Source organism: Glycine soja, chromosome 20, assembly GCF_004193775.1.
Source record: "Glycine soja cultivar W05 chromosome 20, ASM419377v2, whole genome shotgun sequence".
NCBI lineage: Eukaryota > Viridiplantae > Streptophyta > Magnoliopsida > Fabales > Fabaceae > Glycine > Glycine soja.
This window is the reverse complement of record NC_041021.1, coordinates 45,692,951-45,763,647: the sequence shown is the minus strand read 5'-3', so window position 1 is coordinate 45,763,647 and position 70,697 is coordinate 45,692,951. Positions and strand designations below refer to the sequence as shown.

Below are 70,697 nucleotides of genomic sequence, written 5' to 3'. Positions count from 1 at the left end.
CCCTTACTATTTAAATCACCTCTTTTAATTTCCTTCTTTTACTCTCTCAGTCTCAGTCTCTCTCTCATGCTCTGAGCCGAGTCTAACTTTTAAGAGTTGCGGTAGACTCGGATCCTGTCCCCCCCTCCTCAAATAATAATAATAAGTTACTAAAAGAATCAACATCCAATTCGTCCTTCACAATTAATATAGACATGCTATTACTGTACACTTTTTTGTAATTGTTTATTTTTCTCACTCTTTTTACGTCAGATCACTCATCTCACGTTTCTTTTTCTCTTCCTATTCTTCCCCTTAGCTATAAGAACAGCTGTAAAAAAAGTTACAAAAATGATTGTTCCGTTTCTAACAATATAAAATTCACTGGTTAATCCTTAAAATTAACGAGTATTAATTATATTAAAGAGTTGAGTTTATTATAGTTTTACTGATATTTTTTATTCTTAAGGATTGAGTTTGGGTATTTAGGTAAGTGTTTACTAAATTGATTTTAAAGTTAAATAATTAATTTATTTTGTAATTTTTTATTCTAAAAACAAATTAATAGTAAACTTTAATTAGTATATTTTTTAAATATTAAAGGATAAATTGGATTTTGAAAACTCTTTAGGACTAAGATAAATCCCAAAACTTAAAAAGTGTTTATTAGTATACTTATAAATTACTCATCATTCTGACCTAGACAACATAATTCAAATTCTTCTACTTATAGAATATGAATCTGAACTATCCTCAGCATTTAGATCCATCTTTATTGGTTTAATATATTTTTTTATCTAATAAAAACCTATCTAAAATTAATTTAATTCAAAAATAATTTTCGATAAAAAAACATTTTAGTTGATACAAGACTAAACATGCAGATATTTAATGTTAGTATTTCGACATAATTCAAGATGTACACTCAGTTGAAGTTTTCACATTTGTCAAATTCGTGGAAGATGAATTTGAGGGTTAAAAGGTAAATAAAATAAAATAAAATAAAAATCTCACTTCTTCTATGACAACCAAGTGAGACCCTTTTCTCATCTCATCCCGTGTCTTCTGTACACTTTCTTTTCTCTTTCACTGTCTTTGGGGTGAAGATGGGTGATCCTTATGGGCTACCGGAGGATCTCCGGCGGCTTATACCAGCCAGAAGTACCCATTTGAACCCTTCAGACACACACCTAATTGAACCACTTTGTGTTCACCATGGTCTCAGTAGTGCTGTTGCTGCTGCTACTGCTAGTGCTACTCCACCCATCACCTATGACGCCAACATGGTTGGGGACGTTTTCTTCCCTCGTGGTTTCACTCATCACTTTGCTCATCACCATGACTATTCTTCTTCCTCTGGCGTAAACCCCGTTGCTACTACTGCTACTGCTACTGCTACTACTACTGTCTCGGATCATGCATTCTGCAGCATGGAAAGTGCAGAGAAAGGGTGGTTTGGGTTTGATTCCGGGAACAACAGGTGGCCTAGACAGGAGACCCTTTCTCTTCTAGAGATCAGATCTCGTCTTGATTCCAAGTTCAGAGAGAACAATCAGAAAGCACCCTTGTGGAATGAGATTTCTAGGTATATATATTTACATGTATATATACGTATGTACACTCACATATAAACTTACAAAAAATGAAAAAAGAAAAAAAAACCACTGTACATGTTTTTGCCTTTTGTTTTTGTTTTGAGACTCAGAATGAAGAGTGAAGAAATAGATGGTTGTTCTTCCTGTCGTTTCTTTCTCTCTTGCTGGTTTAGCAATTTTTTGAGGGGCTAATTTCCTCTTTGCGTTTGAAAATGACAGACCATTACTCACAGATAACTGAGAGATCCATGTGGCTTATGTTATCTATTTCTAGTTTTGTCCAAGAAATCCCACTGACTGAATGTGTGTGTGTAGATGCACTTGTTTTTCTGCGAGGAAATAATTATGGGTGCAAGGATATTTTTTCAGCACCCTGAAAGCCTGTCTTTGTTTTTAGTACTATATTAAACCTACCTAACTGCTTTGCTCAGCTAGCTAGGGCTATACATTGGAGTTTATTTTGTTGATTCAAACTCGGATAATTGTATTCATGATGTTTCTGACAGTATTAATGAAGAGAGAATGTTTCCATTATTTTATTTTAATCCTTCATCACAGCATGGTTAATATACAAATATTCTTAAGGAAGATAGAATGATAAATATAATAATGCTTAATGGAAAAATCTTACATGGGTTTATAATTATACTAATATTAATTCCATGCATGCATGACTGAAAAAGAAAAGCTTATATGGTGTTATGAATTATAAATTCATTAGTACGATTTTTTAAGCAGATAATATTGTCTGTCCTATTTCTCTCACCCCTATTTTACATCTAAGAGAAACGGGTGGGAAAAATAAATGAGGAAATGTGATTTGTGATTAATGTGCTAATTAATCTCCACCTCCTTCATCTTTTATGTGCATAGTAATTAATTAATAGCTGTGTGATCCACGTGTTTAGGATAATGGCTGAGGAATTTGGGTACCAAAGAAGTGGAAAGAAATGCAAAGAGAAATTTGAGAATTTGTACAAGTATTACAAGAAGACAAAAGAAGGTAAAGCTAGTAGACAAGATGGGAAGCACTACAGGTTCTTCAGGCAGCTAGAAGCAATATGTGGAGATCAAGCAAATAACACTCATGCTCATGCCTCAACTTCAGATAAAACCCATCGTGCTGGTGGAAACACTGCTGCTACTATTCAAAAACAAACCTTCACAACCAACCAAGACCACAATAATGGTGATTCTAACAATAACCCCAAATGCTCAGAGAGCCTCAGCATCTCAAATTCATCTCAATTCGAGACATCCTCATCAGAGAACAACGATGAGGATCTTTCAGCTATTGCATTCATGATGAAGCAGTCAAGGGATGAGAAGCAGAAAGGGTTGGATCATACTCATAGGCCAAGTGATCATAGGAGGGTGAGAAAAAGCTGGAGAACAAAAGTGGAGGAGATAGTGGATTCCCACATGAGGAAGATCATACAGACTCAAGATGCTTGGATGGAGAGAATGTTGAGTGTTGTTGAGCAAAGAGAGCAAGAGATGGCATCTAGGGAGGAAGAAAGGAAGAGAAAAGAGTCAATGTGGTTTGACCAACAGGTGCATGAACTGTGGGCCAAAGAGAAAGCATGGGTTGAGGCAAGAGATGCTGCATTGATAGAGGTTGTGAGGAAACACATTGGGATAGGGATAGGACTTGAAGCATTGCCATTGGTCGAAGAAGAATCACCGAATAAGAATAAGAGCCAGGGAAGTATTGATGCCAATGAGTTTCCCTCTGAGGGTGTTGATCCTGGTAGAAGTAGTAGTAGTAGGTGGACAGAAATGGAGATTTCAAATTTGATGCAGCTAAGGACTAGTTTTGAGCAAAGATTCAGAGAAAATAATAATGGGTACATGGAGAATGGGGTTTGGGATGAAATAGCAGCAAAAATGGCTTGTTTGGGGTTTGATAGGAGTGCAAGTGAGTGCAAGCAAATATGGGAAGAGATCAGCATCTCTCTCAGAAGGACAGTGGATGAGTGTGATGATGGTGCAAAAAGAAGGCCTTGGTATTTGGGACTTAAGCTGACGGATGATGATCTTTGACACATTCTTGTTCTAACCGAAGGCATCGATCAGAGAGATTAAGTATATATGACACTTTGCTTTTGATGAGTTCTGAGCGTGGAAGGAAACTTGTGGGAGAAACAAGCTAGGGCCTGAGAGGGTTATTAACTAGGATGTAACAAGTTTGGATCATTAGCGAATCACAAGGTATTCTAGGCCACGTGTTTAACTATATATTTAATTAATATAACGTATGAGGACTCATTCTTGAGTGTAAGCATTGACTTTGTTGTTTATTATTAATTTTATCCATGCATGCATCAGATGCTAGAGTCATCAGTTATTAATTATGAACTTTTTAAAGAAGAGAAGAAACCAAAAAGAAAAACAAATAAATTTATTATTATATACTTATAAAGTGTAACAAAAAAAGTGCAATGTAACAAAAAAAATACAATTATTAAGTCAAGAGTAATTAAGTCTAATTAGTCTAAAAAATTATCTACCTTTTAGATCACCCCAATTTGAGAAGAGTCAAAATCGAATGAGAGGACTTTATTCTGCTTCTTTCCTCTTCAAAATTTTGATCTAAATAAAGAGATTATAAAAACTTCTCCGCTCCCATCTCGTTTATTTCATTTCCTCCAATTAATTAAGTACTATATGCAAGGATTGCAAGCAGAGACAAATATATTTATTTGTTGTTTTCTCCATAAAAGAATTTTTTTATAAGCGTGACCTACTTTATGGCAAAATGCAGAAAGAATAATAAAGTTAACAAGAAATGCCACAGAATTGGGTTTTAACTAGCAAAGGTAGCTTGACTTCTGCCTATCTCTTCTAGCTGTAGTTCCTCCCCACGCTTCTTTCTTTCTTTTTTCGCTTTTCCCTTCTCGGCTGTTTGATAAACTCAATCACGTCTAGCTACTAGTTTTTTATGTAGATATATTGTGATGAAAAACTGTTGATTTCTTTTAAATGTAGCAAACTTCCCCGTAAAACATAAAATAATTAGTAATATGAGTTTAATGGTGATACGATGACAATTTAAAATAATTTTAAATTATTATTCAACCATATATTATTATTGTTGATATAATATTTAAAATAATTTTTATTAAAATTAATATATTTATCATAAATAATAATTTATGATTAAATGATTGTATAATTATATAATTTTTTCACTAATAATATTTTAGTTCTATCTTGTTTAGGCTTGTAGCAGGTGTTAACCTTTTACAATGAAAGGCTACTGATTAGTTTAAAACTGTTCCTGTGTAACCACTTCCCCTCACCCCAGACAAGGTAAGAAAAAATATTCTTAGAAAGAATAATTACAAAAAAGTGGATAACTTAATATTACGTTGGTTGATGATTACATAAAAAAAAAAAACTTAATAGTTGATGAGAAGAGGGGCACACGTGTATTATGTATTTGTACAAAAAAAATTAAAAAATAATAATAAGAGGTGCTAGAATCATTACCTTGAGACTTTTGAAACTCTTTTGATATATAATTAATACCGTGAGTTGATCTGTTTTTCGTTGCATTTTGATGTGACATATCATGTTTCATCAACACATTTTTTTATATATTCATTATTATTAATTAAAATTTATTTAAAACTTCAAAATTATCAGTGAAACACGTCAATAAATAAGACTAGTCAAAATTTATAATTTTAAATAAATAAATTGAGCTGAAAATTAATAATTGATAGTTAATCGTTCCAATCACAGGTTGCCAACTTTATTTTGTTCTATCCGTCGAACATTATACTCCAGATTACGCAGGAGAGTTCATCTATAAATTAGGAAGAACATGCATGTGTGTCGTTCATAAATCTTGGGAGTGTAACAAGGAAACAACTTTGTATCCAAGATGCAAAAAATTGACACATGGTCTCGTGTCCTAGATGCAAAAATTGTCACCAATGATCTCTACAGCAATTAATCTTATGTACATGTAGGGTAAAATCATGGACCTCATGTTTTTGGATCATGATTCATGTCGTGAAATGCTCAATCACCCAAAGCCCACACTTAAAAGAGAGAGAGAGAGAGAGATCTACTATTGCTCCAAGAAATTTGATACATTTTTTAAATTTATTGATTGATTCATGTTAAAAAAAATAACGGGTATATATAACTTGTACCAAATTAAGCAAACGGAGGAATAGCCATTTTTTTCTATAGGTATTTTTCTTTGAAAATAACTCTGTTCCAACAGAGATTTCAAACTTTTACCAGATATTTTTTTTTTATTCAACAGATCCAACCCAATAGTAGCAGATGAATAACGTATAGCAGCACAGACACACACATAAAATGATAGTGATTTTCAAATCCCCGAGAAACAAATCACTCTGGGACAAAATTTAGCTTAGTTTCCTGTGTGATTATTCTAAAAATAGTATCATTATGTTACTAAAACATTGTTATAATATAAACTGCCACATGATCATGAAGTTGGGAAAGAAGGTGGAGTTTTGGTTTACAATAGTTTGAGCGAGGAAAGAGAGAAGGTGGCTGAAGCATATATAAGACCTCCAACATTAATAGCAAATCCAAAGCCTTATAAATTATAAACTTTATTAGTTAGTCCGTAATAATTCAGCCACAAGCTTATTAAATATTTTCCCCACGCGTAATATATTAAGTGTTCCAATGGAACAGATCACACACACACGGACAGCTCTTCAATTGAGAGTGATTGTTGATGGCTTTCACCGAATAGCTGTTGATATTGCTATGGATTGTTAGATTATTTGTTGACAGGCTTTATTATATTTTTAAATGAAATTTTTAAAAATCTTTTTTTTTAAAATATAAATTCAAATTGTTTTTTTTTTTTTTTATCTATTTTCACCGAAAGTGACAAAATGGATGGGCTTTATGCTGACTCAAAAAAAAAGAGTCTATTTGACCTAGCCCAATAGGCTGTACGAGTTAGGTTGTTCCCATGAAAAAAAATCCCAAAAACAGTAAGGCTTATTAGGCTTGGTATTATTTTTCTTATTTTCCTTCTAATATATATACATATGCGCGCATAAGGTGTGAGGTCCAAGCTCTCACAAAAGACTTAAGCCATAATACTACACCAACGACAATACCAGTTTATGTACCCAGTAGCAACAATATTTTATTGATAATTAATTTATATAAATTTATTTTTTTGATAATTAATTTTATTTCTAATAGTTTTATAAATTTTAAAATAAAGCAAAAATAGGAAAATATTTTAAAATTTAATAATTAGATTAAAAATATTTTCTTATTTTTAATAGATGTAAAACGGTATTACACTATGCGAAGTTTCAAAGAGGCAAAAGGGAATTAGGGAAAGAGCAACGATATATAGCAGCGACTCGCATCCATTTATTTGAGTTGGTGAGTTGTGTTTGGGCAAACTTGGTGACTTTAATTAAGTAGGGAGGTGGAATGATATCCAACCAATTAAGGAATAAAACCGTTTTAACAGATCAATTAAGACTCGCCGACAAATTTGGCATTCGGCAAGAAAGTATAACTTACTTAAAATAGGAGCAATTGGTGTTTAATTAAGCCCAGTATTTATATGTTTTGATCACTTGTACTCGGGTAATAACTGTTTTTTAGTGCAAAACAGTAGATAAATTTACAGGAAATCAATTCATTAGTTTATTGTTTATTTCAGCAAGTAACATTTCTCTTCTAAGTTTTATTGATTTATATTGCCTTTTTTTTTTTTTACATAAGGACGATAATGAATATCAAATTTAAGTTTTCATACAGCTACCTCAATCTCCCATCATCAGACCCGGCCATTCTATAGTGCATTATAATAATAATAATAATTAAATAACACATAAAATATTATCAAAGAAATATAATATTATAATTTTATAATATGAAGTTTTAATAAAACTACGATTAAGTATCAACTAAAAGTATAAAGTACACACTACAACTAAGATAAAAAAAAACGTAGATCAAATATATACTTAGGTCGATGTTTTAACAAGACATAATATTCAATAATAATAATAAGTTTACATTTAGAATAAAAAAAGAAATATTATATATTTTAGGGTTTTTTTTTCTTCTAAGAAAACAAAATGGCATTCTATTGAGCATGTTTCATTGGCCCGTTGTGAACTAAATTTTTTGCGGGTTTACCAATTTTTGACTAAATTTTTTCAGTTCTGTTACCTTTTTTTTAAAGTCAATTATGGTTTATTTGAATTAGACACTTGGCCGGTTCATTATAGTTTTTCGATCTAACTAATTGGTTTGGCCTGATTTTTTGAACACTTTTTAGAATCAAAGAACTAGATTATTTTTGTCAAACATCAATGCATAATTTTCAATTTAATAACGTAAAATTGAGTCAAAATCCCAATTCAATAAATTCAAATAATTAAGACCTTGATTAGCGAGTAAGATTTAAAATTAGATTTATTAAAACTGAATTTAGCAATGGCCTTAACTTCACTATTTTTACAAGTATTTTACTTGTGCACAAAATATTTTATTTTTCTTCACTGTGAATCGAATTTTATGACAAATCCGGTATTCGTAAAGATTCCGAAGCTATTCATATAACAAGGTATACTTTATGGATAGACTTTAATCACTTTAAACTTTCAAATAAAATGAAATTTAAGAAAAACTGATAAAAGGTAAGACACGAAGAATTTAAATGCATAAGAAACATAAAGCATCATGAATGTAAATGAAAGCGTTAATTTAAAGTGAGAATCATAAATGTGCAAAGAGACTGTAAAAACAATTAAAAAATTATCAGAATATTAAAGAATACAAAACTTTAAAATACTTTGAAGTTTGGGCTGTAAAAGCAAATTTGCATGAATATAATGACTATCTAAATGAATGCAAAAGGATGCTAAAAATATATAATTGAAAAAAGAAATGAAAAGAGTAGAAGGAGAAGTCCAAGAAATTGATTGTTTGAAAAAGTAAGCTTCTGATAGATAAAAAAAACAAATTAAAAGATAGAAAAATCTGCAAAAAAAAATGTAAAGTTTTTTTTTATAAAAAAATTGTTAGAAATATTGAAATTACTCTTTGAATCAATAGTGTGCCAGACTTGTAGGTGTTATAGAGTATTTTGTAACTAAAGTGTGTTTTAATAAAGAAAATGGCTTGTAAAGAATCCTATTAATATATTTCTCTCTATCATAAAATCAAATTTAATGACATATTTAAGTTTTTAGGATTAACTATTTAAGATGTTGCCAAAATTTATGCTGACATTTGATTCGATACAAGAGACACTCGATATTAGCTTGTAATTATATGTCTTCATTTACTTGTCATGTAGTTTTTTTTTTCCACTAGACTGGGTGATTTGCCTTTTGAATATGAACTCAAATTGACCTTTTTAACCCAATAGGGTTGACCTAGTGACGAGAATGGGATAAAAGAGAAATATTAGAAATGTATTCTTTTGAATATATTTTTTTATTGATTGGAATTTATTAAAAATCATAAAAATTAATGGGTCTCGTATCTTATTTAATGATTCTTTTGTTTGATTTTATAATTTTTAATAAACTTTAACTAATAAAAAATAGTGTGTTAGAGAGTGTGTTTCTAATAAATTATAGGTTGAAATCTCATTGCTATCATTGTATAAAAAAAAAATTGACCTTTCTTGAAGATACCCATTACTTGAACAAGTGAAACATATCAATTCCAAACTTTAAATAATATGATTTCGGGAAATCCAAATTTGGACAATACCTAAGTGATGCTTCCAACACTTAGAAAAAATCTAAATTGGCAAAAACGTTGAGTATCAAAATAGTACCTTACTCTTTCTCAATACTAACATTTTTCAAAACAAACAATCCAAACATTTGCCTAATTTGTGAATTAGGATTTGTTGAACTCAACATTACATGCCATGATTGACGAGATGCCGTGGACTTTATTGCTGCACGAGTGTGTGCTTATCTTAAGAACCGTGCTTGAGCAAAATTTGTCGTTGACCATGGTCCCCGCAGAGCAAGAGTGTGATCCTAAGGGATTACTACAATATAATTTTTTTTTAGTATAATGGCTGGAATGAAACTTAAAAGTGTTGAAGGTGACAATGTTACGTATAATATAATGTGCCGAAAAGCAAGAAGCTGTCGTTGACTCTTCATTTCTCAAATTTCATATTCAGTGCATGGCATGCAATTAATTACTATGATGGTTTGTCAGCGATGATGCATTTAATGTTTTTAACCCCTTACCTGTGAGCCGCACCATTTGTTTTCTTGTGGTTAGTCATAAATTTCCCCCATCACATCTCTTCAAATGCATGCATCATGTCCAAGTTCTCCAACCAAAGTGGTTGAGTCCATTAATATTAAGTAGCAGTCAACATCAGAACCCTCTCTCAACAGCCCCCCAACCCCAACACAATTGTAGCAGTAACTAAAATGAACTCACACCAATCTAATGAGACGTAGTTTAATTGGTAATATAAGTTGAGTTTGTGCGAAAGGAATGAAAATTTGAAATTAAAAATTAATTTAATAATCAGGTTAAAGAATCTAAACTTGTAAAAATAACTCAAAGGCTCATGAAAAAACAAAGATCCTAGAGATGATCGTTGAAAAAGAAAAAAAAGGTACTCACACCACGACAACCACCACCTTCTTCTTCTTCTTCTTCTGTTCTCTCTTCAATCTTGATAGTGCTTTAATTAAGCCCACCTACAATTTCACGCTCCCTTTCATTTTTATACCCTCTATGCACCATCCTCCACTTCACTTAATAAACCATCTCATTCTCCTCCAATTCCCTAAAATGGCCACTCTTTCCTCCTACGACCACTTCATCTTCACTGCCTTAGCTTTCTTCATATCTGGCCTAATTTTCTTCCTCAAACAGAAATCCAAATCCAAAAAGTTCAACCTCCCTCCAGGACCCCCCGGGTGGCCTATTGTTGGGAACCTCTTCCAAGTTGCTCGTTCTGGGAAACCTTTCTTTGAGTATGTGAACGATGTGAGACTCAAATATGGCTCAATCTTCACCCTCAAGATGGGAACAAGGACCATGATCATCCTCACCGACGCAAAACTGGTCCACGAGGCCATGATCCAAAAGGGTGCAACCTACGCCACCAGGCCCCCCGAGAACCCCACCAGAACCATCTTCAGTGAAAACAAGTTCACCGTGAATGCAGCGACCTATGGCCCCGTGTGGAAGTCGCTGAGGAGGAACATGGTGCAGAACATGCTCAGCTCAACAAGACTTAAGGAGTTTCGCAGTGTTCGGGACAATGCGATGGACAAGCTCATCAACAGACTCAAGGACGAGGCCGAGAAGAATAACGGCGTGGTTTGGGTGCTCAAGGATGCCAGGTTTGCTGTTTTTTGCATACTTGTGGCTATGTGTTTTGGTCTTGAGATGGATGAGGAGACAGTGGAGAGAATAGATCAGGTTATGAAGAGTGTTCTCATCACTTTGGACCCGAGAATTGATGACTATCTTCCAATTCTAAGCCCCTTTTTCTCAAAGCAAAGAAAGAAAGCCTTGGAGGTTCGCAGAGAACAGGTTGAGTTCTTAGTTCCAATTATAGAACAAAGAAGAAGAGCAATTCAAAACCCTGGGTCAGATCACACCGCCACAACGTTTTCCTACCTAGACACACTTTTTGACCTCAAAGTTGAAGGGAAGAAATCAGCACCCTCTGATGCAGAATTGGTGTCTTTATGCTCAGAGTTTCTTAACGGTGGCACAGACACAACAGCAACAGCGGTTGAGTGGGGCATAGCACAGCTCATAGCGAACCCTAACGTTCAGACAAAGCTGTACGAGGAAATAAAGAGAACGGTGGGAGAGAAGAAGGTGGATGAAAAGGACGTTGAGAAAATGCCATACCTACACGCTGTGGTGAAGGAGCTTCTAAGAAAGCACCCTCCAACACACTTTGTGCTAACACATGCTGTGACTGAGCCCACCACTTTGGGAGGGTATGACATACCAATTGATGCAAATGTTGAGGTGTACACACCAGCCATTGCTGAGGACCCCAAAAATTGGTTAAACCCTGAGAAGTTTGACCCTGAGAGATTCATCTCTGGGGGTGAGGAAGCAGACATAACTGGGGTCACAGGGGTGAAGATGATGCCATTTGGGGTTGGGAGAAGGATTTGCCCTGGCTTGGCTATGGCCACAGTGCATATTCACCTCATGATGGCAAGGATGGTGCAGGAGTTTGAGTGGGGTGCATACCCTCCAGAGAAGAAGATGGATTTCACTGGCAAGTGGGAGTTCACTGTGGTCATGAAGGAGTCTCTAAGAGCAACCATCAAACCAAGAGGAGGAGAAAAAGTGAAGTTGTAAAATTTTCCTGCTTCTATTCTTCTGGGTTTTAAATTTCACAGACAACATAAATATTATTGCTATTATCATCATCATATATGTATACATCATCATGGTTTGTGGTTGATTTGCATACAGAGTACTGCAAGTTTCATCCCATCATTATATTGTCTTAATTGGTCTGGTTTGTTGGAGTTGTGACAAAAATGGATATTTGTTGGATATTTACAGTTATCTTCTTTATTTAATTATTATGTGAACATCCCTTTTTGAAGAAATCCATATATATCTAGTGGTAGGCATAACTTTTTCTATTGGGAATGAATTAATTGGTTTCCTTCTTCTTCTTTTTCCCTTTTGATGTTAAAGAAAAAAATGGCAATGGATGGCAAATTATGCATATTTATATTTATTTGAGCACATCACTTGCTTTATTTCGTATAAGCTAGCCTGTAAAGTGATGTCCAAAAAATAAATATACTGGAATACTGAGACAAAAATGGACTCGGATAGCAATGGTTGAAGATGACATCTAAACTGGCAGGTTAAAGGTTTTTTGCAGTGAGATGTGATGTACGTAACTCTGTGCGAATATACACACGTAACACACACAGCATTACACATAATTAATTACTTGTCTTTGCAGCACTATTATTTTTCTCCTTTTGCAGCACATTTGAATGTACAAAATTTACATTAATTATATATACAGGAAAGGTATAACTTAAATGGCTTTCATATACAAGGAGTGGTTGAAATTTTTCTTTATTAATTCTGAATCATCTGTTTAAAATAAATTAATTTTTTTAGTATTTAATGAGAATGTGATTTTGGTACTAAAGTTTTCCACAATCATAAACTAATATAAAAGTACTTTCTCCGGATTCAAATATAAAAATAAAAAAAATCAAATGACTTTATATTTAAATATAAATAAATTTTAATTAATTTTACTTTATTCAACGTGTCTATTGCTAAAATATTTTTATTTTATAGAGGGTTAATTTTCATTAATTTCAATGACTATTTTTTAAATATCAAATTTAAATGAATGACAATTTTAAAAAATAATTTATTTTTTAATTGAGATTGAAGTAATAATATATTTAACCAACTTTTTTAGTTAACATGAAATATTTTTTTAACTTGCATTTGAATACACAGGAAGCATATAATCAATTTTATTAAAAAAGTTATTAATTAATTTTTATTACATTTATATCCAGAACTTCTGTGTCGTGTACAACGTTGTCGCCCGAATTCACACGGATATACCTATTAAAGATGACCTGATAATGAAGATTTTAAGCAGTAATTCTCAAACATAGTTGTCCTTATTGTACATAGAAAAAGAAAATTCTCATTTATATAGGTGGACAAACATACCACTAACTGCTGAATAGTAAAGCCTTCTACACAATGGAATTACGTACTAGAATGGTCCAGGCCTCACTCCTCCCTCGATCTCTCTACCTTACATTGTACTTTTCAGCTTTTAATTTTTTACTATCAACTAATTTAGCTAGTTTTATTAAATATAATCATAATAAATTATTATGATTCAGTAAGAAATGATTTTCTCATGTAAACATTGATTGGAAAGTAAACATGTGAAATAAATAACCGTAAATGTAGTAGTCACAACTTTTCTATTGTATCTCAATGCTAAACAAATTTACTATAATGTCTTTAGTAAGTTGATAAATGTTTGATTTTTTTACTATGTTTATGGAATAAACTTTATTGAAAAAGATAAAATTTACTTAAAAGATCTTTATGTGTTTTAAGAAATTAATTTTATAACTCTTGATTATAAGCATAACTTACTTTCAGGAACAAGAAAAAATAGATAAAATGGAAGGAGTGGTGTGTGTATTAGGCTCTAGAAAGGACTTCTGAGGACTTGAGGTACCATTTAGTTGAAAAGGTTAATAAAATGTGATGAGTAAAAAAAATATAAATATTTATGATTATTCAAATCAAAAGATAGTATCATACAAATTTAATGCATACTCAATAGTTTGGAAGGAAGGAAAGAAAACAAAGTACACAGAAAATATGAATAAAAATATTATTTTTATTTGATTGAAAATAAAATATATAAAAAGAGAAAAAAATAAAACGGAGGAATAGTGTATTATTATAAGCAAATATTAACTATTATTTTAAGAACATTAATTAAGGAATTAACAAAAAATTAATTTTCATACAGCACATGTCACTATAACTTTTAGTCTGTAATTTTATTCCTTTTATAATTTTAATTTTTTTATTTTGCTCCTCATATTTATGAACCAAGGCATTTTTTTTATTTTTCGGAATAAATAATATTTGTCATTCTATCAATTGACCGTTAGTTGAGAAATTAACTGTTAACTTTGATGTCATGTCAATGTAGTTTAAAGAAAAAGTAATAAATTGCTAAAATATTTGTTTTATTTAGTTAATTTTATAAATACTATTTTACATTTATTATTAGTTAAGAGTCATTAATTTTTCTAAATTATAAAATTTATAAATTAAAATGAAATATTTAATATTTAAATATATTCATTTTAATTCTAGATGTATTTATTTTTATTATAAAATTTTATTTTAATATAAATTAACAAAAAATTAATTTTCATACAGCACATGCCACTATAACTTTTAGTCTGTAATTTTATTACTTTTATAATTTTAAATTTTTTATTTTGCTCCTCATATTTATGAACCAAGGCATTTTTTTTTATTTTTCTGAATAAATAATTTTTGTCATTCTATCAATTAATCGTTAGTTGACCATTTAAAATTAACTGTTAACTTTGATGTCATGTGTTGATGTCAATGTAGTGTAAAGAAAAAGTAATAAATTGGTAAAACATTTGTTTTATTTAGTTAGTTTTATAAATACTATTTTACATCTATCATGAGTTAAGAGTCATTAATTTTTATGAATTATAAAATTTATAAATTAAAATAAAATATTTAATATTTAAATATATTTATTTTAATTTTAGATGTATTTATTTTTATTATAAAATTTCATTTTAATATAAATTAACAAATTATTATATATGAAATTTTTTCCTTATTTTATCATATTTAAAAAAAAAATCACATAAACTATTATATATATTATTTTTAAAAAATAATTTTATGCAATTTATACAAATTAAGTGAATTTAAAATAATGCATAAATAATTAAAAAAATTAAAATTAAAAAACTTAATATTTTTAACAATTAAAATAATTTTTTATTATTTATATATAAAAATAAAATTACATAATTTTATAAATTGCATAAAATAATTTATATATTAATTTATGTAATTTTATTGATTTATATAATTAGTATTAAAAAAATTATTTACTAAATATTTTTTTATAGTTAAAACATAAATATTATCATATAAGTTTCCTAAAAAATTAAATATTAAAATTTTATTAATTTATATAATTAGAATAAAATAATTTATCTACTAAAAAAATTTATGTAATTTATTTAATTTAAATATTAATTCATGCAATTATATTGATTCATATAATTAGAATAAAAATAATTTGTATATTAAAATTAATTTACAAAAGAAATAATATATTAATTTATGAAATTTAACTATAAATTAGTAAAATTAAAAAAAATTAAACTATTCAAAATAAAAATATATACAATGATATAAAATAAAGCTAGAAGTATTTATATATTAAATATTATATTTAATTTATAAATATTAATAATTAAAAAAATTAATAATTATTAACTAATAATACATACAAAATAGTTTTTATAAAGTTAACTGAATAAGTTAAGAATCTTATTAGTTTATTATCTTATATTAAAATAAAAAATCATGAATTTACCTCCTATCAAATTTATTAATCAACTAATAAACTATAGATTATGACTAGAGAATCAAAATTGTATATTTTAAAAAAAAAAATATAATAACTAAATTTCTTGATTTAAAAATAAAAATAAAAATTATGAATTTAAAATTATAAGGTACTAAAATTACAATTCGACCTAATTTTTAATTTTTTTATGTGGTTTCTAACATTAAAGTTATACTATTATTTTATCAATCAAAATCATTAAAATGTAGATTATCGAATTTTTTATTAAGCATCTTCGATGTGAGTTACTTATGAGATTTATAATTTTTTATACAATTTAAGTATTATAGCAAACCATTTTTTATACAAGAATAGTTGTTTTCTTAAGAATTACTAAGCCAACTAAAATTGAGTTAAACAACTCTGCCATAACTGCTGCATTAAAAATACAACTAACAGCAATTCTGTGGGCTGTGGAACTAACTTGTCGACAATGAAGTTTTCATCCCTTTCGCTCTTGTTGGTTGGAGCGATGGCATAGCAATTGTTACCTATGAAGCCATTTACCAGTCAATTAATGCTCTAAAAGTAAAGAAACTTGTTCATTGCATATGTGGACCATATTCTCCTAACTTTGGCGGCATTAACTCCTCTCTTTTACTCTAAGTTGCAAATTGCTTATCCAAAAGGTTCTTTAATCTTGTTATCTGATAGGGTGGTTTCGGGATTCGTTCGTATTTAACAGAAATGTGCAACCAAATATTAAAATTCAGAATGCAATCTCTCTCTCTATAATTTAATTGGTTGAGTATAATACATGAAATTATTATAATTTTTTTATATTGTCTTTGATTCCAACATAAAAAAAATACTTAATTTCACTTTATAGTTCAAACTTTTTAATTTTAGAAAATTTTATCTCCAACAAATTAATTAACACATTTTAATCCTAATTTTATCCTCCATCATTTTACTCCTAATATAATTACATTTTTTACACCCAATTTTCTTAACAAATTTTTGCATCCATTTTTTAGACAATTTTTACTCCTAACTTTTGCACTTGTTAATAGATAAATGATAAATGATGAAGGATAAAAGTTATAAGTTTCTTAAAAATCAAAGATAAGATATGTAAAATTAAAAAATTAAGGATAAAAGTCGTCAAAACTTAAAAGTTATGGGTAAAATACAATTAAGCCAAAAAAAAAACCTAGTCATACCAAATGAGAACATTTGAAGTTGTTATTCTTCAACAAAACATTTTTAAGTGATTTTTCTTTGACAAGAGCATATTTAGAATTTTTTGTTAATCACTTATCTCTTTCAATTAATTATTTTAATATTTTTAAAAGAATAATAAAAATTAAAATAATGTTGTATCACAATATAAAATATTTATCATAAATATAAGATATAATTTATATGTACAAAAATGTTTATTTTTACAAAGTTTACTTCTAATATAATCTATATATATTTAGAATTTATTTATTATAAAATTTAATTCTATAAATAAATATTTATTATGTACAATGCACATGTGAAAATATTATTTTTTATAAATATTTTAGCAATAATGGTAATTTTACTCTTTTAAAAAATTAAATTCTGTAGTTGTTTTTAAAATATTAGTGCTGGATTTTATTTTCCTTTTAAATGTTTTTAACTTTTTCATTGTATAGGGAAAAAAGTGTTAAGTTTAAGGAATAAAATATGAGTATTTTACAAAGAAAAAAAATTAAAAATATTTATTTAAAAGTAAAAGAAAAAATTGAAAAGTTTTAGGAACTAAAAACAACATGCATACATTTTTTAATATTTTATGAAAAAATATTAAATAAAAAGATATATTTAATTAATATTCTAAAAATATGAAATATCAATGCTTGCTCTACAGAATAAACAAAAAAGATTATTAAAATAAGGATGGACTTAAATCCTTTAAGCAATGGATTCAAGCCTTATGAGTGAGAGGAAAAATGCTTAGGAGAGAAGATTTACTAAAGATAGATTATCAAATTTTTCAATAGAAATAGTTATCACAAAACTAAAAAATACGTCGCCCAATAATATGTTAACAAAAAATATATAAATATTTAAAATTATTTTAATTTAATTGGGATTGAATGCTTTTTTCTTTTTGGTGATTCCGTACCAAAACTACTTGAGCTTAAATTAATTTGGGTTACACATTTTAAGTTTTTTTTTAATTTCTCAAAAAATCATAAAATTAATGTGATGAATCATGAATCACATTTTTATTAGAATAAGCATTTTTCATTATAAAAGAGAGAATTAATATTTTAACTTCAAAAGAATGGAAGACTTCAAATTTTCAGGAATTGTGCAAAAGAGAGAAGTAAAACAACAAAGCCTAACAAAAGATTTTCTCTACCGGAGAGAAATGGACCCAAAAAGTGATGAAAACAATGAAAAAGGTCAATTTCCTCTTTTAAAACCGTTATTCTAGGCTGCCTTTCCCCCCAATCTCAAATAGATAACAACCATATCTTCTCCTAAGAAGCTAACTAACTAAGGACCAAACCTTAAAAAATAAAGGAAAATAGTCACCAATGGATTAGAATAACTCATGTTATAAAAAGCCAATTGTTGGAGAGAAAAAAAAATAAGATACATTAATTGCACTGTACGGATTTGCATTAATACAAAGTTTCGGAAGGGATCTTCAACTAATTCTAGTCTTACAACAATTACAATTAGGAAGGGAGAGAGAGAGAGTTTCAAATACTATCGAGTATTGAGGATCAAGAAAAGAACAAAGGAGAAGACAGTAAAGGGCAGTCCGGGGGTGGGGGGTGTTCTCTGCTATATATACAGTATAAGATATTAACCATCCTTCAGCATGCTAATGCATTTCACATTTTCACTCCAATTTTGGAACATTAACTTTATACTCAATTTGTGATTTAAAAGTATCATATTGAAGCTTCAATTTCCATGAAACCAATCAAATCTGGAAGTTTGATGGACTCTCTACATGCTTCTTCCCTTCTTCTTTAATGAAGTCACCCTCACTTAAACAGGTAATATTGTCCATAGCAACTGCTCCACCACCCTCGGATGGAAAATGATCTTCTTCTATAGGATTCACCCCAAGGTTGTCAGGGGTTCTTGATGATAATCCGTTATCAGCCATCATACAGTGATAATGATGCGTGTCAAAGGATTCTATGCCATAGTGAGGTTGCAAAGCTGAGCTGAACAAGGGTTGCATTAACAGCTTTCTTTCGGGAAATTCACGCAACGATATTCGACAAACAGGACAAGTGGAATTCTGCTGCAGCCATAAGTCTATGCAGGTCACATGGAAGGAGTGTCCGCAATAGGGGAGGATACGCAGCATATCCTCACCTTGGTATTCTGAGAGGCAGACTGTGCATCTGCAAATACAATGAAATTGAATGTTCAAAAGCAGGAAAATAACTATCTGAATGGGAGTGTCATCAATGATCATGTGAGAAAACTGCAATACCTAAAGCACTCCCCTCAATTAAGTTACTGACAAGTGACAACATAAACCACATTCATAAAAACTTCAGATTTTGTATCCTTTATAAGAATTACGGGAAACCAATGGGCCCAACCACTTCCCAAGCAGTATTCAAATTTCCAACAAGAAGAACAAGGTTTAACATGACCTATTATATCATCATTAGTTTAGAAGCCACAAGCCAGAACAAAAAAAAAAAACATTTATGACATGAATAAATTGCACTGACCTCCCACAAGGTTTGCCTACATATAACTACCTCTTTGTCATAATGTCTGGAAGGTTGTAATGAAGGGGGTATGTGTAAAATATTAAAGGATCCTCAATGGAGAATATGATAGATCATGTTAAAATATGTGTCTATCTCTCTCCTAACAAATATTAGATAGTTCCCACATATTTTGCCTACCAAGAAAGAGATAGACACAAAACTTGGCCATGTCATTAAAAAAATTAGATATGAGAGGATCCATTCCCATGGCACACACATATACAGCAAAAGAAATTCACTCTAAGATAAGCTTCTTTGCAAGAAATCAACAAAACAAATGATGATAGCACAACCTAATCAAGACACTAGACAAGAGTTAGCCCTAAGCCAATGGAACATGTCATCATAACACTTTCTCAAGCGAGATACACATGTTTTCAAATTAAAGAACATGGGATCAAACGTGCCATCCGAAGCCACAAAACAAATGGCCATAATTACAAATTCCCGTCTTTAGTTTAAATGTCTTTCAATATTTGGGGTTGACGCCTTCATTACAAATTCCTGTCTGCAGTTCTTTTTAACTTAACTAGCGAATTAGGCATAAACTACAATATATTATTTTGCCTCCAAAAGAGTATTAAACAGTAATTAACAAGAAAATTATTTAATTAACATCATAGACAGGTTGGATTAAAAAATCTGAAACAGAGATATGAACATACTGAGAATTTTCTGCTGCAGCAAAAAACTTGTCACTGTACTTCTTTGTTGGAAATTTGGCTACAGTCACACGTTCAAGACCATGGCAACCCCGCTCCATCTGAACACAGGGAAGAAAAAATGTTGAATTGATAAATCTAAAGCAAATAAAAATGATATCAAATTCAATGGGAAAACAACACAAAGTTTGTTCTGCATCAGTCTACGTATATAAAAAAATAGAATTTAGTTTCTATAGTGTTAATGTAAAGTGTAAAAATCTTTGCATTGTCAACCAATCAGGGATCATAAATGGTATGACTTTCTAAGACCGTTGTTGTAAAAATCAATAAACTTATAGCACATGACAATTTGTGATTAGATGAGAGTGTGTATAGACTATTTTCTCTTATTTTTTTATATTTTTTATTAAATAGTCTATGCACCATACAGTGTAAAGTCCCCGTTACAAATTGACATGTATGATAAATTTGTTTACCTTTACCATAAAAACCTTAAAAATCATGTCATGAATTTTGATTGGTTGACTGTGTGAACACTATTTTCTCATGCATAGAAATTCAACTCTTTACCATATGTCCCTTAAAAGTCATAATTTGTAATTGGTTGAGAGTGTTAAAATACACTGACAGTGGATAGAACTTGAACTCCAAAAAAAATAACCCAGACAATGAAATTATTAAGAAAAACTTGAAAACATATAAAAAATGTTCACCATGCTGAGATTGGATCTGGATGCAATAGGAAAAGATCTCCTCGCAGTATTCATGTGAATTCGTGCACATATGAGCCTGGTGCAGACGAAAACAATGAACATGGTGCTCACCGCAAACCCAATCACAGTCATCACCAAGTTAATCCCAGAAGAAATCATTTTGCAAAAAAAATTCCCAAATTGATGCAATTTCAGATTCCAGAAGAAAATCCCCCAATTGAAAAGTGAACCCCAATGAACACTAACAGACACCGCCAACAACACCCTCAGTGGGTTTCAGAGGAGAATCTGAAGTGGGTTTGAGGCAGTGGCACCAAAGATGCATGCTTTTCTTGGTGGGTATGAGGGTGGAGGGTGAATCAGAGAATGGTGGTGTGAAAGGGTGAGAATTGGGACTGTTGTATTGTCCCAGTGACACAGAGAATGGAAACCCTAGAAGGCATGGTGGGTGGATAGGTGGGAGTGACAGTGACCAAAATGGTGAAAGATCTAAAGGTAATGATGGTGATGAGCAAGATTTTTGAGATCTAAATCAAGTTATGTTTACCGTTCTTTTGCTATACAACAGAGAAGATGAAGGAGAGTTTTATATCATTAGCTGTGTTTTTATTTATATTTTAGTAGAATATTGTGATGGTATAAATACCTTTTATGTTGTAGGAAAATAAAATTATAAAATATGATTTTTTTAAAAAATTTAACCTATTTTGAAAATTTGAAAGAAATAGGAAAATAATGAAGATATTTTTTTTCTTATTTTTGTTTTTCCTTGATTATTGGAAAAGTTAGAAGAAAAAGAAAATGATTTATAATTTTTAAATTCTCTCATCAAATTACTTTAAAATTAAAGGTTGTTTTAGCAAACTTTAAAATCATAGTTAGTGCTGTGATACATTACTTATTTCTCCATTCTTTTCGGATCAAATAAGATACTTTTCTCCTTTGTTTCCCTTCTCTTGATCCAAACAAGGCAGGGGGTAGTGATCAAATAATTAGCTAATGGATTAGAAAGTGAAGATTGATTTGATTAATTTAATATGAGAGTGGTGATCAAGTGAGAATCAAGTTTAAATTTAATATTCGAAAGATTCTTTAAGAAATTATATGTAATAGTTAATTGTACTTTTGTCCTCTTACCTTTTCATTCTGATGATTTTCATCTTTTTTACTCATTACTTTAATTGTACAATTATAGTTCACATGTTAACTTAATATATGATATTTAACGAGCAATTTTTTTTAAAAAAAATTATGTTACTCAGCAATAGATTTTTATTTAAATTTTATTGAATTTTGAAAATTATTTCCAAAACAATCTTTTCTTTTATTTTGTACTTAACTTCAGGGTGTGAAACAGGAAAAAAAAGAAGAAGTGAATAAAAACAAATCCTGTCTGTTACTTTTGCCAGTTGATCCTAAATCTTCAATTACGAGCTAGGTGACATGGAGGAAGCAAAGCTGAAAAGGATGTTGAATTTCACCAAGACATGGGTCGGGAGTGATGAGTTGGCTTGATAATATTGAAGAAACCTATTTTCATAACAAGGCTAAGCTGTTATCATTTTCTTTTTTCTTTAAAAAATTACAATAAAAAATACAATTCTCGCTTTGAAAATCAATTATCAATTTATTACAAAATATTTTTATCAAACAAGTTTTTAAGTTTAAAATTTTTAAAAATAGAAAACTATTTTCTAGAAGAGTTAGCAAAGTGCAGCTCTCAGGTTTCTAAGGTCCTATCACAAAATTTATCAAAACACAAGTCTAAAGTAAACAACACTGCTTTTGGTCATTCTGTCTAAAGAAAATATGTATCATGACTCTTCAACAACTTTGCAGAATGACTACTATGCACTAATTGTTAGTTCAAAACCAGATGAATGCAATGACAGTCTTCGTTTGGAAGTCTATCAACATCAAATTCCTCATACCATTACAAATGTTCCAATCTATAGTTTTGTGACTGAGATTAATTAAACCGCATCCCGAATTACATTCAATAATTTAAATTCAATTATAACAAATTTAAAAACAAATGAAACACTAAGATAGTTCTTATGAAATAGATTAAATAATTTTTTTTTCAAATTACCCAAGACCAACACACTGAAACATATTTCACATTTTCAAAGTCAATCTCAGTTTAAAATTATCAATCTAGAGATAAATCTAAGACATGGTGGTAACCTTGATGACCAAGATTGATAGTGTAACATTTAAAGTAAACACAGTCCAGATGAATGGGAGAATTTTTAGTGTATTTTGTCATAAAAAATCTCTTCCCATCACAACTAGAGAGAATACAGAGAATAACCTTAAAGTGCATGACAAATAAAACCATTACTTTTACACCAAGCGTAGCTGCTAGCAACCTAATGATATTATATGTACATGTTTCATCTTAAATGATCGCTATTAAACGAGAAACGATTTGCAAGAGGAACCCCAACTGTGCTACTTGAATACGGTCTTGAAACTTCATTACCAAATGGCATCTGTGGTGTTGCATTTTGATAGGATGGATTGATGGGAAATGTGGGATACGTGTATTTACTGGAAGAGAGTGAACCTCCATTTGGCCCGTTTTCCACATATCGGATAGCAAGAGATTGATCATTAGCAGGCAAGCTCAACTGTGTGTCAGGGTAAGGAAGACTGGGAAAAAACTGACCATCAGAAGTTCTAGACATGGCTCTATTAAGATGAAAGTTTGAACCAAATCCAGCAGTAGGATCTTTAACATTGAATCTAGCAGTTGCTCCATCAGAAAAATCTGTAGGTATTCTGAAGAGACCAGAACATCCAACAGGAACTTCAAATCTATCCTCACTTTTACTAAAAGAAGCAGAGGGTTTAGCAGTGTACCCACTCTCTACTAGTGGCAATCTCTTGAGTTCCTGTTGTAGGGATATCCTAGCTTGTTTAAGTGATTCAAGTACACCATTGAACTTGTGAGGTTGTTCATGAGTAACTAATGCAAAGAGGTCAGTTTTGTTTCTTGAAGCATCATTTTGGTGCTGAACACCATGGATATCAGTTGGAAAGGAATAAGTAGGTTTGGAATCATGGTAACCATGCCTACCTGGATCTTGATGGTTCATAACAGAAGGCTGAAAGTGACCGTTTACTGAGCTCTCATTTTGGTTTCCCTTCAGTGGGGGACATGAATTTTGTTGACCAAGCAGATCAGAAGTGCTAAAAGTTGTATTCTTCTGGTCACTATAACCCCCTGTATCATCATGAGTTTTTGGCATAATATCTCTGGCCTCAGCTTTGAATTTTTCTTCAGATAAGCAAACACCTCTTGGTTCTCCTTTACTCTCTTGAGCATCTGAGGTGACCACCTTAGCAGCAAATGGAATGTGAACCTTGCTTTCATCTTTATCCTCAGTCATATCTGAGTAATTCCCCGGATCACATGAATCCTGGATAATTTATGACCCAAAACTAAGTTTGAGACTTTAGGTGATTTTACATGGAATAAAAAAGCAGTAAAAAACCTATTTTGAATCATAAAACCATTTGATGTACAAAGCTAATAGAAAAAACAACCTGAACAATATTAACTGAACAATCAGGAGAATGTAATTATTACTCGTTCAATACAGTGGAAGCATAGATTTAAAAGCCGACATATAATAGACAAAGAACACTCAACCTCAAACATTTTGGCTCAAACCGAGCTTCATATAAGTGCTTCATTCAATTTATTCTCTACTTCCCTTACGAAAAAGAAAGGTCTAACAAATTCTTGCATGTGAGCTAACTTTAATCTTTGGATCAAAAACAATTTTCCTAACTTGCTACTCAATTAGGTTGCTTCACTACTTACTCTAAATGACAGCAACAACTACAAAAGACATTGGTAATAATAAAAGATATAAGACTAATCTTGAACCTTCAGCTTAACTTTTAAGTGTAGGTCTTGGACATAATATTAAAACATCTACATGACTAAGCGGTCAAGACTCAAGAGCTTTATTCTTGTCAACTAGATTCTACTAATTAAATTTGAATTTTAAAATGAGGCACAATAAGCCTGTGCATTGTCCTCATTTAAATTTTAATATGCACTCCAATGATGGCTTTCAGGAGAGTTGATCCTTGACAGGCAATATATTCAACTGGGAAAGCAAATCAAATTATAAAAATATATGTATTTTTCAACAAATAACAGTTTCAGGACCTAAAGGATTGTCCAATGCACCTGTTGTTTTGTGTATCAGGTGTTATTTCTATGTAATATAAAGATTTTGCATATACTTCCAGCATTGTAACTACTAAGGTCAAAATAAACAAAAAGTAACTTTTACTAAACATTGACTAACAGTCTAACACTGTACAATTAGTATATTGCAATTTGCATGTTGTCATTTACTCTGTCCTTCCCTCCCTTAACCAAACTTTTGTAAGAAACAAGAATACAAACATTAATTAACAAAAAATAAAGTGGTAGTATAGCACCCTCAAAGCAGTATGAAACACAGATAGCTTTTTCCAAAACAAAGCAGAGTTTCTTAAAAAATTTAAGATTCAGGAAAAGTTGCTTTCTTATTTGCTCAACTAACTCCTTGATTTTACAAACATTTGCCTTCAATACCATTGTTATGCAGAATGACAAGGTGCAACAGAACTTAGTATTGGAAAACTCCTAATAATCTGAAACAGTAACAATTAAGATCCTAGGAGAAATCGTGCCTGTTGTGTCTAATGAAAGAAGCAATGTCGTGGAAATCAAAATCAAACTATACCTAAAATCACATTTTAACCATCTCATGATTGTCATACATGCAACAACCAATCATCAAGTTTCAAGAAAAAGCACTTAGTAAATGATAAGTTTATGTGAAGCATACTGGTGTTGTGCTGTTATTCTCTCTAAATTTCTCCTCCCATTCTCTTTGAACCTTCTCCATTGCTTGATATTGGTCAATAAGTTGGGCTTGGTGTTCAAGTGCCTTTTCCATGTCCTTCTCTCTTCCATATCCATCTACATGATGATTTTTGTTAAGTGGGTTTGCCCCTGATCCACCCTCTTCTTGAATTTCGGATTCTATTTTCGGGATGTTAGACCCACCACCTGAGAAATTTGGAAATCCTTTAGACAAGGATGCAAGTTCTTTTTCGTGGTTAGCAAACTTATTTCTGGACTCCTCCACTACCAACCTGGGAAAACACAACTTATTTATCAACTTCACAAGCAATCAGGAAGACAAGTGTTACAAGAGAAAATAAATATAAATATAAACATATATATAAATTACAATCAGGGGTTATGCATATCATATGGCGTCGTGTGGTCCATGTAGCCAACCTCACCTAGTGGGATAAGGCTTGGTTGTTGTTGTTGTTGTTGTTATGTATATCATGGATTGGAGCAGATAGAACAAGACCATAAAAAGTAATAAGCTAAAACACTCCATTCTGGAGCATCAAAACTTAATTCAGTAGTATTTGTCCAGATTCTCACTTTTCATCAAACATTAATAATTTTCTGAGAGACACACTTTCTCAAAACATGTAAAACGAAAATGAGGCATCAAGAACTTATCAAAAGAAACTTCAAATTTATATATAAAAAATGTATGAGCTCAAACAACTTTGAATTTACCATATGTTCGAGAAATTAAGGCACAACTTTTTTAAATCAGGTTTTATTGCAATACAGCAAGTCAGCAACCAGAGGTATAACCTTGGTAAGCCAGAGGCCCTAAGCCTAAGAGTTGGAACGAAGTGCAAACTAGAAACAAGCAGTTTTTTTTTTTTAATTGTTGGCTACCTTGCATAGAGAGAATAAAAACAAGAAGAAGGAAAAGATCATTGTTCTCCGAGGAACCTGGTAACATAAATTGGGATAAAAACAAAATTTATGAGAGAGAAAGAAAAAAGGTTTTAGACTTACCTGATTTGTCGATGTCTTATCTTGCGACATGACTTTCCTTGGCGATGCTTTGGAGAAGAACTGATAGATGAAAAACTGCTTTGCCTCCTCAAATTAGAAGTCTTGTACTTTTCAAGAGAATGGGAAGAATCATGGCGTCCTTTCCAAGACAAACTCTTACTGGATACTGGTGAAGAATCTACATTGGAACCAGGCATTTTATCTGACCCATGTTGTCTTCCTTTTGAGCTCATAGGCTCCTCACCTTCTTTTGCACACTCATTACTCACGCTAGAATCACAAGGATTTTCAAGGTCTGAGCCTGAATCAAATTCTTCAGATACATCACTTATCCCTTCACTCTCCAAAATGGCAAGAACATCAGCAGTGGCCTTCTCTGCCATCTTCCTCTGAAGAATCACCGTCTTAAGTTGTTCCTCCAAATCCATGACCTGATTGACATACATGATAAAAGAATTTACAGTTAAAAAGAGGACATTAAGAAAGATCAACCAAGCTTGACTCCATAATCTAGCAAACCTAAACTTAACATGCCTTTTTTGCCAGTTCATCAGCTCTCTGTTTAGCACTTCTTGAGATGGACCTTTCAGAAAGCAACCTTGCCCGCAGGAATTCAATAGTCATTGCAGTGGAATCCTCCATGCAGGAAGTAACCCTAAGTGACATACACATCTAATTAATATAGCTCAAAAGAAGATCTAATAGGAAAGGAATATTACACTAATGCCAATTGGTAGTGGAAAAATCCTAAACAACTATCACTTATTCACTTAATTTATGTAGACAAAATTTGGAGGGAGGGAGGACCTACATGGTGATTTCATTATTTTCTTCCTTTCTTTTCTTTCCTCTTACTGCTTTACCTTGCCCCAACCTCTCCCTCCAGCCAAATAAAAATAAAAATGAAGTCCAATAACGAAATGGAAATAGAGGAGTTCATACATATTAAAAAAGAAAGAAAAACATCCCTGCCCCGCTACTTAAGAAAATGTCACTTATTTTAAGAGTGTTTTCCTTAAGGAAAATGTCCTAAAATATGGTATGCCCCACATTGACAAAACAAGAAAGCCCAATGTGTACTTAAGCCATAAGACTCTCCCACCATAGAGGCTGGCATTTTGGAGGGATGAGCTCTCTTCACGGGTTTGTGATGCAAGAGCAATAAAAAAGTAAATAACTATTAACAGAGTTATCTTAATGTTTTTAAAGCTGGATCAGTTATTGAACCAATAAAGTAATTGGGTTTACAATTTGATGGTTCAACTGAAGTCAAACTATGATTGAGCAGTGTCTCATGTGTGTATATGTATATGTGAATGTGTGTTGTTCAAACAGAATATGGATTTATATACAATTAAAGCATGTATTAGCAACAGGTACCTACATGGTTAATGGTCAAATTAGTCATAACATCAGGAAAGGAGTTCAAATTCCTTGTGGCTTTAGGCATTTTTTTCAGCATAGTGCATTGAACAGGTTCACTAGTTTTTGGCTGGTACAATGGCTGTGGCCAGTCAGTTTATATAACTTTACCAGACCTGCCAATGGTCCAATTCATGGTTGAATCAGTTGTGTTAAAGTAGGCAAGCAGCTTGCTTATTGTATTGGCCGTTGGATCCATGATAGTAAAGGGTATTTGTCACATGTGTAATTGTAACAAATTCTGTTAGAATGACAACTGTCAGAGAGATGTTAGTTTCTGTTGTAACAGTCTCTGACAGCTGTAACAAGCTCGGTTGTGTAGGATTCTGTTAGAGACTATAAATAGGTGCTCTCATCGTTCAGACACACTAGTTGTAACTTTCAAATCAGAACACTTCTACTGCAAGATTCGTCTCTCTCCCCGTCCTCCTTCACTTTCTTACATTTTCTCTCTCTCTCCCTTTCTTACCTGTTCAATTTATAATGAGTTGGATCAACCAGTCTAGTTTCTGAATCACTGATCTTAATATTTTCAAGCTTTTTTAGGGCCTGTTGTATGCTTTTCAAAGAAAATGTGCTCTTGAAATTAAAAGATACGCTTAAATTTTTTATAATAATTATGTAAGTTTTTCAATTAGTGGAGAATCTGTTTTAATTCTTTTCTCACAAGCTAAAAGGTTCTGAAAAAAGGGGGGGGGGGGGGGGGGGGGGCTCTAAAAAAAGGTGTATTATAAAATCAGTTTTTATTAAGCTTAGGCGAACAAACCCCTATTCAATTTTTTAGCTTCAAGTTATGGGTACTGGGTGGTATTTAGATCATATTTATGTTGATTTAGTATTCTAGTGGCTTATTTGTAAGTCCAAGGATTCCTCATGTGCTTGGGTTAGTAGTAAGAGTCAAGGATTACATTTGGTAGTTATGTTCTTGTAACTTGCTTGATAGTACGTTGTGTTTAGGAAGTTGTAGTTTAATGATTGCAATGGGGAATTCATAAGAGATGTAGGCAGGAAAGCATGTAACCTTAAAGGGCTTAGTTTCTGGTATAAAAGCAAAACCTCCACAGTTGTATGGCCGACCTTTTTCCAGAATCATAAATCCATAATTACTAATAACTTTCTTTTCCTGGTTTGTTACACCTGAAGAACCAGCTCATTGGATGTGTTTAACTGTTCAACTCTCAATCCTTCTCTACTCCTTGGTAAAACCCTATCTAGATTCTAGAAGCCTTATCCTACATCAGCTTGAGTCATAAAAGTTGGTGCTTTTGCTGAGACTAGAGAATCAGGCAAAGTGGAAGAGGCAACTTGTAAAAGAGTGACTGGGGAAAGGACTACTTCGAATGGGTAGCTACAGTTGACCACTGTGGATCCTAGATTTGGAAGGGATATGTAATTGTATGTCCCAGAATAAGTAAACATGGAAGCTTAATGTGGTATTTAAGCCACGAGATTCTCCCACAGACTGGTTTTAAATATCGGTCCGCAACTGCAAGGTATTTCGACTCACTGCAACTGCAATTGCAGCTGCATCAACCGCATTTTCCTGCAATGTCAAGGTTTTCTGACTCACCACAACCGCGACCACAACCGCAATTTAAAACCATCCTGCCCAATGGGCTAGTCTTTTGAGATTAGCTTTCCTTATGTATTTGAATCATAAATTCATAATATAATAGATATTTCCAGAAATTTGGGATCAAAACCTGAATTACGAGGATAGATGAAGTCAATTAGTCCTAGAGTTCCAAAACTAATATGAGAAATGAATCCCAGGGAAGGGGACATTCTGATCCATCTGTCAGTAACAATTAACTAGTCAACAAGCCAACAAAAATGGAACCCCAACTAAACTAGGTCCTAGTTCCAGAATTAGAGGACTATTATTCTCAAGCACAGACACGATATCTCTCTCTAGAGCCATCTCATAGTTAGATTCACAGATCTCAAATAGATCTTTAACTTTCTATGGATTACTTTGAATAGTTAAAACAAGTCAAAAGAACCAACCCAAAAAAGTACTGTCGGGTCCAACTAAATCCCAAAAAAAATTTAAAGAATTTTATCACACATCATATAACAACTATGGTAAAACAATAAATCACACAACAATCGCATCAAAATACAAGTGATAGATTATAAACACAAAACCACTATGAAAAAGGGAACCTCAACTCAACATAACATTTTTTAAAATCATCAAACTCCAACTAGAGAAGCAAACTAGAAGTAAGCAAGCTAAAAAACACTGTTACGGAACTTCAAAGCCATCAAACACCACTCAGCCGAAAAAACAGATAAGGAAAGTAGAACAGCATAACCAACTGTGAAAGCAGCATAACAAAAATGAGGAACACCTAAAATTCAGAAAATGATTAGAGGGGAAATCGAAAACACCTCTGATCTTGCGGATCGAGCACGGAGTTTTGCATGATCGCGAGCAAACTTCCAACTCCAGCTTCTTACGACTCAGCTGCTGGAACAAAAACTCAGAAATTGAAGAAAGAGAGAGAAATATTAAATATAGTAAGATTAATATGGTCAAATGAAGAGAAGCTAGTTGCGAAAGAAAAAAAAAAAAGTGGGGTGTTGTTGTATGAGTTGGGGAAGTAAAGAGGTGAAGAGAAGGATGATGGGAACTAACGAAGGAAGGTTCTTGTCTCAGAACGACCCCACCTTCTCCCCCTTTTCATTTGTCTAATTTGTGTTATTTGTATTTCTATATCGCTACCTTTTTTGTTGTATTTTTAAAAATTATTTTCCTATACACTTACCACGTAAAATGAAATTAATATTTTGGTGCTGCTAAAAAAAATTGTATTTTGGCCAATGTTTATTTTTATGTAGTTGAACTTTATAAGGATTAAATCATTTTTAATATATAATTTGCATTTTGAATTTATAATGAACCACTGTTAACTTTGTTTAGATAATAGTTAGAAAGTTGAAACTAAACAAAAGAAACAGGGGAGAAAGAAATGTGTGATTTTTTAGTGAAAATTTGTATTATTTAGTTTAATAAAGTTGAGAAAGAATGAAAAGTTATTTGTTTTTAGTTATTTTGTTAGATGAAAAAGTTAAGAAAAATAATTAGAAAACAATGATTAAAGAAAGGTTTTAATGATTATGTATTAATGACAATGAAAATCATTTTCATATTATCATTTAATTATAAATTTTAGGATGACTTTTAATGTAATTATGATAAAAATTAATAAATTTATTTTACATGATAATATATAATTAAATAATATTTTAACATTATTTTGATAATATATAATTAGATGATAATTTAAAATTATTTTAAACTCTTAATGCATAATTTTTTTTCTCTCTTAGATAAAACTTTACCCTTAATTCAAATAAGTCTATTAACATTTGCTTAAATAACTCACTAAAAGAGAACTATGTCACTTGAGTGAATGTTGCCTCAAAAGCATGTCTCATTCCTGTCTTGTCAATCAGATTTTGCCACATCATTTAATGAGTTTAGGTCATGTTAAATTACTTTAACGCTATATTTAGTAACGTTCAAATAGGAAATAAATTTGAATAAGAAAAAAGAAAGCACGAGTAAGTGTATAGACTTCCATCGGTTGGTATCAGAGAAATAAAGTAGAAAGTTTCTTTTAAAAAAAATTAGTAAGTCTCATGCTGATATGGGATGAAATGCGTGGAAATGAGATTCCAGATAGTCATACAGTCAATTACGCACGTGACGTCATAATTGATTATATGGAATCCTTGCAGTCGATTGTGCCGTTGGCATATAATTGATTATACGGGACTCTGTTAAAAACAAAAAAATAATAATTATTAAGACAGAGAGTAAAATGGAAACCTTATTTTTATTAGAAAATCCTGAGAAAATGAATCAACCTCAAGATTGTTTTTGAGTTTATAACGAAGTTAAGGATCAAACAAGGCAGGGGATCGAGAGGGGGGCATGCGAATGGTTAAATAATTCCAAAGCAAATTCAGTACCACAACAGGATACATGGAGCATTATAATTCATAATGATTTATGTTGACAGTGGTTTATTCATATTTGTGGTTCAAATTTAGGGCAATCACACCCATTATTTTTTTTATTTATTCATACGCCCATTAAAAAGAATTTTGAACTTGGACTGCTGCAAAATAAAAAATTACTCTTATTACCCTAAATTAAATTTTTAAGAAACAAAAGAATGATTTTTTAGTCCAAAATATTTTGATGAAGGTTGCTAATAGGCTTCAACCGAAAAAGAGGTTGTGTGCATTGGCAATTCCCTTTAAATGTATATTTTTAAAAATAAATTTGACATATATTAAATTAAATTTTATTGTTCAAACTAAACATTTAAAATTTAAATTTTTTGAATTGATTTAAAACATTTTTTTTAAAAAATGTTATTTTTAAAACTGTTTAAATTTCAAATTCTCTCACTTGTTGATGCTATGCTGAAGACAAGTATAAATTGTAAGCATGCATTTGGCAACTGGCACCGTAGAAGGAGCGGCGATGACATTATGTGTTTGACTATCACTAGTAAAAATTTGGAATGGGTCAATTTTATTTTTTTTAGAATAGATAGAAAATGATATTTGTAGGTCAATACACCCATTGTATGGATCATTTACATATTTTATGATTTTAGTTGATGCATCAATTAAAATGATCACATATTTATTGTTGTTAACTCGCAATTATGTATTTATCAGATTGTTGGAACAATTAATCTAACTAAGAATTTATATATCCTCTATCATCCAATTGATAGAATCTCTCTTGATAGTGCTAGGGAATTTATCTTATATATTTAATGAGTATTGTATGTATATTGAAATTACTATTAAACATCCCATAGCACATGCCTATGCACAAAATGGACCTGCATCATTAAAGTTCTAAGATTGATTGCAAGATCATTTTTAATGAGATCAAAACTTTCAATGTTTTTTTGGGAACATCCATATATAAAGAATACCCATTTGTCCATGTATTTTCATGAGAAAAAATAATCTAAAAATGGATTTGTCACAATTGCTATTTATGTGGATCACATAAATATCATTGGAACTTTTGAAGAACTTTCAAAAGCCATGGATTGCTTGAAGAAAGAGTTTGAGATAAATGATCTAAGAAGGACAAAATTCTATTTAGGATTACAAATAGAATATTTAAAAGGTAGAGTTTTTGTCCATCAAGAAGCTTGTATAACGAAGGTGCTTAAAAGGTTCTTTCTATATGGACAAATCACATCCATTGTGTATTCCAATTGCTATAAGGTCTTTAGATATGAACAACAGTCTTTTCAGACCTAAAGAACAAAAAAATGAATAATTACTTAGTCTTGAAGTACCATATCTCAATGCTATAGGAGCATTATTGTATCTTGTTAATTATACACGACTTGATGTATCATTTGCAATTAATTTATTAGCAAAATATAGTTATTTGCCTATATGAAGACAATGACATGGAGTAAAGCACGTACTTCATCATCTTATGGACATTGTAGACATGGAGTTGTTTTATTCAAATGTTTCAAAGTTAGATCTAATTGGTTACACAGATGCAAGTTACTTGTTAGATCCTTATATTGACAATTTTTAGATAGGATATTTGTTTACATGCAGTGGTACAACCATTTCATGGCGGTTTTTGAAACAAACCATAACCACAACATCATCTTATGTATAAATTTTAGCTTTATATGAGGTAAGTCGCAACTGCATTTGGTTGAGATATGTAATTCAACATGTGTGAAAAACTTGTGATGAAGACGACGTTGTATGTATCACTCAGTTGAAAGAATGATGCATTAAAAAAGATAAAACAAAACATATTCTACTATTTTTTTCACTAGTGATTTTCAAAAAAATGGTGATATAAATTTTTAACAAATTAATTCATGTGAGAATCTAGTCGATCTTTTTAGAAAGTCATTGCTAAGGAAGATTTTTGAGCTGATTAACTACATCGGACTTTGTAGTCTTAAAGATAATTGTCTACATGAAGGGGAGAAATAATATGTCATGCACCATTTTTCCCTTAGTCACGACTTTGTCTCATTGGGTTTTCTTGACAAGGTTTTTTAATGAGACAAGTGATAACATATTGAAAAATGATATACTCTTCTTCCTTCACTAAATTTTTATCCCACAAAATTTTTCTTAATAAGGTTTTAACGAGGTATATTCTCATATAACAAACATCACATCAAGAGTTTTATGAATAATCTTTTGTGGATGCCCATGTCTTCCTTTATCTTTGTTATTTTATTTTCTTTTGTATTTATATTTTGTAACACTTCAAGTACCTTTTGTATCTATAAATATGTTACTTTTCTTGAAATGAATATACACAAGTATTATTCTCTCTAAACTCTCTTCTTCTATATTTTTTCTCTATTATTATGCTCAAGTTATATTATATTTAACAAGAATTACAAAATATGAGAAGAAATCAAATTACACTGGTATAACTTTGATAATTATTACAACATTCTACAACTTTTAACTAAATAATATTTTTTTAAAACTCACCGTTGAATTTAAATTTTCTCAGATAAATCACATATGCAAAATTTCATATTAATACAAAATCATTTCTATTTTGTTCATATAAATTAAAATCGACATAATATAAACATTTTAAAATATACTAAAATATGGATAATTTGATTATTTTATTATTGTTATCCAATTTTGACAAACTTTAACATAAGCAATATTGGTAACATGTAAATATAACTCAACTGGTTGAATTAATAAAAATTGTATTTTATATCAAGTTGTAAAAAATAGTGTAATAATTGTTAAAGTTAAATTAGTATAATTCGATTTATTCACAACAAATATACTTGGATTCAAATAATATAACAAAATACTTGTTATTTATCTTATTCTAAGAAGTGAATCCAACCTAAAACTTGTTACATAAAAGATTTTGACTCTTTAAAATAAGAGAATTACAAATATAATTAACCCTTAATTATTAACACAAATATACGTGGAAGTCCTTTAAATTTTATTTATATTATAAATTTGAATTTTATTTTCGGTAAATATTCTCTTTCAATATAATATTTTTTAATATTTGTGAAGTTACCCGTTAAATACACCAAACAGTATTTGCTATTTTTTTGTAGCCAAACAATATTTGCTATTGCCCTTTTAAATTAGTGGCATTTCACCAACATGTCGTGAGTGGAACTTCGGATCCCTTAACTGAGAAATTATGTTTTCAACAATTATCCTTTTCTCGATTGTATGATCCCGATAAAATTTATTTTATTTAAGAAAATAATTATTTATTTTAATATATTTTAAAAAATTGGAATAAAAATAACTTTCGTATAATTTATTTTTTTTTCTTTTTGAACGCCCGAGTTACAATATTTAAGCATAAATAATAGATAATTTTATTATTTAAGTATGATTATTAGACATGACAAATAAATCCGTATCCATGTGTATGACATTATTTTTAACTGAATATGAATATAAGTATAAATAAGAATGAAGATGAATATCAAATTATACTCGTATCCATACCTGTCATATTATAATTTTTTTAATATTTTTTTGAAATTTTATTGTTATAATTTTTTAAATTTTAAATCGATTAGATTAATAGGTAAATAATTAAATAAAAAAATTAAAAATATAATTAAATTATTATTATTTTATTTTAATTTATTTTTTATTTGTTATATTTATATATTGTTTGAATTAAAATATAATTATAAACTTATATATAATTTATTTGAAAATATATAAATAACTTAAAATTATAAATAAGAGTATAATAGATTACACGGATATACCCAAATTCAATAAAACTCAACAAATATGTAAATAAATATTAAAATTCTAAAATCGTTTTTTTATATCAGTATCCGTACTCGCCCCACCTTTGCAGCCCCGACCCATCCCTAAATTGGTCATGGGTTTGATAAAAGAAAAAAAATATAATTTTGTAAATTACTTCTTCATGCCATGGTTAAGAATAATAAATTTCTGAGCAGAAGCATAGTGCAGCGGTGGAAGCAGGGTTGATCCTGATTAGTATTGCTGCATCCCAATTCACAATCCTTTGATTCGAATCGAAGGACTTTGAAACGAAACAAGAAGAATGCATTACTGGGTTCGAGCTTCTTCTTCTGATTTCGCCGGAACCCATCCCCAACGTCGCAGGCAATAACAATACACCATCTCTCTTTATTCTCTTTGTTGTTTACTTCTTTTTTCACAATCTCATTTTGTTTCATTCGTATCATTGCCAGTGGTCATTCCGCTGTTAACATCGGGAAATCCAAGGTTGTCGTGTTCGGAGGACTCGTCGATAAGAAGTTTCTCAGCGATATAGCTGTCTATGATATTGGTAACGGAACCCTTTTTCTTGTTTTTAGTGTCTTTCATTAAATTTGAAGACTTAAATTTTTATGCACAGTTGGCACGAAACATTTTATACTCTCAATTGATCAGAAATCATAGTTAATATGACTTTGACTCTTAAGGTAGTTATAGTAAAAGTCCAGACACTTATCATATATATTTACTCAAAATTAAACCTTTTATTCATTTATCATATTTTAGAGGCCAAACAATGGTTTCAGCCTGAGTGCACTGGAAGTGGTTCAGATGGGCATGTGGGTCCTAGCTCTCGGGCTTTCCATGTTGCCGTTGCCATTGATTGTCATATGTTCATTTTTGGTGGTCGCCTTGGGAGTCAAAGGTTTGTGTTGCATCTTGGTGTTTTGTTTCTTTCGTAACTATAATGTATGTTATATCTCACGGTGTTTGAATTTTACAGGTTGGGGGACTTTTGGGTTTTGGATACTGGTATGTATAGCATTTTGTGCAGTCTTTGCTGAGTTCATGTTCTGTGGGAACTTACTGACATGTTTGGGACTAATGCTATTTTTTTGGCATGCTGACACATGGAATGAATAATACGTTCCAGATATATGGCAATGGTCTGAACTAACTGGCTTCGGTGACTTGCCTTCACCACGAGATTTTGCTGCAGCTTCAGCAGTTGGAAACCGTAAAATTGTTATGTGAGGCATATAGTGTTTGATTTGACTGGTTTTTTTAATGCTAATTAGCTGAAGAGTAAATTAAAACATGTAGTGAGGTGGATTCTGTGTGATGCAGGTATGGTGGATGGGATGGAAAAAAGTGGTTATCTGATGTTTATGTCTTGGATACAAGTATTTTTCTGAAACTAAATTTTGTCTCCTATAATGTAATTATGCAGTTGAAACAAATTATAACATCATCTTCTTTCTCTCTTAGTATCCCTCGAGTGGATGGAGCTCTCAGTTTCTGGAACATTGCCGCACCCTAGATGTGGGCATACTGCCACAATGGTCGAAAAACGGTTACTTGTTTATGGTGGAAGAGGTGAAGTGACATAGTTCTCCTTGTTTAAGCATTGATTTGCTTGGATGTTGATCTTTTTATGAGTTATGCCAGTATTTTTATCCTAATAAGGAGAATACACTCAGTTATTACCAGGCAATTTCCTTATGTGTAAAGAGTATTTTATCGCATAATTATTTATTTTGTTCCTCATTTTTTGTTTCTATTTATACGTTTTTTTTTAATTTCAATGTTAAAAGATCATGTCTTAATTTCTCAAACAATGATCAATTTCATCACTTTCACTATTATTTCAGTTTTAAGCCAAGTAGTTTTAATACAATAGTTTGGGAGCAAGAGTTGGTTCTTCTTTTTTGGTTTGAATTTAGGGCAAAGATTGGTGAAATTTCAGATTAGCATGATGGTCATGAAGTTATGTTGAAGATGCAGAATTTCCTTAATGAAACTATTAAAATTCAACTTGTTGAAGTGTTGGTTAATTTTTTCTATTTCAGGATGCACTGCTGTTGCACTCTAAAACTCCAAAAGCTCATTCTATAGTTTATTCCTCTTTCACTGGCACATGTTATGTTAAAAAACATAAGTTCTGAATCTGCAACTTTTCTTCTGGACATTGATTTCTCTAACTTATATGTAAATAAATAACTGCTGTGAATTAATGAAGTGGGCATATATATTAATTGCTATATTGTCAATTTCATAATAATTTATTAGCTAAAATGAGTGCTCTAGCCTGACTTTAACAGGAGGAGGTGGACCAATTATGGGCGATTTATGGGCGTTGAAGGGCCTCATTGAAGAAGGTATGTATTTTTTTACCATCTTTATATATCCATTATGTATGCTGTTATTTTGTTTCCGGCTGCAAGTTGTTATTGTTATGTCTTATTCCTTTGCTTTATGTCATTGTCAGGTGCCAAATCTTCTTTTGTTGTGAGATTTATTGATTTTATTCTAGTTTTAATTTGATCTGTTGTCAGTATGAAACTTCTTACACTATTAGGTTGACTCAAATATTTTCCTTTTGGAATTGACATGGTAACATCTCACTTCTTTCATTTCTGTTAAGAAAGAGAAAGAATGAGAGACATGTGATGTTCTGTGTGTCTCAATTACACAGCGGACGCTATTATATATTATAGGTTTCATAAATAGAAGGATTATAGTTACCCTAGTTAACATGATTAAATAACATAAAACACACAATCAGTTTAGGGTTTGGTAATGGCTCCCTTATTACAGATAAAAGCTTGACATTTGAATCCATTGTTGTGTCCCTAAGTTGGTTGTGACTTGCCAAGCTGTTCCAATATATATAAAATGTATTTCCTCTAAGACTAAGAGATTACAACATTGGTTGAAAGACCACTTGACATTGCCATTTCATTCAACATAACATGTGTCAATTCCCAAGATAAAGAGAGATGGAGGAGAGGTGACAAAAAAAATGCAGGGAAGACAGATAGTGATAGTTTAAAAAGCTTAAATGGGTGAGGATTATGAATTGAATAAGTATTACAAATAGAAACCAGAGGATTGGCCACAAGAGGCCTCCATTTTATATTATGTCTGAAGTTTCAAACTATAGGCTATCATTGGTCTTAATTTCAGTGTCTATTGTTTCAAGGGATTTTACGTTTTTGACATGCAAAGTGATTATATGGCATTGGAACATTTTCAATCCTTGTTGGTTCTTTGTTTCCCTTTTTTTTTCCTTTGGAGAAAGTCTTTTTATTTGTCTAGTTATACTTTCTTTCTTCCTCTTTAACACATTTTCTTTTACTAAGAATATTTATTTCTTGGTAGCTTATTAAGCTGGGTTGTGTACTTATAGTTTGTATTTGTTGTGGAGGGAAGAGAATGAAGCACCTGGGTGGACTCAATTAAAGCTTCCAGGTCAAGCACCTTCTCCCCGATGTGGCCATACAGTGACATCCGGAGGACACTATGTAATCTCACTTTCAAAATCCTTTTATTTCTGGTTTTGCTATTTTTGTAGATTGCTTGTAACTTTTTAATGTCAAATATGGATTTTTATACTGTTCCTACTTCCTACCTTATCTTGTAATAGAATGATCTACATTGAAATATCATTGTCATTATTCTTTTTTCAGTAGGTTGAGTGTTAGACAATTCAGTGCATGTTAAGCATGTACTGATATAGGACAGACTATACGTGGGATGATGAGTAAGAGAGATCATTTGGCAACTTGTGACTTGTGAGGTTAGAGGGTTTGTTGATATCAACATCAACAACAAAAAAAATTAATCCTTATCCCACAAAATGGGATTGTGGGTCAAATCAATTGCTCCCATTGGGCTATCAAAAACCATATTTTCAACAGAATCATTTAGAGTAGTTCTGTCATTATGATTTCTCCTAAAGGTTTCTTTGGTCTTACTTTACCCCTTCTAATCAAACTATCTTCCATGTGGTCCTCTTTTCTCATCAAAGTTTCTATTATTCTTCTTCAAACATGGCCAAACCACATGAGGTGATATTTGAGAGTCAAAGGCTAGCTGCTTCCTTATGAAATGAATAATATATAATGGGAGATATTTCATAGAGGAGATTGTGTTGTAACTGTATAGTGCAAGGAACAACTTGTATGCTTCTATTCAAGAGATATCACTTGTTTACTTTTAATGAAGTTTTACCAATCAGGAACAACTTTATATTTATCAACTTAAATGATAAAATTAAATATTACATTATGGTTGCTGTCATCAAATAATTTCTGATGGTGTGGTGGTTCCTCTTTTCCCCTCTAGGACCTTCAATACTTAATCCTTCATCATGAATGTATAAATTTACCATTTTAGCCTGAAATCCTGTCATTTATTTATTTTTTATTTTTGTTGGAGGGTTTTTATAGTTGTTGATGTTTGGAGGGCATGGGACTGGTGGATGGTTGAGTCGTTATGATATCTATTATAATGATTGCATTATATTAGACAGAGGTGAGAACTTTCACTATACCTATTTAGTGTATCTAGCACAATTGCTATATTAAGAACCATCATTACTGTTGTCTCTGTTTATCTATTCTATTTAAAACCAACTTGTTAACAGTCTGGCATCCTTGCACATACATTTCTCACATACAGAATATGTTCTGGAATTTGCTAAATTTTTAAGGGAGAAAAATGGATGATGTATATGAGTTACATGAGGGAAGCTTTTGCTATTACTTTTTTCTGTACATGGAAATCAGAGATTCTGGTTCCAGTAATCAGAAGTCTGGTTTTATGAAGTTAACCTGTAGTATCCAAGGAGGTTCTTTAGCTGCAGTTTCCTTGTTTTTGTTTTATTTATGTATACTATTTTTTGAAGATTATGTTGTAAACATTAAAGTTTAAGTTTATCAAATAACAAATATCTGGCTTTGTTCTCATTGGTCTAGCATCCCTTAATTTGTAAGATTTTTCTTCTCATTTTATGTTTTTTCTTTTCTATAATTAGCTTAAAGTTCTCATACAGATTAGATTTTCCTTAGGATGCGAGCTTCATGAATCTTCATGAGTTGGGGAGTTACAAACTTATCCTTTATTGCTCTTGGAACCTTAATGAAACTCCATGGAACAATTTATTTTCTGGTTCAAGAAGATTAATTTTCACTTTGAGCTTTTGGATTAATTACCTTAATTTTGTTATAAAAAAAAGTTACCTTAATTTAGAGAGCAGCAATAAGCTAATGATGCAGAATTGTGTCCTTGAATTCATTCAGTGTATGTTACATGTTGCTTTAATTTTTGCTGAAGAGGCTAGTCTGTAAAGTATGATATTCAGATGCATGAATTTTGTGACAAATCATATATAGTACCATTCTTTTTTATTTAAATTATTACAAAGTCATGTACAAAATCAAAGTTTTTACCGGAAAAGTGGCCAATATTAAATTCAATTACTTAACTTGTTGGGTTGGGTTATTTTTTTGTTTTTCTGTTGCATTCAGTTTCAGCACAGTGGAAGCGGCTCTCCATAGGCAATGAACCCCCTCCTGCTAGAGCATACCACTCTATGTCAATTATTGGTTCACGGTATCTGCTAATTGGTGGTTTTGATGGGAAATCAACTTATGGTGATCCCTGGTGGTTAGTCCCTCAAGGTATTCATTGTGCTTTCTCGGCCTGCTACAAAGCCATTTGTTTTTGTCGTTAAATTCTTTTTCAACTCTAGGTATTTTCACTGAAAAAAATGTACAAATAAGGATAATTAACTCTTTTATGGTGGCTTGGAGTACTGTTTTTGAGTTGATCGGAAGGAATATCCTATTCTTTGAACTTTCTATTTTGTCTTGTACTGTAATTTAAATACTTAATCAAATTTGCTCCTTTTCAAGAAATACTTTTTTATTGGAGAAATTTCAGTAAAAAGAGGATTCAGAGGCTCAAAAAGGCATCCTAAATTTCTCTCACTTTTGCATGTTTTACAGAGGACCCAATTGCAAGTAGATTAACTGCATCTCCACCCAGAAATATTCCTGAAAGTAAGGATGTTACCTCACTTAATGATGATTTTCAACCTCAGTTCAAGGTATTGGTTAATCTTGTTTCAATAACACCTATCTCTTGCCTTATGATCCATCCCATATTTGTCTTAACTCTTCAAGTTTTATTTTTAACACCTGTTTTTAAAATAGAAAAAATCATGCCTTATCTCCTTGGTGCTTCTGTTTCTTCCTAGTATTTCTTTTAATTTGAAGGGAATATTCAAAATTTAGGCTAAATAAGAAAATTGGTAGATATAGTACCTAATATATCTGTTGAAATAAAGTGGAGAATTGTTACTGTGCCAAGTATCAAAGGCAGTAACCCCCCCCTCTAAAGAGAAGCTTTTTCCTTTAATTATTTGCCAACTCTTCTTTTTGGCGATGTCTTTGTAGTGCAGTGGCACTAGCAGTATTCACTCCTAGCCACCTTTTCCTATTCCATCTCCAAGTCTTGTGTCATCACATGCAACCCAAAATGAAAAAATTGTGCTTTGATGCTTCCTTGACAACCTTGGATTTCATTTGTTAATTCCAAGTAAAATTTGAACACATTGTACTATCTTTCCCTCATTTAATAGATTCATTTATGTCTTGGATTAATTTACTGCTGACACCTTTTTCAGGAAAGCCAAACAGAGAAATTTCCTTTCTCTGAATTGCAAAGACGATTGCAAATATCAGTTTCGGAATCCAATTCTAGGCTTCATATTGTAAATGAGTTGGAAGATAAAGAGCTTCTTGAGTTAGCATCAAGATTAGCAGGTGAAAATGTTTCTACAAATTCACTGGTAAGATTCTTTAACTTGTGTGAAAAAATTTATATATGTCCATATCATAGTAATTTTAATTGAAATAGTATTTCATTCCCCAATAAGAAGGCAATTGAAGCACTTCGTGAACACTGGAGAAAGTCTGAATCGAATATGGTTAAACTCAAAGAGCTTGGACCGTTGCTTCGGGATTACCAACGTCTAATATACAGGCAATATCTGTAAGAACTATATTTCTATGCTGTTTCCCCCTATAGTGTTTACGACACTTTTAAAATTCTTAATTTTTAAATTTGACGAGCCTCCAATTATCAGCTAAGTTTTGGGTGGCTTTTAGTTTTGCATGCATGCTTATTTATTACTATTTTTCTTTAGGATACCAGTATGCCATTGATCACACACAATTTAATGTTACCTTCCTACTGGCCTAATCCACTACCCCATGTTTGCATCAAAGTTGCTAGATAGCATTTTCTGAAGTTTATTGATCCACTGGCATTTGGCAATCTTTGTTAGTTTGCTTGAGCAAATCTTTGAAGAGAGTGGAACTTGGAGATCTTAGTAGAAGGTTTAGAACCCTGTGGTAGATGTCAATTAATTATAGAAGTTACAACTATTTCTGGAAATAAAATTGGAGGGATTTGGAAGAAATTGAGGACAAGAATTTGTTTTGATAGAAAAGGAAAATTTATTCGACGAAAGAAGCTTCATATATAGTTTATCAATTTATGTATAATTCGTTTTCTTTACGAACTTGACTGGTGAATAGTTTGGCTTATGTTGCTTGTTGTTCTAACCTCATTAGAGAAAGGAGTGCATCTGCTCAACAACCTGGATTTGGTGAACAAGTGATGCATCAACTTTACCATGTAAAAAATGCTACTCAGGTAATACTTTAGTGGTTAAAGGGATATTAATATTCACTTTTACCTGTGCTTTTGTTTCTTCTTGGATATGCTTTTTCATTTTTTTTTTAAAAAAATTCTGAAAATATAGCTTTGATACCCTTTTTATGTTTAATTTACAATACTCTTTTTTATTTTTCTCATTGTCTCCCGTTAATCCTATTGCAGTTGCGCATGGATGATATTCCAAAACTTTTGGCAGAGTACAAACAGCTACCTATATGAATGCTTGTTTGATGAAAATGATCCCCCCCTCCCCCCTCCCCCAAAAAAAACCCAAAAGAATTCCATGGTGAGTTGTCTCAAAAACATGGTTCCCCAACAATACATGATTCACAGTGCATCGACCTTGTTTAATATCCTGAAATGTAGCTTTTCTATTTTCAACATTTTTTATGCCATGTTTGAACCTACGATTTCATGATTTGCGAAGATATCAGCAAATTTCAAAACCGAAGAGAACAATTGGTGTTGAATCATACCGAGTGCATAATGTTTGATGTACAAAATTGTTTTTCTCCTCCCTTCTCAACATGCTTTTTTTCCCTCTTGTATTATAAAATTATGTTTGGGATGTTAGAAATCTCATCTGCAGTCTAATATAAACATTTATAATATATAAAGTTTGAAGTGCAAATTTCAACAGCTCAAGTTTCTAATTCAATTTTATTATTTTGCTATGTAAGCAACTTTTGCACAATCCTTACCAATTAAGTGACTCTTCAATTGGATTATTTCAACATAAATTTCATCTCAATATTTAATATATTTTAGTTATTGATAAATTTGGTAGATATGATAACATGGTAAAAACAGACACTCTCAACACATGTATTTGAATCTAGTTCAAATAATTATTTGACAATGTATAAAAGCAATTATTGAGGACAAGTGTATTTCTGACATACCCAACTTTATACATTTCAAATAATAGTTTTAATATCTATTTAAGTTTTTTTTTTCTCTGCATGAGTTAGGAATTTGGTACTAGAAGTATTTGGACCTTTCGGTGACTGCAAATTATTGAGACGTGTGTTGTAATTAAATTTTTCAAAAAGAAATAAAAAATTGCGAGTGTATGCCCCGTGAAATATTATTCTCTTATGCTTGGATGTCATGAGGGTTAGTTTCGTATTCAAATTAATTGTTAGAGATAAAATAGAAAAAAATAAAATTAACTATAAAAAACAAACTTTTAACTTTTAATTTTTCTTTGTAATTGTAGACCATAATTGATTATGTTTGTAAGACATTTCAAGTAGTTATTAATCTTTTTTTATTAAATTTTAGCTTGTTTAATTATTTGATAAACAATTTTTTTAATAATTTTTTTATTAACTTTTAGTATTTTTGAAACGTTATAATAATTTTTAAAATGTTAGTTTCTAATTTTTGTTTTTTTATATTTTTTTCTTTTTATTATTAATATGTTTTTCAAATTGTTCATTCTTTTTCTAAATAAATCATGATTTTATTATTTTTATGTTATTTTATACTTTTCAACTATTATAATTTAATTAGTTAAATTTTCAACTTTCAATTTTATTAACTTTTCAGTTAGTTTTTATGGAAATAACTTAAATTATCAAACACATATGGATATTATAACCACTAACTTTTTTTTTCTCACTCATATTATAATCTCATCCAATCATTTGTAGATTCATGCATAGCTTATTTAGATTTAGAAGAGACACTAGCAATGTCTGGCTGCACATTTCCTCTTTTCAATTAATCCAATGTGAAAACTCGTTTTCATTTTTTTTCTTCTTTTATTCACATGCACATGCTTCCATCAACAAGGCATTTTGAAAAATAAGAATGTAAGTATATAAACACAAGCCACTGAAAATTGAATAAATCAAGCTAGTAAACTCAGCGCACACACAGAAATTATTGTTTCAGTGACATAGACTCTATGGTCTTGCATAGCTCTTCCAATTTCTTCATCCTCAGTCTTTCACTCTCAGTCAGCATCTATTAATAAATTGCAAATATGACGAGATAAATTTGTTACCAAGACAGTTAAAAACGATAACAAGACACTGAAAGATCAAAACGTTGAAATAGATTGTTCAAGTACTATACCTCAACTAGTGTGGCTACTAGATGAGCCTTCTCTTTGTTCTTTTCGTTGAAAGCTTCCAGGGCTTCTTTATACTCTTTCTCCTAACAGAAAAATATCAAAGATTAGTTTTCACTCTTGTCAAAATTGACAAAACCATCCCATTTTTGTATACCATGCATTATCGCGTTTTCAAAGTTTTTTTGGTTATTCATGATTAATTTTTTCTTAAAACAAAGTTTAATTTCGATGCACTTGGATAAATTAGAAATGAAGGTAAATATGACTTAATAGTTATTGTAACAAATTTAGCATAAATATTAATTTGTGAGTAGATGATAATGTAAAAATTTTTTATACTCGCTACATAAACTATTTTCTCCAGAACTATAACGAAGGGATGAAATCTTGTGTACCCCGAGACTAATTAATCGGTACTTCATACCTTTTTCTGGAAGTTGAGTCCCAGTGGCTTTAAATCTTTGTTAGCCAAGTCAATCTTCTTGCGTACCATTGCAACTTCCTTCCTCATGGGATCATCCAGCACTTCAAGCTCCTAGTATAGTATTATGACAAAAACAACACGGGACATTAATGGTTAGAATAACTGATGTTAGAATTTAACTTTAACTGAAGCTCTCTGCTGTCAACAGCAGGGTAATAAGAAGTAGAGTTAATATAATTTGATCTCTGAAAGTAACATTATGTTTATTGTTGGTCCCTGAAAATGTTTATTTGTATAATTTAGTCCTCAAATGTGTTAAATTGTTCATATTTTGGTCCTTTCATCACAAATATATAATCAAAATGTGAGATAAATTAATACATTCAGGGATCAAATTATATGTATGTGCACTTTTGAGGACTAATTAGTCTCCAAAAAGACTAAAATAAGATCAAGTTAACACATTCAAGGATTAAAGATAAGCAAGATGTCAGTTTGAGGTACCAAATTATATAGTAACTCTAAGTAGCATTAACATTGTATAAAAAATGATGATCATGCCCAAGAACTATTTATAACATTGGGGATTGTTTGATCTTGGAATTGAACCCACTGAGACCACGTTGCCTTCACTTTATCTAACCAAGTTTTTATAACTATTTATAACATTGAAAAATGAAAATGATGCTGGCCTTGTGATGAAACTTACTTCCCAAATGTGTGCCAAGCGCCTAGTCTCTTCTTCAGCACGACCAAGTTGAAATTCAACTTTCTCTCTCACTTCCATCTTTTTCCTCTCAATCTCCTCTTCCTTAGATTGAAATGTGGAGATGGTCAGTTTTGAAATCTCCTCATCCTCATACTCTTCTGCTGATAGCCTCCCACTGCTTCCAAGGTTCTTCATTTTCTGCATTTCCTCTCTGTTGCTGCAAACTAGGCCCATATGATTCCACACAACTTGCTCCTCCAACTATTGTGTTGTATCACTTGTATGTATTTCAACAAGAGGCTTGTATTGCTTTCACTTCAATATTCTTTCTTCCCATTTCAACAACTGCTTCTCTCTTGACTTCTAAATGCAGTAAAGACACTCCCAGGAGCTCCTTGCTTTTATGAGAAATTTGTTTCTTCAATAGAAATATTGGATGCATTTGAGGAATATTATTATTTCCTGAGGATTCCTTTAAGAGAGCCACTGATAAATGATAATGGCACTCAAGATTTTGTAGTAAAACTGAAAATAATATTATGTTGCATCCACAATGAACAAACACTTGATGATGGATTATGATGTGGTTTTGTATTGTTTGTCAAACGAATATGCTTTAGAATCTTTGCTTTTCTCAAAAGGCACTTGCAAAGTTGTAATCTTATATCCAAAGTCAGATAATGGACATTGAATAGGGAAGCAATCTACGTGTTTGGAGTTGCCAACTTACATTACTTCATGCATAAGACACACTTGGGAAACCTATACCATGTAACTTTTCTGAATCAGTTCTCATCTTGGTTTAAGTAAATCTAACCTTAGAAATTACCATAGTTATGGTTGAGTAATGCTAATTACACTAGTAGTTCGGTATGAGTTGATGTAGCCCCACTTGAAACTTTTATGATAAAACATTAAATGACAATTGTCGATAAATAAAAGAATGTAGCAAAATAGCATTATAGTTTGTAATCTAGATTTTTTGAGATGCACAAGAATTATGCAACAACTTTTGCAAAGTTACCATATCACTTGTCTCAATTACTCGAGTAGGATTAGTATATTTGTTAGCATATTATCAAAGCCCACAGCCTATATATGTTATTTGATTCCATGGTTTGTGGAAGGATTTTGCAATGTTACCATAGTTTCTAGTTTCTACTGTGTATCGCGTGGTTCGGTAAGTATATGTGAATGGGGTGTTATAAAGTCTTACATTTAAAACCAATAATTACATTTAAAATCAATTAATTTTAAAATAAAATAGTTTGGTAGTTGATATATAATATTTTTTTAACCATATTATTGATATGAAGAATCCACTGATTTTGTCAGTAATTAATTTCCATCGAAAAAATGGATTAATTATCTTTAATGTTTTTCCCTTTCGAACTACATTTTTCTATTAACAAGACTAAACCTAAAATCTTGTTTAAAGAGACTAAGTCTAGTACCACTCAAACCAATGACTTGTTAATAAATTAATATAGAATATAATAAGTATGCTTTATCTTATCGATCTAGTACATTTCTTATCTTAAGAAAAAAAACTCAATTAGAAAATAATATAATGGAATAAAGTCTCTTTCTCTCTATTTATTATATTATATGTAATATGTTGAATATTGAAATAATTATTACATATATTATAATATATATATATATATATATAATATTATTATGCAAAAAAATATATTAAATTCATATGTAATAAATATAATACATAGAAATATATTAATTATATATATTTATAATTAATAAACATAATATATAATAAGATTGAATGTAATTTTGGTCTTTCTATTTTTAAAAAAAAGACATTTGGTCCCTATATTTTAAAAAATTCTCAATTTTTGTTCATTCTTTATTTTTTTTCTATGTTTTATTTCTTACATTGTAATTAATTAAATTATTTTTTATGGTACCTTAAATGAATATGTTAAGTTTAGGGTTTGATTGAACCAAAATAAAAAAATAAAATGTATGCAAAATTAAAAATTCGACTAAAATAAATAATTTTCTAAAATATGAAAACTAAGTGTTTTTAATTTAAATTAAGAGAACATATTCTTTAAAATAGGAAAATTAAATGTCTATATTTTAAAATGAAAGAACTAAATTTATGGATTAATGAAAATAAGATAACCAAAATTTCATTTAAGCCCATATAATATATTAATTTACATAACACACACCACACACACATATATCACCACAGACACTTGGAATAATTGATGTGAGATTGTTCCAACTTAACCAAATTTTTATACTTAAGAGAGTTGGATTAATTGGTGTGAGGATATTCCAATTTAACCAATTCTCTACACTTAGAAACAAAAAATAAAATAAAACATATATATTATGATTTTTTTTATTAAACCTATTATCTTTAATATATATTTAATAATTTTGACACATAAATTTAAATTATAATATTAATTAAAATATTCAAAATTAAATAGTTATTATTCTTTTTAAAATAGTACAATTTTAAAGGCCAATAAAATATTTGCCTTTAAAAATTTATAGGTGATTTTTATCGAAGCTATAATTTTAATTTTATCATTTAAACATTATTTATATATTCATTATCTAATGTATTATTGGCTATAAAATATAATTAGAGTGTATCATATCATATTCTTATCTTATTATCATATTTTATCATATCTCCCCAACAAATGAATTAGTCTTGAAAAGTACATGTTTAATTTGTTTGGTAAAGAAAAATACTCCCTACATTCTTAATCATTTTTTTAAAAATTTGTTTGTCTTTTTTATAATATGTATTAATTATTTTTATTTATATCTATTATTACTTAATTATTCATTTCAAATATAAATAAAAAATAATTAAATAAATAAAAATATAAAAAATAAAAATATAAACAATTAGAAAATTTAATGTAATTAATTATTTTTTCAACGTACTCGAATTAATCAATAGGATCATATAATTAGGGATTACCTGATTAAACTTGGTAGCATTATTTGCATATATTTATGCCAACTTTTATACAGATCATGGCATGATGTGACATCCAATTAGATAATACTCCACTTGCAAATAGTTGTTAAAAAAGCTATCTTACATTAAATACTATACATTATTTTACTCGTAGCTAATTAGTTAATTGCAAGTAGACCATGTACTGGCATCTAAGTCCAGAACTTATCCTTGTCAGTAAATAGTAAATTTAATTAAACCCTCAAGACCAATACCATATCAATGATCGAATTTGGCATTTGACAATAACCAGGTCGAGCACAAACGAAAAGACCATGAATCCAAAATATCAACCTTGAAGTTTCAGTGCTTCACGCTAGAAGCTATCCATTACACTCTCCCCACTTTCCAATTCTAATCCTCAGATTCTCCTTTTTCTTACTATTTCAAACTGAAATCCCTAAATTACCTACTCAAACACTGGCTATGATGCTTCATCTTCTTACTGCGTCGATGCAACTTCGCGCTTCTCCCCAAAAGGTTTGGCAACAGCAATAAATCTCACCTCATTATTAGTCGTTTCATAGATTTTTGCTTGATCTCTATCTGCGATAATCTCCAGTCAACATATTTCTAGGGTTAGGGTTTGTGCATCGGTAGGGTTTCTCGCTTTTTTCTAAGATCCTTTTGGGAATTACCTAATTCGACCAAGAGGGTATTTAGGATTTGCGTTTGTTTATTGAATTAAGCATGCAATATAATAGGCGGCGCGAGGAAGAGCACGGTGTACCGCACCGATTCGAATCGGAACCCGACCCATTTCGGAGAAACCGACGAGATGGGTCGGATTCGGCACGGCAGAGGAAGGTGAGCCCTCTGAAGGTGGATGGGGTGAGAAGGGTTGGTGGTGGTGGGAACAAAGGGGGTTCTGATGGGTTTGAAGGGAGGGACTATGATTGGCAGCATGTGGGTGGTGGTAGAAGGAGTGCTAGGGTTCGGTCAAGGTCACCTCCTGCTGAACCAGTGAGGAAAAGGTCACATTTTGATGATGGGGTTGGCCATAATAGAAGTTGCTCACCACCACAACCACCACCACCAGGCTTGAGAGCAAGATATGAGTTGTCAAAAACCACGGATTACTCTGTTGATGATGGAAACTTGGATGGAAAGCGTGTATACCTTGATAGAGAGCAGGACTTGGTTGAGGGCAGGTTGGGTGGTATGGTGGATCAGAAGTTTGTGGTACGTGAAAATGAACTTGGAGGATCGTATGGATATAGGTCTATTCCACCGGATATGGATGTAAGTGTGACAACACGGTACAAAGAAGCTGGTGAGCACTTGCCTCTACTGCCAAGGGGTGTGCCGGCGGGTAGATTTGAGCATGGGCGACTACATCACAGAGATGGTCCACCTATGGACAAGATGCCCATCACAGAATCACACAGTAGGGCGGAAAAAACTATAGTTCATGCTAGGGATGTTTCGTATTCTGCTGTATCTCCCTCTTACGCAAAAGATTTTGCAGGCCCTTCTCACATGAGGGATTATGGAGACTCCTCCATAGAAATGTCAAGGGGTGATTTTCTATGTTCACATGGTGATGGCATCTGTTTACCTGCATCTTATGATCTATCAAGGAACAGCAGGAAACTTGCAGAACCTGTAGGGTTTAGTGGGCATGGGCAAAGGGCAATTATAGACACTGCTAGAGGTCCTGAAATTGGGCTAAGGAATATGGCATGTCACCAACGATGTGAGTTTAGTCCTACCAGGACTGAGCATGAGGATTATCTTAATCACAAATTACAGGTAAGAGCAGCACAGGATGAGTTATTATATCAGTATGATGATTTACCTAGAAGGATAGCTCCTCATGGCCGATTGGACTATGAGCAATCTGTAACAGAATATGATAATAGGGAATTTTCCAGACCTTGTATTCCACATCCAGATTTAGATAGAACTGGTAAGAGTGAAGATTCTTATGGCAATCAAAGAAGGGTTATTGTACATGATCACCCTGCATTGCAGAAGCCAAAGTATTTTGACTATCATGATGTGAGAAGAACATCAATTGCATCGATGCAAGGTGAGGCTTATTTGCGATCTGGATATAAGCATCTTGAAAATGGGAAGAGTATTCCACAAGACTATGAAGTTTCACATATGGGTGCACCTGAGGCTGATCGATTACCAATTTTAAGAACAGAATATGAATCTCGAAGAGATAGAGGTCCTGGGCTCCAGCAAGAAAGATTTCAAAGTCCACCTTTGTCTAAACATAATTCAGAAACCTACAGACAAGGTGTCAAGGTGCAGGAAATGAGACAGGATCTTGGTATTCATGATCATTCAGATAGACTTATGAAAAGAAAATACAATCCAAATGATGAAATAGATGTTCATGATTTGAGAACAATAAAATCAAGTAAATGGGGTGCAACTGAAGAATTTCAAGATGCATATGAATGTGAAGAGTGGGTAGATGACCGAGATATGGATATGTTGTATTCATCTGGTAATGTTGAATTTAACCCTAAGATATACAGGAAGTATAAGAAAGAATATGACGAGTTGGAGAATGAAGAAGATTTTCCATCTGATGAGTGGGTTATACCTCAAGGTTCTATGGGACATGTACAAAGGCATTCATTTCAATTTCGGAAGTATTCCAATCAAAATATAAAGCATCACTCAAAGTCTAGTTCTTCAAACTGGTATAAATCCCAGCATTTTTCTAAGAGAAATGCAATTCAAAAGCAGCCTAAAGTTTGGAAAAAGTATCATGGATATGATGAGAATAAGCATGCAGCTAATGATGAATCATCTGAAGATTGGATAAGTGCTGCAGAATCTGAGCCAACTGAGGGCTCTGAGGAATTTAATCAAATGGTACATGAAAATTTCTTAATGTACTCCAAGAAGTTGAATCTGAACTTATATGTGCAAAGAAGGTACGAGGACCAGGGAAAAGCGGGTAGTTTGTACTGCATCGTATGTGGCAGAAGGTCTGTTTTCTTTTCTGTGACGCTGTTTTATTAAATGGAGCTCTTCTGTTCACATGTTGAATAAGGAGTTGTCTAGTATTTAACTCACAGGTGGAGTCAAGTACGTGTGCTATTATTCCTGGGATCATGTTTTAGGTTCCCAAACTTTGGAAGTAAACATGTTGGTATGTATAATTGTTGTACTTTACTAAGGCAGATATGTGGACAGTTTGATAGCACCAATCCCATGACAATAGGACCAAACATATGGTAAACTGCTTTGTGGATGAACATGAGTCTCAAAGCTAGCTGAACTGGTGTCTATTCTTTTGAATGATGGTGAAAGTTATAATTAAATTTACTGCTGTGTTTTATGATTTTGAAGTTAGGTACCTTAGGTTAGAACTTTTGTTAGAACTGACATCTAATTGTATTTTCAAAATGTAAATAATTTGTTAAGTATTTATTTTAACCTTTAGATTCCCGAGAAATTGCAGATTAGTTATGCTTAGGAAGAAAGGGAAGATAGCTATGATACCTGAGACAGGAAAATTTATGTGGCTTCTGATCTTCAAAGGGTAAATGATTTTGAATTATTGGCCTAACATCTACAGCCACTAAAAGGATTGCTCTAACATGTCATGACATAGTAATTATAGGAGAATACTGGTAGGTTAAAATTATCTAGAGCTTTGAGGAATGAGGACTGCTGGCTGTGAAGATAGATTTTCCGGGTACAACTAAGGCTGTGATTTTTGGGTTTTAGATTTTAGAGGAAGAGGGTGGAGGCTTCAAGTGCTCACAGAGATATGCTGCATTTGTGTAGCGATTAGGAATATGGAATTGTATATAATGAGGCTTAATGGTTTTTCTTGTAGGCAATAATCTAGGGAATTTAAATTGATGATTATTTTAATGATTTAGGGAACTTATGATTGGAAAAAAAAAATCCTAATCTGAAGTACTTAGCAAGTCAATGGCTTGCAAGTGGCTATATGCTACCATTTTTCTGATGACTGTTGAAGATTATGATATTCAAGTGTGTTCTTTATCTTTTTTTCTGATTGACTTGAGTTATTATTATTGAAGATAACCACCAAATTTATTTTATTTTAATGCTTGCCATTTTTTGTCTGTTAATGAAATTAGTGAATTGCTTTCTTTCTGGACTCTTATATGTTCGAGAAAAAATTATAATGTACAAGTTACCAGTAAGCTTTTTTTTGTTTTTTAAGATGAAGTGTAATTTATGCTGTGCAACTCATAACATGTTTATTTGTCCCATTTATCTGTATGGTTACAGCTCGTCGAAAGAATTCATGGACACTCAACGCCTAGTAACTCATGCTTTTATGTCCCATAAGGCCGGGTTGAGAGCAAAGCACTTGGGTCTTCACAAAGCAGTTTGTGTTCTGATGGGATGGGATACTGTTGTTCCTCAAGATACAGTAACTTGGGTTCCCCAGGTCTTGCCTCAGGCAGAGGCTTTGGCTCAAAAGGAGGATTTGATTCTTTGGCCTCCTATTGTTATCATCCATAACATATCGATGTCTGATGACAATCCACAAAACTGGAAGGTTGTAAGCATGGAAACAATTGAGGGATTTCTAAGAGGTATGTTTGTGTTTAGATGTTGTGATTCAACGAATAGTAATTTATTCAACTTAAACATAATTTATAATGAACCAAATGTTACTTAGTTTGATTATATGCATAAATCATCCACTGGAATATGCATGCTTAGCACAATGCATGTTAAATTTATAATTACATGAAACTTTTATTCCACCTTGGAATTTACTCATTAATTGTTGCCTTGTTAAAACTGCGCATTGGGCAATTTTTTTTTTTTATTTTAAACTTTCAGGCAAAGGTTTTGTGAGAGGAAGAATCAAATTATGCTTAGGGAAGCCTGCAGATCAAAGTGTTGTATTGGTGAAATTCCTTGGCACGTTTGGTGGGCTGGGAGATGCAGAGAGGCTTCATAAATATCTTTCTGATAATAATCACGGTAGAGCTGAATATGAGAGAGTAAAGTCTGAAGGTATTAAAAGCTGTAACATTAGCGAGACAGATGAGGGAGACAAAGTGGAGAATATTCTTTATGGCTATGTGGGAATTGCGGAGGACTTGGACAAACTAGATTTCAATAGTAAGAAATGGAGTATGGTAAAGAGTAGGAAGGAGATTGATGACCTGGATAAAGCTCCTGTTAAAACCGATGAGAAGCGATAGTTACAGTGTCATTGTCATTGAAGATCGATTCAGGAGTTTCATGGTCCCTGACGCTTAATATTGAGTGTTCTAATTGCATAATCTCTTTTTCTCTATGCTTTTGCTAGTAGTTTATGTTATTTATATAGTTCAGGAACTGGAATTTGATTTAAAAGTCCTTGTAAGAGATATATTTTCAGTTTCTGAATGTTTTGACTGAACTTGACCAAAGCTGATGCATAATCCTGAGCTTTTGTAATGAGCAATATAGGCTTTTGTTATAATGATTGATCAGGATGAATGTCACCAATGTTCTGAAATAATATTTTATCAAACTTTAAGGGTGAGGGTAAGCTGTTTTTATAGTTATTTGGCATTTACGTTAAATTTATTTTTACGAATATATTTTTTTAGAAGTTTATTCGCTTCTGCTTGTCATTTTAAATTATTAGTATATGGATAACTTTATAAATGATTCAATTTATTACAGAATTTATGAATAGACATTAATGCGAGACTTGAGTTTCCAAGAAACAATGTCATGTGCCATGTGGGACCTCTGCATCTATATTTAAACAGATTTCCTAAATTTTGGTTTTGAACGCCCTCTGTTCTTTTAAAGGATGCCCTACTCGATGCCTAGTAGAAAAATACATGATATATAAACTTAATACAGATCTTTATTGCCCTTTGTTCAGGTTCAGCATAATCTGAGTGTGAGATAAATTCTGTGCAGAGTACTAAATTTTCACTTCCAGTAATATGTTCATATAGATTCAATTCTTATATTGCTAAGGAGTTTAATGGATAATGTTTTTACGTTATCAACTAATTAAAAATAAAAAATCATGTTTAATATAACTTTTAAGATAATTATTATTAAAATTAACAAAATTAATATATATGATGTTGAATTATAATCAGATGACATCGTAAAGACACTTTACACTATCAAAGCATATCATATTTTTTCAATGCCCAATACTACAATTGCTTAATTCAAGTAGTAAGCAAACTTCACACACACACACATAAACGAAAGAAATATATAATAGTAATTATACTTATTAAAAACGTGCTTATTGGACATTTACTAAAAACAAAATAAAAATTATAAATCATTATCATCATAAATCACTTTCTATTGTCTAAGGATAAAAGAAAAATATTAATCCCATTCCTTTCTCGAGAAGAGTTTCCAATTTTTTATTCGTTAAGGAACAATGCTTATATGATTCGATATTATATATGTTTCTATGCCTCATGTAACTATATTAGTTTCTCATAACTTTTTTTAACTGCTTGGATACTTCACAAATATATTTCAGTGAAGTACACAAAAGTATCTGTTCATATATGGATATGGATATGAGAAGCAAATGAAAATATCGTGTGTGACTAGTATACTATACATGACCTACTAGAAATTCAAACTCAGAGAGAGAGAGATGAAGGACAATAAACCAATATTTTTCCTTGATAGGAAGAACGTCAACTTCTCTTAAAAATGGTCCATTGCTCACACTAATATGCACAACAGTTGTTATTATTTGTACACTTTGGAAGGATATGTGTTGATGACAAACTTCAGAAGTTGAATAATGACCAAAAACAGTCTTTATCATTTGTACACTTTGGAAGGATATGTTGGTGCCAAACTTCAGGTGTTGAACAATGACCAAAAACTACACACAAGTGAAAATTTCCAGACAGTATGGAAAAGCATAATGCTACATATCTATTCTACAAAAACCTTTAAATGTCTATCTTTACTACTTTCTTTTATTTGTGTTTATTCTGTTCATTTATTCCGTGTTACTTATCTCTTCTGGAAATTAAAGACTTTGATACCATATGCAAAAACAAAAAGAAACAACGCAACAAATGCAATATGAGCCACAGCAACAACTCCGAGGAAGCCATATTCATAGCCGAACTCTTCCTCAAGGAATGCTTTCACTGTCATTGGTTCTGATCCAGGTACCAGAATAGGAGTATCTTTGTCACCCACCTGGGATGTCACTAGGCCATATACACTCCAGGCAGTTGGACACACCCAGTAAAACCACCTCCACCATATTGGAATTTGCTACAAAAATGAGAAGCAGCCAATAGTTATACTGTTATAGTTTGTTTAAGCAATGTCTCTAAAATTAGCACCACCAATCAATTTATTCCCTAATACAACAGAACAGAAAGGCAAATTTATTCCCTGCCTTCAACAACTGTCAACCAATATGGTCCTCAAATTTGGCACTACCGGTTAGTTTAGTTCCTAACATTATTAAATCAGTCAATTTAGTTATTGAATTTGGCAATCATTGCCAATTTGGTGTGTGAAGTTTGCGATAATCATTCCATCAGTTAATTTGGTTTTTGATGTTAGAAATCAAGTTGACTGATCCACACCAAAGTCAAGAACAAAAGTGACTGGTAGCTATCAAAATCAGGGATCCAACTGGCAGACTTTGACATTAGGGATTAAAAAACCGACAATTGTTAACTTCAGGGATCAAATTTTCGTTTTTTGTAATTTCAATGACTAATGTGAAAGTTTACTTCATTTAGCACAGAATTCAGTTTCCTCAAATCTAGGAATATCAAAGGTCAAAGAAGTGCATCCCTGTCCTATAACTTCCGTCAGCACTTGATTCTTTTGAGTTCTGGAAAATGCTGAACACAAAAAAGATATTTTATTTTATGGGTGTGCGAGTAACTTTGAGATTGTAAATGGATTTGTGGAGATGTTTTTTTACCTGTTAGAAATCGAACTCAAGTACCAAGGTTTAAAATAATTCATACACAGTATTCAACCAACTGAAGTAAAGTGCATGTAAATGTGTCATGCATAATGGTCCAAAAATTTATCCAAACTGTGACTTATAGAATGCATTGCAAAAAGATTTCAATAAGTGCACTTAATGTTTCAGAACTGTATTTAATGCAGGGAAATGAACAATTTGCTTTGTTACTCGCTGGCTATAAAAGTATTTAATTATTGCTTTGCTTTACTTACCGATTTTGGGATAATGAAACCTGAGAATACGTTCCAAAACACTAAAAAGAAGGCCATAACAATTGCAGCAATTTGAGGATTTGGTGTCAGAGCCGCAGTCATCATGCCATAAAGTGTGAAGTAGACAAATGAAATGAACATGAAGAAGTAGAACCACAAGAACTTGTCAACTCGCCAAAGGAACCCCATCATTGAGAAAAGGATAAGACTGAAGGTAAATGTCTGGATTGCAACATAAATACATTCTATTGCCACCTGCAACACAATGTTTACAAATATCATAAATTTGCTCAGTCATTGAGAATTAAATTATCAATTATTTTTGCCTTGTTTTATGTGAAAGGATATGTCTGCATTTACCTGAGCAATTGCATAAGGTAGAGCTGAGTACATTCCAGCTGCTCTTTCACGGTAGAAGACTGTTCTTTCAATTGCAACTATGGGTTGAACAGTGGAAGTGTTGGAGCCTCCAAGAAAGAAAACAGCAGCAAAAATAGCTCCCATTAAATTCATAAGATCTTGCTCCGTATCTCTGCAGACAAAAACAATTTATCCTCAGCTAAGTCACCCAGGGCCATGTCTAGAAATATCAAGGCCTAAGGCAAAATTTATATAAAGACTTAATGAAATAGTAATTCTTAATTTTTATATTAATCTTCTAACTTTCTAAGCTTGTCACTTCAAGTCTTAAAAAATAATAATAAAAATAAGAGGAAAATAAGAGAAAATATTAAGAATGAAGTAGGAAAGAAAAATTAAAATGAAAATTTCAATTTTTAATTCTTTTAAAATTACTCTTTCTTGCAGTAACTTGATGGCAAACATAATGCAATCTCATTAGTGTCTTCATAATTTTTTATTACCGTCAACAAATATATATAATATCAATAACTTTTCTATTATTGGGCCTAAGGCAAAGTCCTTATTGGCCTTACTTGTAACCATGGCACTCAAGTCACCTTTCCTGATCATGAAAATAGCCATGATATTTTCTTGTTCATAAAATACATAGCTGATGTCTTTTTCAAAATTTTTTTAAAAAAAATAGAGATCAACAAAGAGTTTTTGTAGATGGTTGTACAGTTTTATGGTAACTGTTGCATTAAGTAACAATTGACACGATATTGATGATTCCTACAAATATTTCAACTTGACCTATTTTCTCCTAAATTTTAAAATTACAATAGGAAGTATCATCCAATATGAACAAAGCTTTAAATTGTTCCAATACTGTCCAACCAGGAAGTATGATACTTTTGATGTTATTTGGTTCATGGGTTATCCAATCAAAAGTTAAACTACTTTTTCTGTAAGTACAATACATAGAAGGAGAACATGTGAGTGAACTTACGTTTGGTTTCCTTTTTTCCAGAAAATGAGTCCAAAAATAACACCTATAGATATTGCCATGAATAACCGGATGCCATTATACTGTGGATTCCTCCAGTAGGACAAGTGCTGTTTCCAGAAGCAAGCTATACATTGAGTGATAAAGGAAAGGGAGTATTTAGTAGGGAAATCAAGGTCCTTTGTTCCCTCTAAAGGTGTGCTTAGCTCTTTAATAAGTTCTTGATTCCTCCTGAAAATAGTTGACGTCAAAAATGAAAAGAGAAGACCATGTCTAATTTCAGATTAAAAAGGGGAACAGTGGCTGTACTCTGGGAATGCAACTTCAATCAACACTTAACTGATACAATTCTGATTTTGTGTAGAATTCTGCAAAGTCTACTCTAAGCTGACTCTCAACTGCTGGAGTACTGATCTCCAAAACCCATGTGGCAGGATTATAACCATCTTTGATTCTAGGAACTTCCGGGAAAGCCTGCAAATAGTTCACAAGATTATCGATTTTCAGAATGTATAGATTTTGCAGTGTAGAAATCGTACTCACCTCAAAGTGGGCTATAAGATTCTGAGATTGTTGACCTAAGGGACCATTATATATGATTTGTCCTCCTCTCTTCATCAAAAGCAGCTGAAGGAAAGATTAAGTTGAGAGAGAATTTTGTCTTGATAATTCTCAGAAATAATAATTTCAACCTCCAAATCTTGGGAAGTCATACCTCATCAAAAGATTCAAATATGTCAATGCTTGGTTGATGAATTGTGCAGACAATAGTTCTCCCTGTATCCGCTGTATTTCTAACAGCACGCATAACAATTGCTGCAGCTCTAGCGTCAAGGCCGGAGGTTGGCTCATCCATAAAGATGATAGAAGGATTGGCAACCAATTCTACTGCAATGGTGAGTCTCTTTCTTTGTTCAGTTGATAAACCATCTATTCCAGGAAGGCCTACTTGAAAATCTCTCACTGGATGTAGCTCAACAAGGTTCATAACTTCCTCGACAAACATCTGTCATAAGAGAGGCTGTTTAAAAATAATTCTTCATAACATTTACATTGATGGAGATAATTTAGTTACATACTTTATTAAGTAAAGCATGGCTCTAGAATGGAAAGATCAGTAAAACGGTACGATTAGGCATGTTCTTCAGTTGCTTAAACCAGTCACAATAGTTATATGTGGTTCTGGCCCAAATGAACATCATATAATCTAATTTATTTTCTAACAAAAATATACGATTCTTACGGATTAAAACCATGTTCAATCAGTCTAAATTTAGACAAACTCTTCCAGAATAATATCCATTTACTCCTAAACAACTGAAATCTCAGCTTAAATGGTTGTTCCAACTTACACTGGCTTTCCGTTCAATGGTTTCTTAAAGACACCTAGACTAAGCTCAGGCAGTTGGAATGAATGACTAAGGTAGGTTTTGGGCGAAGTACTTGGACATTACTAATGGAAAATTTTTGGAAACTTGGCCCTGTGGTTATGACTTTATCTATGCTCTTAAAGGATGAAGAGTTCATAAAAACAAAGGTCACTGTCATGTTTCAGATTGTGGAGATTGGCTGATACAATGTTTTTTGTAAATAAAGAAAAAGAGGGAAGGGGGAAGGGGTTGAAGTTCAATATGAGTTGATTTGAACAAAACACACCTTCTTTATCTCTCTCTTGACCTCCTTACCAAGACGCAGCCAAGCAGAAAACAGAATAGATTCATACACTGTGATACGTGGAGAATGGATATCATTTTGTTCACAATATCCACTAATCCGAGCAAAAGTTGCTTGTTTTTTTGGGTAACCAGATATGCTGATGCTTCCTTCAATATAACCACCAGTTTTCCGTCCAGCTAGAACATCCATCAATGTGGTTTTTCCAGCACCAGTTACACCTACTAATGCTGTTAGTACTCCAGGCCTGAAAGCACCACTGACATCTCTTAGTAGTTGAAGCCGACTCCCTTCAACTCCATGTTTTTCCATTTCCTGGTATGAAAAAACTGTTAAGACGTCGTACATTGGAGGATTAATACAACTTAATCAACAGAGATACTTATCACAGGTAAGAAAAGAAAGCAGCGAAAAACAATGCTGAAGTAACATTTGAAGGTGGTTAAATTAGGACTAGAGTGTGTAGAATTTACAGTTGGCATATTGACGTAGTAATTCACGTGATCAAAAGCAAGTGATAGAGGCTTGAAGGGTAACACCATTCCCCTCTTGGTTGTTGCAGTGCCTGCTTTGGGAATTGAACTCTCTCGGGTGTTTTTTTCTGCCATATCAATGTCTGCATCTAAACATTTTAGTTTGTAAATTGTAATTGAAAAGGAATACATTATAATAGCTGATATATATTTGGTGTAAATTTTAACATTTAAGCAAAGAAATTAAGGTTGAAAACATGACAAAGTCCTAGCAGATCACCAATAGAAAAATCATTTCAAACCATGCAGGGCAAAGTACACATTCCGATAAAAGTGATGAAACCAAGTTGGTGTGTTAGAACATTACCAGGAAGAAAGTTTAGGGGCCATTTGATTTGAGAAAACATTTCTTATTTTCACTTTGTTTCCTGATTTCATAATAGATTTATACAGGAAAATAATGAAAAAAAGAAAACAATAAAAAGTTATTTTCATTATTTCCTGTACAAACTTTAGAAAACAGGAAATAAAGTGAAAATATCTATTGTTTTCTCAAATTTCACAGTATATTATTGACAAGAAAGAAGGTAAGATTCAATACTTTCAAATGATTTATCAGTTGAAGCAGAACTGTCTTCTGTAGTTCCCTTTTTCTCATTCTCCTCCTCCAGAATAATAGATTTAGAATCTCCATATGCTGCAATGTAAGATCTTGTAAGATACAGTTTTATGGCAGTAGGAGAAACAAGCAGCAGTGTGGGAACTTACGATTCAGAAATGTAAGAGCAATTATAAAGCAAATGTTGAAAAGCAGAGAAAAGCCTAGTAGAGCACCAATAGAAATCCAGTACCAATAGTCTTCAGTAAACATGCTTCTAATCCTGAGAAGAGCCTTCCCAACTGTGGGCTCAGGAATTCTATGGTCCGTGTTGGGCTGCAAGAAGATAAATGAATGCAGTTTTGCAAGAAAATGAAATAGAAAAAAATTTCCACATGTTAAAGATCTTACAGCGCTCCATCTCTCGTCGAGAAATTCATTGATGGCAATGGCGTTCTGACCGTACATCATAGGAGAAATATAATAGCCCCATTTCATCCAAGGCTCAAGGTTATCTGTAAATGAAATTATTGAAGTTGCATGAACCATTTTTGACACAGTTGCTTGAGTGAATGAAATATTGGTTTCTGTCATGCATTTAATTTTACCAATTGAGTAGAGAGAGAAAAAGAATAATTGAGGCTCACCTTTGGCAATAATGAACCCACCAAGCACATAAACAAGTAGCAGTACAAAGAAACCAAATGTGTTTGCCACAACTAGTGTTCTTCCAAGAGCAGCAATGAATCGGAACAGAGACATACCCATTTGATGAGAGCAGAAGAATGCTAATAACTGACGAAAAAATCTGCAATAATTGTTTAAATCTATAAAAAAAAAAATATTCCTAAGCATGCATCTTATTGTACCATGCAAGGTTGTTGGGTTAATACTTAATACACATTGACGATTGCTTAGATTTTTATAAAACACTCACACACATAGATAACAAACCATAAACATGCAATGATTCACTTCTTAATTTTCACACGAGGAATAAAAACAAATTTATAGTATATCTACATGTAGCAGTATAAATTTCTGGAATGGTTGATTCCTTTATATAAATTAACAAATTAGTGTACTTTCATACCTACTTGGAGCTGGAGCATACCCTACTGTGTAATAAGTAAGGACAACCCATAATCCTGACTCCACAAAAGAGAGAGGAATTCGAAAGATCCATATGGGAATTGCAAAAGCCCATGCTGGAAAAAATAATGAATCTCTCTGCTTGAAGAAAACGGGAAGTCTAAAAATAGTCAATGAAAGCTCAGCCATTCCATTGAACATTATATTAGTGAGGCTAAAAAACAGTGCACCATAATATTTTCTCCCATCTTCAAGGTGACCACTTCTCATTTCTGTCCTAAAAAACACTGTCATGGTAATCAAAGACATTATCATAATCTGAGTAGTCTTAAATATGTATACGAAAGCACTGCGCTTCATCAGTAGCCACTCTCTTGCAAAGCATGCCTTGAAGAGTTCTAGTTTTGAGATCCCATATTTATCTTTAACCAATGCAGCAGGATGAGTTTCGGCACGGTCATAAGGAACCTGAAGATCTTGGGAAAGTTGTTGGCCAATGCCAAAATTGTTGAAGTGAGCAACAAACTCGGGCACGCTGACATAACGGTATGGTTTGTCCCTTGCGAACCAGTACTGCTCTTGCTCCTTTCTGGAAGTAACCTCCTGTAAGAAGTCTGCAACTCCTTTCCTTTCGGGGCATTTGAAGCCTACACTCTCAAAAAAATTGAGAACATTCTCACGTGGACCTTGGTAGATAATGTGGCCTTCTGAAAGCAAGATGATGTCATCAAAAAGGTCATATGTTTCTGGTGCAGGCTGTAAAAGAGAGATTATCATTGTAACATCCATGACATGCACTAGCTGCCTCAAGAACTTGACAATTTGGAAGGTTGTGGAACTATCCAAACCAGTTGAAATCTCATCCATTAAGAAAACTTTTGCAGGTCCTACCAGCATCTCACCTGCATCCATGCCACTGCTTGAGAATTGGACAAACAGGAGATTTTGAAATAGAAAGCAGTAAACATTTTCTTTAGTAAGATAAAATTTTCTTATAACTATTTTCCCATACCAGTAGTTAACCTCTTTTTTTCTCCACCAGATATTCCTCTCCTCATCTCATCTCCTACCAAAGTATCAGCACATATTTCCAATCCAAGAACCTGAATTCATTTTCTTTGATATGTCAAGATGGCAAGAAACCTGGTATAGCGGCTGAAAGGACAGTAATCAAATTGAAATAGAGGAATCAAACCTTGAGAACATAATCTGTAATGAGACTTGTTTCTTGACCTTCCACTGCTGTGGCTTTCATGAAAGCATCTATCTCTGGATCTGGTTTGAGTCCTGATTGCTTTTCTCTCTTTATCAGTTCTAGTAGTAGTTCATGCCTTGTTCCAACTCCCAAGCAGCGTCCAGAAAAGTCCAACGTCTCTCGGACTGTCATCTCTCCATGATGAAGATTATGCTGACTAATATAAGCACATGTTCTTTGAGGAACAAATTCTGATAATTCATGACCACAGTAAGTGACTCTTCCGGATACCTGTTGATGTATAAATTTGATGATGCATAACCAAAACAAGGAAACTTGGATTTTATATTGTTCATTTTACTAAACTTCCTTGTCTATGATCCTTAGGTGAGAAGTACAATCTATAATCACAATACTGGAAAATGAATCATATTCACCATGTTAGAAATAATGCGAAACTGGGATAATGATAGAAGAATGAACACGTCAATTCACCATATTCCTAACATGATCATGATTGGAATGAATTGAATTCACAAAGCAGCGAGTGAGCACTTGAAAGCATTAGTATATGACAGATAGGATAGGAAATATAATGTCTGATATGATGATAAGTTTCTTAAATTCGCTTAACATGGGAAGTATCATTATTCTATACGTACTGATCCTGACTGACACAGCAAATGGGGAGAAATATTGAGGGTTTTTTTTTTCCTTTCTTTTGTTTTTGTTAGTTAAAAGAAATCCTCAATCATGCATAATTATCACTTAATAGAAAAAATATATATGAAGGAAGATATCATTGCATAGTTTCTTAAAAATGGAGCAAGAGGATGGCCAACCCTTAAATCCCTATCCAGTTTCCCCGCAAGTGCTTGCAGCAGTGTAGTTTTTCCTGATCTTGGAGGCCCCAAAAGCAAGGTCAATCTGAACAGTTTGAGAAAGATAAATAGATAGGAAAAGGGTGGGAAAAAAGTTAGCAACATACCTTAAATAGTACATTGATGCATTTTTGAAAAAGAATACATTTCCCACAAGAAAGTAATTTTGTACAGAGTTCAACCAGGGTCAACAACTGAAACTGTGATATTAAACTCTGATGGCATTTATATAACCTTTGTTTTGTTTTTCATATTTGCTATGAGGTAAGGTTCAATTGAGACTTAATCCCTCCTCCAAGCAATCTTACGGGTACATTCCCAATTTATACTCCTTTTTAAGTAAGGAAATGCACTGTGTAACACCAAATTAATCAAAAACACTTTGTGGGTCTATTTGGACAAACTTTTCAAAGAAGAAGAAAATAAAAATAAAAAATGAACTAAAATTTATCCAAAAGTTTAAATTAGTTTATGCATACGTTTAAAAATCATCTTTTAGGTAAGTTAAACAAAAGTTCTATAAATTTACTTATGCATAAGCTAATTTTATCTTGTGGAAAAATTCATTTCATTTTTTTCTCTCATTTTTGTCTTTTAGAAATATTTTTGAAGAAGTTTACCGAAACAGACGTTTTATGAAATACCTTGCAGGCTTGACAATTCCACTAACATCTTGGAGTATCTTGATAACACTTCTCTTTGATGGAAGAAGATTAATTGATCCAAGAATTCTCTGTAAGTCACAAACCAAGAAGAATAAAATATCAGTAGCCAGATGCTGTTAAAAAATTTAAACAACTACGTTTAAGGCACTTCAAAAGAAGAATTGTAAATATTGAGATTGATTGCTTCACAAATCCTTTGCTTCATAATACTTATCGTTGTTTCATTATACTTCAATAGTTAATTGTTGCATAACGCATATATGGTAAAAATGAGAAGTATTAATAACAACACACTATATCTTGTTGTTTAAAATTCATTCAAAATCAAATCACAAGAGAGATCAGTAAAATGCGAGATTTACGAAATTTTATAATTTTAATAAATCTCAAATAATAAGAAGTGTGTTAGATATTGCGATTCTAACATTTCTCCTTATCCATATTCCATATATTATAAATTCTTGCATTGAGTGTTTCAAGACTTTGCATTAGCTATCATTTTCTTTTCTGTCTTCTCAAATCTTATTACTTAAATTACTCAATCCCAATTTAAGTTTTTACATACTATATCAGATTGATAGATATAAACATGATATATTTTTTAAATAATATATTTCAGTAATTTATTTTTCAATTTCAAAATAGCTATTTTTAAATTTGTTTTTTAATAATAAATAGAAGTTACATTATTGACAATTAAAATATTTTCTATTTTTTTCCTTAAAATATGTAATCCTACTAATATTTTTTTTATCTCTTATATGTTATCTTATTTTTATTTCATTTTATTTTTAAATTCTACTTAGTTTTAAATTATCCAATAGTGCAGAAAATTTTATAGTTTAAATTTAAAGTTTAAAGTTTAATATGCATACATTTTCAGTATAATTATTTTACTGTTAAACAATCAAATATTATCCTTAATAGGACTTTTGAATAACTATTATAAAAATTAACAGGCAACTATATATATATAGAGACTTTAAGCCCAATCAAGTACCTTCACTCAAGTCAACCCATTTCTCTATGTTCAAAATTTATTTAATATGATTTATTTTTAATATAATTAAGATGTGTATCTTAATTAATTGTAACCATAAATTTTATATTTAAATGATAAGTGTAATAAGAGAATTGATTGTTAACGCAAAACAAACAAACTCTAACTTAACCAATGAATGGTTAGTATCACTATTTTTGCATTTTCACATTCTCTCTCCCAAGAACAATTTTCTCCCCCCCTCCCTAAATTTTGTCAACGTATTTTTTCATTGAGTATCAATAAGTGTCATTGTAGGCAGCTGCTACAACAACACAGTTGTTGGGTTGCACGTGGGTCCCATTGGAGGACCTGTTAGCTCAAACTTAGGAACAAGGAATGTTCAAGTATTCAAAACACTGCACACCCAACATACTTCAACAATACATGATATACATACTTATTAGTTTTAAAATATACATATTCAAACAAATAATAAATCAGAAATGTCATTGCTATACTAAATTTTTATATCTCTCCTTTCCGTACTCGTCTTTTGAACTTTCTCTATTTTTTTTCTAGAAAAAGAAGATATAAAAGGGGGAGTGTAAAATAGTATTGTTGTTTTTTTTTAAATAAAAAAATATCATATGTAATCTACGATTAAAAACCGTTTCGATTTATTTGACGTGGGAAAAAGCAGGTGGTGATCCTGTATAATAAGCTCTTGAACATAACAAATTTTCATACGTATTTCTATTATTCTTATACACAAATTAGAATGCATAATTTTTTTTTCCACACGTCTATTAAACATATTTTTCATTTTCCTAATTCTCTCAATTATATATTATTAATAATTTTTTTCTTCTGTATTTTGGATTGATCGATATTTTATATAATGGACAATCTTAATAAAATGTTTTACTTTTGTTTTCTTAGTTAGCAAACTGATTAGAATTCGCATTATTTGAAACTCATTATTTGTTAGTAGATGAATTTTTTTAAGAGATCTTACGAGTTCATAAAAATTAAAAATAATTTCTTTATTGGAAAATATTTATTATATAAAAACACAAAAATTGTTCAATACACATTATTTTTTAAGTAATTAAAAAATATTCAATTGATTATTTTTAATGTCTTTCAAAGAGATAGAAACAAAGTATTTTTTAAGTAAATAAAGTCTATTTTATATATTTATTAACAGAGATAGAAACAAAGTAAAATCATTCTCTCATAAAAAAGAGTGTTTTTTAGGCTCATAAAAAAGTGCTAAAAACATAGTATATCGAGCATTTTTCACTAATTTAATGAGAATATTAAACATCGTCTTCAAGAGGCTCAATAAAGAATTAAAAGTAGCAAATACAATATTATCAGGTGATGTGTCGATAAGACTTTTCATTTTAATGTCATTAATTGAGAAACATAACGAAAATATTATTAATGTTTTAATTACTACACTTTAATCTCGTATTTCCTATCACTTTCAGATTTTTAATTTATTTTAAAATATTTTCACTTTAAAAACAATTATTTATCATACTTTAAAATAAAAATTAGTATTAATTATTTAATAATATCATCTAAATATTTAATTAATTTGTAAATATATTCTAAATATTTTAATAAAATATTTTTAGTTAAAAAGATTGTTTTATCATAATAATTTATATAATTAATATGAAACAGATAGTATACCCAAGTTAATGAATGTTAACTAACTTTTCTTTTTAATATACAGTATTTATATATATATTTATGTATATAAAACACCACTCATTAGCATATCTTTGCCTTGTAACCAAGAAAGCGTATATGTTTGCATTTATTATACAACGTGGACGATTTTTAATTTGATTAAAAATATTAAAAGCTGGGTTGGCAAGCTTTGTATTGAAACTAAAAGGATAACAGAGATTAGAAAGGGTGGAAGGTAACATATTCAACCACACATGAATATAGGAATAAAAGAATACCTCTATCGCATTCATGGTGGAGTTCACTAAGGTTGGCAGTGCTCTGGTTCCATTAAATGCATCTCCTTCCACAAACAAATGCTCAAATCGGACTTCAACTTTTGGAATCTCTATAGCGACTCTAATCAACACAACAAATTAAAAACATGAAACTTAATTCACAATCATCATCAGTTAGCCTTTTAGATAATTAGATCACACAACATAATCCAAAACAGATTCAAATACGCAATTAAAATATGAGTATGAATTGGTAGCCCAAACATGAGAATCAAGAACTATTAATGTCCATGCCTCGTACCAAAACCAAAAAATAAACAAACAAACAAACAAATGATTGGTTTATGTTGTTGGTTACATGATGAACAATAGATTTTGTGATATATAATATAGGAGGTAGAGGAATTAAGACAATAATAAATAAAATAAAATAACCTATCAATCCTCTCCCTTATCCTACGGAGAAATGTTTCATTGTCAACTTCAACCTTCCTTAGAATGGCATGAAGGAGTTTCTTCTTGTCCTGAAAACCAAGATTGGATATATCAACCTCTTCATAATTGAACCTTCCACTCTCTTCCAAAGCCCTTTTGACTATGCTTTTCCTAAGCCTCTCAAATGTTGGAAGCCTCTCTATGGCAGCCCACATGAGCTCCTCTTCATCATTATCACCATCATCCACTCTAGTGCTTCTTTCAAAAACATCTCCACCATGTCCAGCACCCCACATCTCAGAAACACTTGCTGAAACCCAACTCCTCCTGCTCATAGACCCTATGCTCATCCTCAAGCTGCTCACTGACCTCACCACTTCATCTGCATCCACCCCTTCCTCCATGCCTTTGGTGAAAATTCTTGTGTGGGAAGCCAAATATGATGGGAAGTTTTCACAAGTCCCAAACCATTTATTTATGTGTGGAAATTAAGCTTGAAGGGTTCTAGTGAAATTGTTTCAAACCAACTGTTTGGATAGCTCAGTTGATAATTGATATGATTGGATTGGATTTGTAATCCTTTTACTATGTACAGCAAAGTTTCCTTTCAAAATATACAACATTTTTTTATTCTTATTTTGTAGTACTTTCTCTTTTAATTATAAAATAGTATCTTATTTTCAAAGTTATAATAAGAAATAATATGTCTTTGTTTTTATTTTAATTGCTTCTTATATAATTTTTTAAAAAAACGATAAAATGATATTTTGTAATTAAAAATATAACCAAAAATAATTTTTTCGATTTTTAAATTTACTACTATGTTTTAGATGTCGATAATTCAATGGACATTAATTTTGTAGGCACAAGCATGACACCCTTGGGGGCCCTTTCACACAGTTCCAAACGCACAAATCACAAATGGGGTACGGGTGGTTTTAGTAATTGACTAGGAAGACTTTTCAACGAAACTTCATTACTTTGTCCATACAAATTAAACTAAAACAAGTGGTTCGGAAATCTTGTACGTGACTTGTTTCTCTATTCTAAGAAAAAATAACTTTAACTAATAGTATGTGTTTAACAAATCTTTAAAAAAAGAAAGTAGGTGGAGATATTTATTATCATTTTGTCTCATAAACGGTGTTAAATTAGTAATTGTATGGAAAATATATATATATATATATATATATATATATATATAAAAGGAAATAGATGAAATCATTTGTAAATATCATTTTA

General features: G+C 31.6%; 8 protein-coding genes across 14 annotated transcripts; 4 read left to right on the top strand and 4 right to left on the bottom strand.

The window, feature by feature from the left end:
- Window positions 1–992: 992 nt before the first annotated feature.
- LOC114403696 (trihelix transcription factor PTL-like) lies at window positions 993–3,855 on the top strand. The gene is made up of 2 exons (XM_028366809.1): window positions 993–1,564; window positions 2,483–3,855. The coding sequence occupies exons 1-2, from the start codon at window positions 1,086–1,088 to the stop codon at window positions 3,615–3,617; spliced, it is 1,614 nt and encodes a 537-aa protein (XP_028222610.1). The 5' UTR covers window positions 993–1,085; the 3' UTR covers window positions 3,618–3,855.
- A 6,314-nt stretch (window positions 3,856–10,169) lies between these two features.
- Window positions 10,170–12,217, top strand: LOC114403695 (cytochrome P450 77A3). The gene has a single exon (XM_028366808.1). It carries the CDS (start codon window positions 10,179–10,181, stop codon window positions 11,922–11,924), a length of 1,746 nt encoding a protein of 581 aa, XP_028222609.1. The 5' UTR covers window positions 10,170–10,178; the 3' UTR covers window positions 11,925–12,217.
- A 6,116-nt stretch (window positions 12,218–18,333) lies between these two features.
- On the bottom strand, window positions 18,334–21,468 carry LOC114401236 (RING-H2 finger protein ATL38-like). Its single transcript, XM_028363701.1, has 3 exons — window positions 20,884–21,468; window positions 20,171–20,268; window positions 18,334–19,124 (listed from the first exon to the last, which is right to left on the bottom strand). Exons 1-3 carry the CDS (start codon window positions 21,040–21,042, stop codon window positions 18,692–18,694), a joined length of 690 nt encoding a protein of 229 aa, XP_028219502.1. The 5' UTR covers window positions 21,043–21,468; the 3' UTR covers window positions 18,334–18,691.
- A 1,538-nt stretch (window positions 21,469–23,006) lies between these two features.
- Window positions 23,007–30,883, bottom strand: LOC114402827. Of its 5 annotated transcripts, XM_028365512.1 has the most exons (7): window positions 30,849–30,875; window positions 30,602–30,677; window positions 27,597–27,665; window positions 27,320–27,440; window positions 26,786–27,216; window positions 25,740–26,049; window positions 23,007–24,308 (listed from the first exon to the last, which is right to left on the bottom strand). In XM_028365512.1, the coding sequence occupies exons 2-7, from the start codon at window positions 30,634–30,636 to the stop codon at window positions 23,280–23,282; spliced, it is 1,995 nt and encodes a 664-aa protein (XP_028221313.1). In that variant the 5' UTR covers window positions 30,637–30,677; window positions 30,849–30,875; the 3' UTR covers window positions 23,007–23,279. The 5 variants fall into 5 exon arrangements, with proteins under 5 accessions (XP_028221313.1, XP_028221315.1, XP_028221312.1 ...); XM_028365514.1 differs by lacking the exon at window positions 27,597–27,665 and having other exon boundaries at window positions 30,849–30,883; XM_028365511.1 differs by lacking the exon at window positions 30,849–30,875 and having other exon boundaries at window positions 30,602–30,842.
- A 5,236-nt stretch (window positions 30,884–36,119) lies between these two features.
- On the top strand, window positions 36,120–44,279 carry LOC114403691 (protein GLUTELIN PRECURSOR ACCUMULATION 3). Of its 2 annotated transcripts, none has more exons than XM_028366803.1 (16): window positions 36,120–36,388; window positions 36,478–36,575; window positions 36,791–36,929; window positions 37,008–37,036; window positions 37,158–37,254; window positions 37,352–37,407; window positions 37,493–37,600; window positions 38,326–38,382; window positions 39,437–39,528; window positions 40,456–40,540; window positions 41,536–41,688; window positions 42,016–42,116; window positions 42,696–42,860; window positions 42,951–43,063; window positions 43,648–43,729; window positions 43,916–44,279. In XM_028366803.1, exons 1-16 carry the CDS (start codon window positions 36,327–36,329, stop codon window positions 43,970–43,972), a joined length of 1,494 nt encoding a protein of 497 aa, XP_028222604.1. In that variant the 5' UTR covers window positions 36,120–36,326; the 3' UTR covers window positions 43,973–44,279. The 2 variants fall into 2 exon arrangements, with proteins under 2 accessions (XP_028222604.1, XP_028222603.1); XM_028366802.1 differs by having other exon boundaries at window positions 42,948–43,063.
- Window positions 44,280–45,478: 1,199 nt separating this feature from the next.
- On the bottom strand, window positions 45,479–47,498 carry LOC114401288 (protein translocase subunit SecA-like). The gene is made up of 4 exons (XM_028363774.1): window positions 46,967–47,498; window positions 46,258–46,368; window positions 45,836–45,916; window positions 45,479–45,724 (listed from the first exon to the last, which is right to left on the bottom strand). Exons 1-4 carry the CDS (start codon window positions 47,198–47,200, stop codon window positions 45,641–45,643), a joined length of 510 nt encoding a protein of 169 aa, XP_028219575.1. The 5' UTR covers window positions 47,201–47,498; the 3' UTR covers window positions 45,479–45,640.
- A 2,647-nt stretch (window positions 47,499–50,145) lies between these two features.
- Window positions 50,146–55,482, top strand: LOC114402366. Its single transcript, XM_028364905.1, has 3 exons — window positions 50,146–52,924; window positions 54,207–54,517; window positions 54,771–55,482. Exons 1-3 carry the CDS (start codon window positions 50,664–50,666, stop codon window positions 55,136–55,138), a joined length of 2,940 nt encoding a protein of 979 aa, XP_028220706.1. The 5' UTR covers window positions 50,146–50,663; the 3' UTR covers window positions 55,139–55,482.
- Window positions 55,483–56,566: 1,084 nt separating this feature from the next.
- LOC114403104 (pleiotropic drug resistance protein 2-like) lies at window positions 56,567–69,965 on the bottom strand. Of its 2 annotated transcripts, none has more exons than XM_028365836.1 (20): window positions 69,456–69,965; window positions 69,021–69,141; window positions 66,039–66,127; window positions 65,356–65,440; window positions 64,514–64,804; window positions 64,331–64,421; window positions 63,320–64,220; window positions 62,874–63,034; window positions 62,638–62,741; window positions 62,397–62,562; window positions 62,230–62,325; window positions 61,629–61,777; window positions 61,138–61,470; window positions 60,197–60,487; window positions 60,025–60,108; window positions 59,822–59,955; window positions 59,485–59,712; window positions 58,494–58,665; window positions 58,134–58,388; window positions 56,567–57,206 (listed from the first exon to the last, which is right to left on the bottom strand). In XM_028365836.1, the coding sequence occupies exons 1-20, from the start codon at window positions 69,857–69,859 to the stop codon at window positions 56,937–56,939; spliced, it is 4,425 nt and encodes a 1,474-aa protein (XP_028221637.1). In that variant the 5' UTR covers window positions 69,860–69,965; the 3' UTR covers window positions 56,567–56,936. The 2 variants fall into 2 exon arrangements, with proteins under 2 accessions (XP_028221637.1, XP_028221638.1); XM_028365837.1 differs by having other exon boundaries at window positions 61,629–61,771.
- Window positions 69,966–70,697: the final 732 nt, after the last annotated feature.

Coding starts and splice junctions, on each gene's coding strand:
- LOC114403696 (XM_028366809.1), top strand. CDS start 1,086: ATGGGTGATCCTTATGGGCTACCGGAGGATCTCCGGCGGCTTATACCA. Junction 1,565..2,482: donor TTGTGGAATGAGATTTCTAG/GTATATATATTT, acceptor CCACGTGTTTAG/GATAATGGCTGAGGAATTTG.
- LOC114403691 (XM_028366802.1), top strand. CDS start 36,327: ATGCATTACTGGGTTCGAGCTTCTTCTTCTGATTTCGCCGGAACCCAT. Junction 37,601..38,325: donor ACTTGTTTATGGTGGAAGAG/GTGAAGTGACAT, acceptor TGACTTTAACAG/GAGGAGGTGGACCAATTATG. Junction 38,383..39,436: donor GAAGGGCCTCATTGAAGAAG/GTATGTATTTTT, acceptor TGTGGAGGGAAG/AGAATGAAGCACCTGGGTGG.
- LOC114402366 (XM_028364905.1), top strand. CDS start 50,664: ATGCAATATAATAGGCGGCGCGAGGAAGAGCACGGTGTACCGCACCGA. Junction 52,925..54,206: donor TGCATCGTATGTGGCAGAAG/GTCTGTTTTCTT, acceptor GTATGGTTACAG/CTCGTCGAAAGAATTCATGG. Junction 54,518..54,770: donor AATTGAGGGATTTCTAAGAG/GTATGTTTGTGT, acceptor TTAAACTTTCAG/GCAAAGGTTTTGTGAGAGGA.
- LOC114401236 (XM_028363701.1), bottom strand. CDS start 21,042: ATGATTTCTTCTGGGATTAACTTGGTGATGACTGTGATTGGGTTTGCG. Junction 20,269..20,883: donor CCAGATCCAATCTCAGCATG/GTGAACATTTTT, acceptor CCCTGTGTTCAG/ATGGAGCGGGGTTGCCATGG. Junction 19,125..20,170: donor GCTGCAGCAGAAAATTCTCA/GTATGTTCATAT, acceptor TTGTATTTGCAG/ATGCACAGTCTGCCTCTCAG.
- LOC114403695 (XM_028366808.1), top strand. CDS start 10,179: ATGATCGTTGAAAAAGAAAAAAAAGGTACTCACACCACGACAACCACC.
- LOC114402827 (XM_028365512.1), bottom strand. CDS start 30,636: ATGCAAAACTCCGTGCTCGATCCGCAAGATCAGAG. Junction 27,441..27,596: donor GAAAATAATGAAATCACCAT/GTAGGTCCTCCC, acceptor TATGTCACTTAG/GGTTACTTCCTGCATGGAGG. Junction 27,217..27,319: donor CTGATGAACTGGCAAAAAAG/GCATGTTAAGTT, acceptor TATGTCAATCAG/GTCATGGATTTGGAGGAACA.
- LOC114401288 (XM_028363774.1), bottom strand. CDS start 47,200: ATGGGCCTAGTTTGCAGCAACAGAGAGGAAATGCAGAAAATGAAGAAC. Junction 46,369..46,966: donor GCTTGGCACACATTTGGGAA/GTAAGTTTCATC, acceptor ATACTATACTAG/GAGCTTGAAGTGCTGGATGA. Junction 45,917..46,257: donor GACTCAACTTCCAGAAAAAG/GTATGAAGTACC, acceptor TTTTTCTGTTAG/GAGAAAGAGTATAAAGAAGC.
- LOC114403104 (XM_028365836.1), bottom strand. CDS start 69,859: ATGGAGGAAGGGGTGGATGCAGATGAAGTGGTGAGGTCAGTGAGCAGC. Junction 64,805..65,355: donor AACTGGATAGGGATTTAAGG/GTTGGCCATCCT, acceptor ATACATCAACAG/GTATCCGGAAGAGTCACTTA. Junction 62,563..62,637: donor TCGACGAGAGATGGAGCGCT/GTAAGATCTTTA, acceptor ATCTTCTTGCAG/CCCAACACGGACCATAGAAT.